Below are 72,089 nucleotides of genomic sequence, written 5' to 3' on the forward strand. Positions count from 1 at the left end.
TCTGATACCAGTTGAAAGGTGAGAAGGATCTAAGCTTGCACTCCAGAGCTATGGCAGGAGAGAAAGAGCAAGAAAGAGAGAGACAAGAAATGGGAACTCCAACAGTCACAATGTGTGACCATGCCTTCCTTTATTCAAATTGTCACTAAAAGAATAAAGAATAAAGTGATGGTGATGGGCGCCTGCCACCTACAATGTGCAGTGGTGGTGACTGTCAGTGTAGTAATACACGGGCAGCTAGGCGGAGGCGCCTTTACCCCCAACAAATTTTTCTCTTGCTAGAAATCATATTACACCTCTATCCAAAACAACCTTATAGGTAGTTTCCCTATATCTAGATATACCTTATATATAGTTTTATTTTGCTTAGAACTACCTTATAGGTGATTTTCAGTACCTTGTAAATAGTTCCAAAGTGCATTCATGTGCAATCAAATTACCTTTCAAAATAGCTAATTTTTGGCATTTCTCCAATTCTTAAAAGTGGTGAATAACCACTTTGTGGTAACCAATCACTTAATGTTGGGTAGTTCTTGACCCATTGAGTGGTGCTCTACTCTTAAATAGTGATGAGCCTCTCTAAGGTAACACACACAAAGTGGCATGTCATGTGAGAAGGGATGTTTACCACCTTTTAAGGTGGAGCACCATCCCAGTTTAAGTGGTATGTCACTAGAGTGGTTATTTAGCACTTTTGAGTATTGGAGCAAGGATAAAAAGTGGTGAGCTTCCACTCAAAAGTCCTTAACACTATTGAAAAGCTAAGGGCACTGTAACACACAACTATGTAATAGTGGTTATGCACCACTTTGGAGTGGTTCTTGACCACATTTAAGTTGTGAAGTAACCAGTTAACATTAACTAGTGTGTCACTTAAGAGGGGTTATCCACACTTTTAAGCAATGCCTCACCTTAGAGTGATTATTCACCACTTTTAATTGGTGGAGCAATGCTAAAAAGTAGTGAGATTTCACACAAAAATCCTCAACACCATTGAAAATTTGGTAGCAATATAATGCCAATACTATATTAGTGGTTTTACATCAATTTTGAGTGGTTCTTCATTATTTTAACTAGTTTACCACTACTAAAAAGTCACAAAGTTTCATGCACACATTCAAAAAATGAATTGATCACCATCCTTAAGTGATACCTCACCTTTGAATTGTCATTTACCAATTTTAAGTAGTGGAACAATACCAAAAGGTGGTGAGTTTCCATTCAAAATTCCTAAGCACCACTGAAACATTGGGACGTAACAAATCACTATGTTACAATGGTTTTACACCATGTTAGAGTGGTTATACTTTAAAGTGGTTGTTTACCACCTTTTTTAAGGGTGGAGCACCACTAAAAATTGGCACAATGCTGCATACATTCAAAAAATGAAGTGATACGTCATTTTAAAGTGATACCTCACCTCTCAGTAGTTGTTCACCACTCTTAAGTGGTGGAGTAATGCTAAAAAGTCCTTATCTCCCCTTCAAAGCTAGGAGCACCATAATACACCACCATGTGGTTCTTCACTACTTTGATGTGGTGGAGCACCATTAAAGGGAAGTATAGGGTTGCACAGGTTCAAAAAATAAAGTGATGTACCAATGTTAAGTAGTGAGTCACCTAAGAGAATTTATTCTCTACTTTTAAGTGGTGGGATAATGGTAAAAAGTCCTCAACACTACTAAAAAGTTGGGAGCAACATAACACATCACCACACAATAATGGTTGTTTACCACTTTTTAGAGTGGTTCTTCACCACTTTTATGTAGTGGAGCACCACTAAAAAGTGGTGCAAGGCTATATACATTCAAATTTGTACCACCAAACCATGCTCTCAACCCCATATCCACACCCATGAGCTCAAACTGCTTGGGCTAGGAGATTGATTGGATACATCCCCTGAGGCCTCTTTCAAAGTTTACTTTCAAAAAAAAAAAAGATAATTGAAGCCAGAATGAATGTTGACATTGAATCCTTTTTAACAATTGTTAATAAAAAAACCTCTTTTCAATGCTATGTGAGCTACTAACTTTTGTAATATTTAAATTGAATCTCATATTTTGCATTTCTACTTACCAACTTGAATTTCATATTTAAACTTTGAAATTGTTAATGATTCATTTCTTATTGTGGTTCTTGCACAAATAGAAACACATTTATTGCAAACCTACGATGGACAAGCATTGCCATTTAAGGCTTCTCCAAAATCAAAATGAACATTGTGTGCAATGAACTAAGTGTCTCATTTGGCAAGGGGATAGACTTAAATAAAATCGTAATGTTTTTGTAATGTTCCTAACAATTGAAATCAATGCTTAAACACAAAAAGCCCAAAGCAAGTATGTGAACATGTGGAAATGGGGCTTGCAATAGCCTTAGTAATTATAAAGCTAAAAACTTTAATTAACAAAAGAATCCTTAGAGTCATTTTCATTCTTTACTTCATCATTAGTGTTAACCCAATAGTAATCATCTTCATTTTTTTAACTTTGAAATGAGGGAAGAAGACATTGATGCAAACAATGAGGTGGCTATCATGTAATGTCCCAAGTAATGCATTGGCCATTCAAGACACCTATGCATGAAGGGAACTTAGAGGAAAAATGAATAAGGCTTAGAAGCCTTAGAAAAAAAGAAAGTAAACTAATAGTCGTTGCATGAAATGGTTGATGAAGTGACAACCGCCATGCCACCATCATCAATACATGTCATCTCAAACTAATTGCCACTTAACTACTCTCCTTGAAATCATCACATGGAGTGCACATAAGTTATCTATGCATTGCTTAATCAACCTGAGAGGAGGGGAAGTTTATGAAGACATACAACATGATAAGCAAGAGATTAAGGCTTTTTAAGGCCTATAAACTCCCAGCCTTAGCTTAGGCTAATGCTCTTTGTCTTCGCCCACCAATTGTTGTCACACACACACGCGCGCGCGCGAGCACGCACGCACGCACATGAACACACACCACATGCACATGCACATGCACACACACATGCCACACATGCCACACACACACGCACATGCACACGTGCACATGCGTGCTCAAAAGAGAAGAGGTGGACAAGAAGAGAAGAGAAGGAGAAGAGGAGAGGTTGAGAAGCACGTAAGAGAAGAAGGAAAAGAAGAGAAGAGGGGAAGAGGAAGAAAAAAATAAGAGGATAGGGGAGGAAAGAAAAGAAAAGAGAGAAAGAGAGTGTGAGAAGAAGAAGAGCAAGAGGAGGTCATCATCATCAACCACCATGAAAGAGAGCACCATTCTAGCTTGCGACAGACTCATCCACCCTTCGTGTTGCCTCTAGTACCTATGGAATAGGCCCCTTCTCCTCACTATGAAGTCTCTAACCATTTTGAGTGCTAATCAAGACCAAGTTCAAAGCTAGCATACACAGACTCCTTACTTGCGATATCCCCGAAGAGATGATATTCCGGAGTGGGGAGCCGGGGGGTTACAAATACACTCGCAAACATAGACAACGTGCCATAAAAAAACACAAAACTAGGTGCTTTCGTGGATTAATGATAATTTATTAATACATAAATAGAAAGATACATAAAAGAGTCTCAATATTCGATGAAGAAGTTATAGCTTAATAAAAATGGGAATTCAATAAGAAAGAAATATTAGAATAAGTAGTGCTTATTAATTTAGATTTTAAAATTTTGAAAGGAAAGATAAATTACATGACATCGCAATGCATTAAATAAATTCTCTCAAGCTATGTATATAAACAAAAATTGCATCAAGAATATTTTCTTTGGTTGTAGGAAAAAGTGAAAATTTACATCAAAATTATTTCTTTAGTATTTTCAAAATCATAGATATAGAGAATTATTTTCTTAGTACTTATAAATGATATAAAGTGAATTAAGATAATTAAATGAGGTGATTAAAATTTTTAATTAAAATTATCCTCTTTAGAGAAAATTTTACCATTATTAATCAAGTCAAATTTATTAAATTACATATATAGTTTTTCATTAGAAATTATTGAATTGAGTATGTAACTATTAGAACCTAGGATATTTGAATTAATTCACTTTGCCAACATGACAAAGTGGGAGTCCTAGGTCATGAAGTAACCAAAAGGAAAATATAATTCCCCTTTTAGAAAAATAAAAATCTAAAAATTCCTAAGAAAAATACTCACCTTGTTGACTCACATACCTTTCAAAGAAAAATTGTGATTCCAAGGTTCCAACTTAGTTTCGACAAATTAGGATAAATTTTAACCATTTTCCAACATATAGAAATCTAGAAAATAGTCAAGTTTCACAATAAGGTCAAGTGACCAACCTTAAACAATGGCTATAAGCAAGATTGCAAACAAAGACTAATGATAACTGAAATATAGAAGCCTAGAAAATAGTCAAGAATCATAATAAGGTCAAGCGACCAACCTTTAACAAGGGTTATGAGAAAGATTATGAACAAAGACTACTGATATCCAAGGAAAGATCCAATGAAGGAAGACTAATCGGACTTTAGATCTCAAAAAGGGAACTTAGAAAAGGAAAACTAGGAGAAATCCAAGAAGCTAGAAATATGATCAAGTTGGAAATAATTACTACTAAGTTGAGATCTTGCTCTGATTGCCTCCCTATTTATTTAAAGAGATTGCTTGAGGAAGAATTGCTTGTGCTTGTAAGAGTGCAACTTGATGCACTTAGGAAGTTGATTGAAGTGAATCAAAATAGCAACAAGATGAAAAGAAAGCATGCTAGACCTCCCCTAATGCTAACTACAAGTCCCTTTTCAAGGGGGATTAGTTTTGCCATCTTGGAGAGTTTTGATTGACCCTAATGTTGAGTGGTTGCCTTTGTAGGGGGATCCTTGGGGAGGAGGAGTTGAGGATGCCAAGGGGCCTTTGACTGATAAATTATTAAACTCCTAGGAAATGCCCAAACCCCTACATGACTCAGGATGGACTTCTTAAGGGGGCCCTAATACCAGTTAGGGGAGAAAACCCTGGTAAAATAAAGGCCTTCGTGCCATTCTTCCGTATGAGTAGAAGGTGAACACTTGTATAAGAATCTTTATTAAATCAAGAAGCTATTTTACAAAGGATTGTTTTCAAAGTTTATATGTTATGATTTAAATTATGTGAATGAATAGTGTGACTAAAAGGATTAACGAAGGAAGCTAATTTTCTGTGTATCACTTAAATGTGTTAGGTAAGTAGACAACTAGAACTACCCAACTAAGGGAAGCGGGAGGGCATGATTCTTGATGAATTTTCCATAAGGTAGGGTAGTCTTGGTAAGCCAAGAGCTTATTTATAAATTCAATGCATTATAGTATAGGAAATATTGACCCATAGAATCAATTAGAACCTTGACTCTGTATCGTTTTAGGGGAATAGAGTGAGACTTTGCCTTATAGATAGAGAGGTCAACATACACATACTCCCCCTCATTTCCAACTATGCTAGTGAGATTGGATAAGTGACCTTAATTTACTTATAACCTTAAATTTAGGTCAAGTGTCATATAAATAGCCAAGACCTTTCATTTTGTGAAGTGGACTCAAGAGAATCTAGGCACCAATCCTCATGTTATTAGAAATAATATTGAGAGTCATTGCCTAGAAAATTGTCTCAATGGATCACGAAATCATGCCACTAAGGTTGTCTTAGAGTGGGTACTAGACACGTGGTATCAAAGAGAAATTAAATTAATGCAATAAAAAGATTTGTTTAAGACTATGTTTTTGAAAAAACTCGATGCTAAGAACGAGTTCTCCATAACCATTATGATCAAGTGCTTTGTATTCTCCTAGCTGAGTGCATTGCCATTTTAGAGCGCTCACGTCACCACAATTATTGTATAGATGGTTTCCCAAAGCTTCCCCAAAATAACAAAGTCTTAAATAAATTTGATGATCCTTTGACCTACAAAATTATTGATGTATCTGAATTTCACAATTAGAATTATTGTAACCTAAAAATCTCCCTAACTTGATGCCGATTATCTACTTAACATAATAAGAAATCCAAGTTATCCCTATTGCGAACTCTGAATAATAAAAGCATCTTGAATTTTTTCAAGATTGTGTACTTTGTACTGCCCTTATGCTGTAAATTTAAAATTCATGGATTCTTAAAGAGAGGTGAATATTGTAAGCATTTAAGATGTGTGACTAATCTTGTAAATGTTAAAAATTCCATCCAGGGTATTATGCCTTCCATGCTTATGCTTATCTCGATAGAAGTGCAAGAGAAGAAATTCCTTTTCAAGAAAATCAAATCACCCGAGTTTGATAGAAATGAAAAGGATGTCGAGTCTAAAGTAGAAATTTGGATAGAATCTATGGAGGATTACCTTGCTACCACCAGACACTGCCCCTCCAAATCAGGCAATGGTAGATAGATTAAAGTTAATAGGCGAGGCTAGCTTTGGTGGAAGCAATGGTGCAAGGATCAAGAGCTTGTGGAAGTAACCATTACTTAGGAAAATATGAAGGAAGTTGAAGTGGGATACCTCCCACCGGTATACCACACACTGAAATGAATGAAATTTTTAGCTTGAAGCAATCCAGTTTAAGTTTGGAAGCCTACTATTCTAGATTTATGTCCCTTCTAAAGTATGGCCTGCGCCCATGGACATCATCTAACATGTGTCAAAGTTTTGTTATTTGCTAAACCCTCTTAGATACTAGTCTCAAAGCAACATGCCCATCCAATCTATAATACATGTTAATTTGAGAAAGGCCCATTATCAAAGAACATCAAACAACATCCAAGAGTGGTAGATTTTGGGGACAAAGTTCTCCATACAAAATGACCATGGGGATATGTTAAAAGGATCCAAGGATAATACCAAATCGGTCAAAGAAAAAAGGCTAAGACAAGTGTAATTGGAAACTTCGTACCTGTAATAGGTAACAAGGAGATACCAAGATGTTTCCATTGCAATGAACTTGACCAGTTCAAAAGATAATGTCGAAAGTAAGGTCAATCAATCCATCAAGGACAATTTCGTGGCAAGAATCGAGCAATTTCAACCACAGAAGGGAAAGTTTCTAGAGTAACCTTCAAAGGGAGGAACAAATGAATAGAGAAAGGTGAAGATCCCACTTTAGAAGCAGGCATGGAAAGAGCAACAGTACATGTTGCTCTCAACAAGAAGGAGCCCAATTGCCAGTTCTCAATAATCCAGACCCCTACAATCTATCAAGATAAAACCTTTAAGATTTTGATTGGTTTGGAAGCACCCACTCATTTATCTCTCCGAAGTGTGCAAAAAGGCTAGGAATAAGCATTGTACTTACATCTAAGTTGTTAGTAGAATTGGCAAATGAGAAAGAGACAATTTATGTTCAATAGACTAGAAGAGTGGAATTTAACTTAGGAGGCAATCTTTCCAACATGGGATTTAGAGTCATGGATTTAGGAGCTTAGGAGTGCTTACTAGGAATGGGTTGGTTAACCCCCAATGATACTTAGATTCATTGTGGGAAGGGTCAAATCACGTTCTTGGATCAAGAAGAAGAGTTAGTAACCATTCAAGGAAACCCTAGAATCCAACTAGCAAAAGCTTCTCGGATAAGGAAAGGACTACATATCTATCTAATCAAACTTAATAATATTGAGAAAGGAAATAAAGGTGATGAAGAGCTATCTTGGTTAAAATAATATACAAACATGTTTCCTAAAGAGCTAACAAAACTTCCTCCACCGAGAGAAGTTGATAATGCGATTAAGCTAACACCACGAAATACACCACTAGCAAAGTGACCCTATTGTATATCCATTCCAAAAGCCATTGAGTTGAAAGAACTCAAATGACTTTTGGACCAAGGATACATAAGACTAAGAAATTTTCCATGGGGAGCCTCAGTGTTATTCCAAAAGAAGAAGGATGAAACCATATGTCTCTGCATTGACTACCATGGGCTAAACCAAGTGATGATCAAGAACAAATATCCACTTCCATGGATAGATGAATAACTTAGCTGTCTTCAAGGTGCAAAGATATTCTCAAAGATTGATCTAAGATCAAGTTATTATTATCATATAAGGATCAAAGAAGAAGACATTCCAAAAACCGTATTTAACACAAGGTATGGCCATTATGAATTCATTCTGATATCTTTTGGATTAACCAATGCACTCATAACCTTTAACAAGCTGATACAAGACATCTTTTGGCCCTATGTTGATGACTTTTTTCTTGTCTTCTCCGATGACATCCTGACCTACTCAAAGATAGATGAAGATCATGAATTGCAACTCTAAGTTGTCCTTGAAACAATGAGAACGTGCATGCTTTATGGTAAGAAGAAGAAATGTGTCTTCTTTAAGATGCAAATTGAGTACCTTGGATTTATAGTCTCTGACAATGGGATTGTAGTAGACCTTGCCAAAGTTAAAGATGTACAAGAATAAGCACCCCCAATGATAGTTAAGGAAGTCCAAATTTGTTTGGGCTTGATAGGATGGCACATGATTTTTATCAAGAACTATGCCTTGATTGTCACACCCTTGACTAATTTACTTAAGAAGCAAATTGCCATTGTATTGACTCCCATTGAATAGCCTAGATTTGAGAAGCTAAAACAGAGCTTGATCACAGATCCTATTCAAAATACCCAACTTGAACCAAGAATTTGAAGTTGTCACTTATGCAAGAGCTCTTACATTAGGTTGTGTACTCATGCTGCATGAATGCCATCGGATAGCCTATTCTTCTAGGAAGCTGAAGATTCATAAGAAGAACTATGCTACCCATGATTTTGAGCTACTTGTTATAATTTATACTCTCAAATTATGGAGACACTCTTTGCTTGGCGGCAAGTTTACCTTAGTCTGACCATAAAAGTCTCAAATGGATCTTTACTCAACCAGACCTAAACATGAGGCAATGATGATGGATTAAAGTCTTCTAGGAGTATGACTTCGAGATCAAGTATAGGATAGGTAAGGAAAACACTGTTGTAGATGCCCTAAGCTGCAAAGCATTTCTCAATGCCCTTATCTCCAAAGAACTCTCCAAGACAAGATCTCTCATAGTAATGGTATCAATGCCTAGTAGTCCAATCATAGAAATGGCTAAGGGGAAAGCATGTAAGGATCTAAGGTATCAACAAATGATAAAAGAAGTCCTATCCAAGGAGATAAACCCTAATTTCAAGGTATTTGAACTTCTCTACAAAATGAGGATTCATCTACTTCAAGACGAGGTTGTGCATCCCAAGAAGCCAAGACCTCAAGAAGAAGATACTTTAGGAAGCCCATGATTCTCCTTTCTCAAGACATCCGGGCTATGCAAAGACTCTCAATACTGTATGAAGAAGCTGCAATTGGAAAAATCTCAAAGGAGATGTGCTTAAATATGTCATTGAATGCCCGAGTTGCCAACGGGTAAAGGTTGAGCATGTTAATATGCTAGGAAAGTTCCAACCACTTGATATCTCGCAATGAAGTTGAAGAAGAGTTCTTTATCCTTGGGGAAATTTAAGAAGCTAAGCCCAATATATTATGCGCCATACAAAATTCTCAAGTGTCTTAGGACTCAATGCTTACAAGTTACAACTTCCTGAACAATTGAAAGTTTACAATGTATTTCATGTTAGCCTTCTAAAAGGTTATATACCCAATCCCCATCATGTTCTTGATTATCAATAAGTTGTAGTGCTAAGCCAAGGAGTCCTTAAGCTTCAACTTGACAGCATATTTGATGTAAAGAAATGTACCCTCCAAAGTCAAACCATTAGAGAATATCTCATCCAATGGAAAGACTATCCTGAAGAGGAAGGCACCTAGATAGAGGAGGATACTCTATATAAACAACATCCCCAATTTCTTTTGTAATACAGGACTAGGACCCAATGAAAGTCTTAGAAAGATCTTCCTCAGATATAATAAACCCTACACTTGTAATAAGAACTACCTTGCCATGGCTTTTTACCTTGTCCTTATAATCTCAAATTTCAATGTTTGTGTGTTATCAAATAGCACAATGGAAGCATGATGGGCCATAATCCACAAGTCTAAAAATCCAACTTATCCCCCTAACTACGAGATGAGAACATCACAATTCCTCAAAGGAGAAAAGGATATAATGTCCCGAGTAATGCCTTAGCCATTCAATACACCTGCACATGAAGGTGCGCTTAGATGAAAAATTAGTAAGGCTTAGAAGCCTTAGAAAAAAAGAAGGTAAACTAATAGTCATTGAATGAACTGACCAACAAACCAACAACTGTCGTGTTGTTGTCATCAACGTACATAATCTCGAATTGATCGCCACTTGACTACTCCTTGAAATCATCACATTGAATGCACAACAGTTATATGTGCATTGCTTAATCAACCTCAAAGGCATCACTTTGAGAGGAGGGGGAGTTTGTGAAGACATAAGAGGGGATAAGTGAGAGATTAAGGCTTTTTTAGGCCTATAAAACCTTAGCCTTAGCTTAGACTAATACTCTTTGTCTTCACCCACCAATTTATATGATATATATAAGAAGACAAGAGAAGGAGAAGAAGAGAGGAGGAGGAGGAGGAGGAGGAGGAGGAGGAGGAGGAGGAGAGGTGAAGGAGGATGAAAAAAAGAAGAGTGAAATAGGAAGGGAAAAAAAAGGATAGGGGAGGAGAAGAGAAGAAGGAAGGAAGAGGTAGATGAAGAGGAGAGGATAATAGAGAGGAAGAGACTAAAAGAAGGAGAGAGAGAGTGAGAAGAAGAAGAGTAAGATGAGGTCATCATCAACCACTGAGAAAGAGAGCACCATTCTAGCTTGCAACAAATTCGTCCACCCTTCGTGCCTCTAGTACTCGTGGAACATGCCCCTTCTTCTCTCTATTAAGTCTCTAACTATTCGACGTTCTAATCAAGACCAAATTCAAAGCTAGCATACGCGGACTCCCTGCTCATGATGGCACCAAAGAGAAAATGTTATGGAGTGGGGAACATGAGAGTTACAAATATAGTAGCGAACGTGGACAACACACCGTTGCACACAACACAAAACTTGGATTTTTCATAGATTAATGATCATTTATTAATATATGAATAGGAGCATATATAAAAGAGTTTCAATATTTGATGAAAAAGTGATAGCTTAATAAAAATGGAAATTCAACAAGAATGAAATGCTAGAATAAGTAGGGGTTATTAATTTAGAGTTTGAAATTTTGAAAGGTAGGATAAATTACATGACATCACAATGTATTAAATAATTTCTCTCTAGCTACATATAGAAAATTTACATCAAGAATATTTTCTTTAGCTATAGAAAAAAATAAAAAATTCTATCAAGAGTATTTTTTAGTATTTTTAAATTCATAAATATAGAGAATTATTTTCTTAGTACTTATAAACCAAATAAAATTAATTAAGATGATTAAAGAAGGTGAACAAAGTTATTGATTAGAAGTATCCTCTTTTGAGAAAATTTCACTATTATTAATTAAGTCAAAATTGTTCAATTGCATGCATAGTTCATTATAAATTATTGAATTGAGTGTGTGACTATTAGAACCTAGGATATTTGAATCAATTTATTTTGCCAACATGATAAAGTGAAATACGAGTCCTAGGTCATGAAGTAACCAAAAGGATGATATAAATCTCCTTTGAGAAAATAAAAAGTCTAAAATTTCCAAGGAAAGATACTCACCTTGTTGACTCACATAGCTTCCAAGAAAAAATCATGATTTCAAGGTTCCAACTTAGTTTCCACAAGTTAGGACAAATTTTAATCATTTTCCAACATATAGAAGTCTAGAAAGTAGTCAAGACTTGTAATAAGGTCATGTCCAACCTTTAACAATGGTTACAAGCAAGATTGCAAACAAAGACTAATGATAACCAACATATAGAAGTCTAGAAAACAATCAAGAATCATAATAAGTTCAAGCGACCAACCTTTAGCAAGGGTTATGAGGAAGATTGCGAACAAAGACTAATGATAAAACCAAGGAAAAATCCAATGAAGGAAGACTAATCGGAATTTAGATCTCAAAAAGGGAACTTAGAAAAAAAAATTCGAAAGAAAACTAGGAGAATCCAAGAAGTTAGAAATAGGACCAAGTTGAAAAGAATTGCCGCTAAGTTAAGATCTTGCTCTGATTGCCTCTTTATTTATATAAAAATGTTGCCCGAGGAAGAATTGCTTATGCTTGTAGCAGTGCATACAAGTTTAACTTGATGCACTTAGGAAGTTGATTGAAGTGAATTAAAATCCTAATATACTAAGTTTACAATAGGATAAAAAGAAAGTGTGGTAGACATCGCCCAAGGTTAGCTACATATCCCTTTTCCAAGGGGGATTAGTTTTGATGACTCAGAGAGTTTAGACTAACCCCAATGCAAGAGGTCACTCCGTAGGGGAATCATGGGCAGGAGGAGTCTGGGGTGCTAAGGGGATCCTTGGATAGGAGAAGTCGAGGGTGTTAGGGGGGACTCTGGCTGGTAAACTCTTAGACTCCTAGGAATTGTCCAAACCCTTATGTGACTTACGATGAACTTCTTGAGGGCCTTGATACTATTAGGGGTAGAAGTCTTGGTAAAATAAAAACCTTCGTGTCGTTCTTCCATATGGACGGAAGGTGAACACTTGTATAAGAATCCTTATTAAATTAAAAAATTATTTTCCAAAGGATTGTTTTCATTGTTTGTATGATGTGATTTAAATTAGGTAAATGAACACTATGACTAAAAGGATTAATGAAGGAAGCTAATTTTATGTGTATGACTTAAATGTATTAGATAAGTAGTCAACTAAAACTACCCAATCGAGGGAAGCGAGAGGATGTGATTTTTAAAGAATCTGCCTTAAGGAAGGGTGGTCTTAGTAAGCCAAGAGCTTCTTTACAAATTCAATGCATTATAATATAGGAAATATTAACCCATAGAATTAACTAGAACCTTGACTTTGTATCATTTTAGAAAAATTGAGTGAAACCTTGCCTTATGGACACATGGGTCAATGTATGCATACACCCCCTCCTTTCTCACTCTCCCTAAACCAAGTGCAATACAAGTCGGCTTTAGTTCAGGGCAATCTAGCACAAGCAATTGCTTGAAGACCTATGCTAGTGAACCTGGATAGGTGACCTTAGTTTACTTAGAACTCAAAATTTAGGTCAATTCATGTGGAAACATACAAGACCTTCTGTTGCGAAGTGGGCTCGAGAGAGTCTAGGCATCAACCTCATATTATTTGAAAGAGTACTGAGGTATCACCTAGAAAATCATCTCAATGAATCACTAAATCATGTCATTGAGGTTGTCTCAAAGCAGACAGGTCACATATTAGAAATCAAGCTAATGAAGGCTATGCTACCAATCATGAGGAGGGAAGAGAGGATATACAAGTCGAGGTAGATGCCATGGAGAAGAATGTCTAAATTAAATGGCTTAAGCCTTAGAGCAAAGGCTATATAATAGCATTCAAACAAACCATTGAAGGTTGATCTATCATTCTCACACATTAACAAATCAAAGAGAGAGAGAGAGAGAGAGAGAGAGAGAGAGAGAGAGAGAGAGAGAGAGAGAGAGAGAGAGAGAGAGAGAGAGAGAGAGAGAGAGAGAGAGAGAGAGAGAGAGTGTGTGTGTGTGTGTGTGTGTGTGTGTGTGTGTGTGTGTGTGTGTGTGAGATTTAGGTAGATGAAAGGTAGTGGAGCCAAGAAGAGGTTAAAGATGAGGATTTGTTGGTATTTTTTGGATCAAAGACTACATCAACTCCTACTATACTCATTTTCATCATCTTCATCAATTTCCCTCCTTTCCACTCATCTCTACTACCTCTCCTTTCGAATCCACTATTTACCCTTCTTAATCCTTATTTGAATGATCTATCTACTCTACCTTTGTTACAATTCCATTCAAACTCTACTCTCTATTCATAACTCCCCAAAGGATATATAGAGACCTTTGTTCTAATACCTTGAAGGATTATATTACTTTCTCCCTAATCTTTCTATCGAGCTCACTCTCCAAGAACTATTTTCCCTTCAGCAGCCAAGATCTCTTCTTAGTTAGCAAAACCCTATAATTTTGCATTGTCATTTTTGCCTTGCCAAGCCTTGGTTCGAAGACATACATGTTTTATAAGACACTATGAAGACCCAAGAAGGAGAAATGCAAGGGATGCACTAGAAGAAGTTCACATACTTGTGATGACCCCCAAGCAAAGGAGCAAAGAATCTAGGCAAGAGGTCGCACGTACAAATGAGGTCCCATCGCATTGACTCAAGCCCAAGTGCTCATCTCACATTTAGGCATTACAATTTTTGTTACTAAAAGCACAAGTTGTAGGTTAAGATAATACAAGATAATTACTCGAGTTTCAAGTATCCTTATGGATACCTAGACATTTAGGTAGATGGACAATAAAGTAGCTACCTAGGAGAAAGGAGCATCCCCTCCCATGATGGGGCTAGTCCATGCGCTATATGCCATCTTAAGTTGGTTAAGTTATCCTTACTTGCAACAATAGAACAATAAATTAGTATCTTTAAAAAACCTATAATTAAAAGTTATGCTTGATGAAATGTTAGATAAAATACTTGACCTTCTTTAAGAAAGTTATGTTCAATAAAACATTAGGTTAGATACTTGGACTTCTTTAAGAAGGAAGTCAATAGATTGAGTGATAATAAGCTACTAATTTGACCATAAAAGAGAGATCTAGATTTGACAAGGTTGAGTAACTTTAATATTGCAAAGGTTGAAGTTCCAAGAAAAAGAAACACAATAAGTATTGAAGTTCCAAAAGAAAGAAACAAAGTTTAACTAGGGATGCTTAAAATACTCCAAGATTGCTTTCTCTTTCAAGGAGGTAGGCTTAGGCCTATGACAAGTTCATAACAACTTAGATAAATCAAGCAGAACCTCAAGCTAAAGGAAATGATACCTAGAATAAATTCATATGCATAAGTTGTATTTCAACAATTGCTTGGTATATTAAATAGGACTACTTGAATGACTCAGTATTCTAACTTAAGGTTATATCATTACAAGTTGAACTTTTGGAGATGCACACTAGACTTTCTCCAAGGTTAGCCATGAAACTCTTCAGTAAAGACTCTATTCGTTTGCTTAGGATACTAACACTAGCACTAGATGCGAGAGGTCTCTCCCTAAGGATTAGGAGTTAGCTAGAAGGTGCTAACAAGCTAAGGGGGAGCCATTCATATTCATTGAGCATGTTAGGACTAGTCTAATCCCCTACAAGCTCGAGATAGATTTCATAAAAGGCCCCTGGTGTCGGAACGCGTAGGGTTGAAGGTCACCACAAGGGTTTGGCAAGAAAACTAGTGTAACATTTCCACATCAAAATATTAAAGACCCTGGATCCCGCGTAAAAGCAATTCAAAGTAATCTCCCACAACAAAAAAACTTTGGGCTAAGTGCTCCATCCTCGTGCACCAACAAACACCCCCCCCTTGGCATTGTGCATATGAAACAGTGGCTCGAAACCGCAAACCACCGTAGGAACTCCCCTTCAAGGGAGAAAAGGGATAATGATTTATTTGCAATTTTTTTTTCAACTCCCTCTCCTTCACCCATTGCATGGCGGGGAGAGAGAGAGGAGTAGGTGTTATGGAGGGGCATGGGGAGGGGAAGCATGTAATTGCCACCTGTGTGGCCCCACCCCACCCCCACCTTATATATGAACCCCCCCTCCCAAGCTTCAAGGAGAGAGGGGCATCGTGTGTGTTGCCCGCCGTCGTGTTGCTGCCACTGCTAGACTGCTGCCGCCGCCTGTCTACGTCACGCCGCTTAGCTGCTGCCACCCCTATCGCCATCATCATCATCATCATCTCCATCATCATCCTCACCATTATCACTCCCATCATCTCCCCATCATGTCTCCACGCCATCTCCTTGTTTATCCAGAAGCTTGAGAAGCTTCTATTGAAGCTTCTCTAGGTCAAGTTCACCCGTGCCTCTCGGTTTTTATTAGATTGTGTCTTGCAAGGCCCGTTTCCTCTATAGGGAAGGAAATCTCGGGCAGTAGTGACTTCGAAATGCGTAAGAGACCCAAGGGAGAGTTCACTGAGTCGAAGTTCACTTCGTTAATGGTTCCTAAGCAAAAGTCGAGAGGAGCGCATGTGGGAGCTTCTACCTAAAGTACGAGAGTGGACAACGCCCCGATATTGAATGCCCAGGTTTCAAAGAATAGTCCCGCATGGAAAGGATGCATAAAGCATGTTTTAATTCACGTAGGGAAGCTTAAATGCATTGGAAAATCTATATACTTGTTTGATTTACAAAGTTCAGTTGCATGACTAGTACTTGCATTTGCTTGCACTTCCATGGTCAAGGGTAGTTGCATTTTTGAACGTGGGATGCAGAAGTTAAAAGATGAAATTGTGCTAAGGCCACGTCCTTGTCGCATCACACAAAGGATAGGGCATATAACACATAATGCGCTTATGTAATAAATTCCTGGTTGTGACTCGTGTGTAAGATAATCGTAGACCATCACTAGATGATGTCTAAATAGTTGCATTAAAAGGAAAAGATTTATGAACTTTGACAATGAAACATATTTTATGCAATTCGCATGCATTGATAGCTACATTTTTAGGTTGAGATAAGCGATAAAAGAAGGATTAAATCAATGATGTATTCATTGGCATCTGGTCATGAAAGAATGGTGCATCCATGCATAGAGTTCTTTTATCAAAGTTCGAATTTGGGAAGGGATGCATCTTCATTAAAATACTAAAGCTTGAATTTGATGCATAAAACGTAGGGTTTATAAGAATAGCTATGAATGTCAATCAATATCGCACAGGGCAAGGAAAAGAAAGATCACTATAGATCCTATAGTTGCATAAATGCAAAAGGTCTATGGTCTTGAAATTGCATATTCGCATGGAATGATACATCTCATACATCTTGCAGTTACTTACATCTTTTAGGGAAAGTACTTGCAAGTTTAGAAGGAAGTATTTGCATCTCTAAGGGAAGGATCACCTTTAATCATAAGACAATTAGATCAATTAGGTAAATCACATGTAATTGTGTAACTCACATGAGATTCATAAAGGCGTGAATAGTTAGTGTACGACGAACACCTCAATGTGCTGGGTTAGGTTAAGTTATGTTAAACTTCTACCTAGTATCACACTTAGGATGCCGATTTAATATTTTTGATCTCAAAGGTCCTACCCACATTCTTGAAATGTTATGATTATCTAATTGCTCGTGCAAGAATGATCTAGGGTTCTCACCCTAAGGATCAGTTGACCAAATGCTAGACCTCTGCAAGGAATTTAGGGACCCTAGGGCCAAAACGTTTATCGGCCTAGTAGGGTTAGGGTTTTGGATTGGGTCAATAGGACTTCCAAGCCCTATATCTTGATCAAGGAATACCGTGTGATAAGAAAAATAATTCCACAAGTTAGGTGCTGACACCTATCTCGTGCAACAAGCTATAACGTCATATGCTCTTGCATCTAAATCACAAAGTAGAACCCCTACATCTTAGACCAAGTTTGGCGAGTTCTAATTGCAAGTTAAATTTCCTAGGAATTGAGTAGTCACCCTGCTTCAACACTCTTCCTTGAAGATTGATTTGTCAAGCCAGGGTAGTAATAAATTGCCAAGAAAGCAATTGACCAACCAAGTTAGGGCGACGAGGTTGTCCAGGATTTATTGACCATAATATAAGGAAACCTAAAGTAGTGACAATTTGGGTCAACAGGGTATAAAACCTAACCCAAGGAAAAAGGGTAAACAAGCAACTTAGCTTACGAAACCCTTGGGATCTTGCCAAGTCGCGATTGATCCAGGATCGAATGCTAGAAGTATTCGGGGAGAAGGAATCACACCTTAGCAGTTGGTCGTACGAACGACCACTGGAATGCTCGTGATTGTACACTTAGGTGCATTGTTTGTACTTCTTTGCTCAAGGAACTAATTTCAGGAAAAACAACTAATGCTTCAGGTTAAAAGCCTAGAGGGAGAGGCAATATCAATTACCGCCGACTGTCTGCCTGACCCTATCCAAGGGGGTTGTTAGCCGCGTCGGGTACGTGGACCGAACCCACCGCAAGAGGTCTCTCCATGGGTGCTACTTGCAGTAGGAGGATGCTTGGGTGCCAGGGGAGGCTTTGGCCGTAAATTCCTTGCCTCCGAATCCTGCATAAGAGGCCGACGTGACTCGAGCTGGGATCTCGAGGCCCGTATACTAGTCAACGGGCGAAACTTGGAATAAGCAATCCTTGAGGATTGCTGGGATAGCCTTCGAGCATGTTATTTGATGTATTCCAAAGACTATGATAATTAAAGATCAAATGTTGAAAAAGGAACTTGCTTGGCATTGTTTTTCTATGTGAGTGCCTAAGTTACGTGAAGGAACCAGTGATTAATTAGTTAATTAAGGAAGCTGTTTGTGCTTATCAAACTAAATGTGGTAGGTATTTAGATAACCAAGCAACCCGAGGAAAGTGCGGTGGATGTGACTCTGGGTCCGTCCTATGGAAGGGTGGTCCAAAGTGGCTGGGAACTTTTCTCAAAGGATTTGACAGCGAGGTAACAATGACCTAGAATCAATAGAGCTAGAGTCCCGATTTATGTTGTTTTAGGGGAACACAATGGGACTATGCCTTACGGGCAGAGAGGTCGAGCTTTGCATCCCTCTCGTTTTCCATTCTCCTTGAACCAAGTGCAGTATAAATCTGCTTCGACCCTAATGTTCTACGCAAAGTGGTTCGTGTGGGGCTCGACGTTAGCTACCTCCTAGGAACTTGACTATTAGGAAAACCTGATTCAAGTGGTCCTAAGTCAGAATGACCAGATGCTTCCACTTCGTGGCAGACTCGGGAAGACCTTGATCGCAAACCCCGTGACATCCCTTGTGAGTGCCGGGCAGCGCTTTTTAGAATCTCTTCCCAATGGGCTGCTAAAACGTGTCCTACAAGGGACAGGGGGACACGTTACAGTTGGTATCAGAGCAAACCAACGGGATCTAATATTTACAAGGAAACTTAATGAGGAAAAGTAGAGCAATGTTTCCATTAAGAACATTTCCTTACTTACTTATGGATGTTGGGCTGCAGAGTCGCGAAGCATGGAACAAATTCTTGGTGTTCCAGGTTATGTTTATGACTGCAATGCGTGCTTTGGATTATCGACGGAGACTAGGCATGATGAATATTCTAGACTACATCTACAATCATTCACCCCTGTACGTGTGGAATGGAGATGGACGGGTGAATCAAGGATATATTACATAGCAGCCCACCAACTTGCGTACCTTCAGACCAACTTGAAGAGAATCAAGTGGATGGAGGATTTAAAGATCGTGAAGTTGTTCATCTTTGTTGAGGCTCATGCAAAAGTAACCCTGCATGTCGACGGTCGGAAGGTCAAGCAGAACAAGTATGTGTACGAGGAAGTGACTCGAATAATCCCTGCCAACAGAATCAAGGTGCTGGGACGTTATGAGAAGAACGGGTATCAAAGGAAGGGATACCCCAAGCTCCCTATGATCTATCAATTCCTGAAAATCGATAACCCCACTCCATATTATTACTCAGTCCTCGTAGCCGAATGTAACATAATCCTATTTTCCCCAAATTGATGTATCAACTTATTCTACCTTCCCAAAATAAATGTACTCAAAAGGGCTAGCCCACATGAATGAATAAGATTTTTATCATTGTCTGTCATGGCTATAAGTATTGGTAAAGGAGTTAAGTGATTAGATCGCTTGGCTAAAAGCTGAACTGGGCATATTAGTGTAATGTGAGAAACGTTTAGCAAGTTTTTAGCGTAAAGAATCTTATTGCCCAGGCGCAACCTTAAGTGCAAATTCCTAGTCCGCCGACCCCTGCACTAAGTACAGTTGTAATTCAAGAGAAGAAGTTCCTCCTCAAACAAATCAAGCCACTTGAATTTGATGGTAAGGGAAGGACTGTTCAAACTAACGCCAAGGTCTGGATCGAGTCCATGGAGGACTACTTCGAGGCAGCAGGAACTGCATCTGCTAACCAAGCGATGCTCGCCAAACTGAAGCTTACCAGCGAAGCAAGACTTTGGTGGAAACAATGGTGCAAAGACGAAGGGATCTCGGAAGGGTCAGTTACCTGGGAGAAGCTTAAAAAAGCTGTGCGAGGGAGGAATCTGCCACCTGCCTACCGCACACAGAAGATGAACGAATTCTATAAATTAAAGCAGCTTGGATTATCCTTGGATGCATATTATTCAAAGTTCGTCTCTCTCTTAAAGTACGCGCCACAAATGGATATGACACAACAGGTGTCAAAGTTTTGTGCTAGGTTAAATCCATCCATAAACACCTGCTTGGAATCAATGCGCCCAACGGACCTACAAGACGCACTCATTCGAGTTGCTCCCATAATACAGGAGGTGCAGACCAAGCCAAGGAATAACAAGACTTGGTCTTACAAGGATCAAAACAAGGGAATGTATAGGTCTCAGGCTAAGAGAGCGCACAGCCAAAATCAGGGACAAAGGAAGAAGGCTAGGGCCAACACTGTCAATAATTTTGTTCCTACACGAGGTAATGGCTGCAATCTTTGTTGCTTCCATTGCAACGAACCTAGTCACTTTAAAAGGCAGTGTCCCAAGCTTAGCAGAGGACAACGTCAAGGGCCATTCGAGGGAGCCGTCTAGGGCCAAGAAGCCACCATCATGGCCAGAGGGAGGACCTCCAGTGTTGCCAACGAGGAGCTGGGTGATGAAGAAGATCCATCCATGGAAGCTGACATTGAGAGGGTAACAGTTCATGCTGCTCTTCACAAGAAAGGCCCGAATCGCCAATTCTCGGTGATTCAAACTCCATCGGATTATCAAGGTAAAAGCTTCAAAACCTTGATTGATTGTGGCAGTACACATTCCTTCATTTCACCAGTCTGTGCAAAAAGATTTGGAATAGCCACAATAGATGCACCTACCTTACTTGTGGAATTAGCAAATGGTCGTGAGGTCTCTTGTACCAGGCAAACTGCTAAGGTGAAATTCCTATTGGGTGGAAAGTCGACTTCGGTCAGATTCAGGGTAATGAACCTATGTGTCCATGAATGTTTGCTTGGAATGGATTGGCTGATACCCAATGATGCCCACATTCACTGTGGAAAGGGTCAAGTCTCCTTTCAAAATTCTGAAGGGGAACTAGTCACAACTCAAGGAGAGGTTGGTAAGCCAAAAATTTAGCTGGCAAAAGCAACACGGATAATAAAAGGAGTTAGGAAGGGTCTACCTGTCTATTTGATTAAACTAAATAAGCTAGATCAGAATTAGGAATCTAGGGAAGAACCTTCATGGTTAAAGGAATACGCAAACGTATTTCCTAAAGAGCTGACTGAACTTCCTCCTCAAAGGGAAGTTGATCACAAAATCAAGCTGGCACAAGGAGTTACACCAGTCGCAAAGAGACCATATAGGATGTCCATCCCGGAAGCGATTGAGCTGAAGGAGCAACTCAAGCAACTGTTAGACCAAGGCTACATCCGCCCTAGCAGTTCGCCATGAGGAGCTCCAGTGCTGTTCCAGAAGAAGAAAGATGGAACGCTTCGGCTATGCATTGACTACAGAGGGTTGAATCAATCAACCATTAAAAACAAATACCCCATTCCAAGAATAGATGAACTTCTTGACCGTCTTCAAGGTGCCAAGATCTTCTCCAAGATAGATCTCAAGTCTGGATATTATCATATAAGGATCAGGGAAGAAGATATCCCAAAGACTGCATTCAGCACAAGGTATGGACACTTTGAATTCCTAGTGATGTCATTCGGGCTGACAAATGCTCCAGCTACCTTCAACAAGCTAATGCAAGATATCTTTAGGCCCAATCTTGATGACTTCGTACTCATCTTCTTTGACGATACCCTAGTCTACTCTAAGCAGGAAAAAGATCATGAACCCCAGCTTCACATTGTTCTTGAAACAATGAGAGCACACAAGCTTTATGCTAAGAAGAAGAAGTGTGCATTTTTCAAATGACACATTGAATATCTAGGATTCATTGTATCAGCGGAAGGGATTTCAGTGGATCCGAGACATTCTGGAATGGCCAAAACCAGCTTCTGTCAAAGAAATAAGTAGTTCTCTTGGATTGACAGGATGGTACAGGATCTTTATTAAAAACTATGCTTTGATTGCAGTGCCTCTGACTGATCTATTAAAGAAGCAAGTATCAATTATATGGTCACCTGCTGAACAGACCAGCTTTGACAAACTAAAGCAAAGCTTAGTATCAGCACCCATCCTGAAACTTCCTGATCTTGGTAAGAAGTTTGAAGTGATAATTGATGCTAGCGCACTTGCCTTAGGATGTATGCTCATGCACGAAGGTCATCCCATAGCATACTCTTCAAGGAAACTGAAGAGCCATGAAAGGAACTATGCTACCCACAATCTGGAGCTGTTGGCTGTCATTCATGCTCTCAAACTTTGGAGACACTACTTGCTGGGTAACAAATTTACCCTAGTGACGGACCACAAAAGTCTTAAATGGAATTTCACCCAGAATGAGCTCAATATGAGAGAACATCGATGGATTGAAGTACTGGAAGAATATGACTTTGAAATCAAATACCGGCTTGGAAAGGAGAATGTAGTTGCCGATGCACTCAGTCTCACAAGGCATTTTTGAATTCTCCAATTTTGCAAGATCCATCAACACCAAGATCTCTAGCCACAAAGGTATCCATGCCAAACAACCCAATTCTTGAGCTAGCTAGAGAAGAGGCATGCCATGACCCAACCTATCAGGAATTGCTAAGGGAGATCCCCATCAAAAATCAAGACTCGAAGCTACAAAAAAAGTATCAAGAATTGTCTATCAATAGTGGACTTGTCTACTTTAGGACAAGATTATGTATCCCGGCAAGCCAATCACCCAAGCAGAAGATACTTTGGGAAGCCCATGACTCCCCTTTCTCAGGACATCCTAGCTATGCCAAGACCCTTAATGCGGTCAGGAAGAGCTATTATTGGGATAGGCTCAAAGGTGACGTTCTCAAATATGTCATGGAATGTTTGTCTTGTCAATGCATTAAGGCCGAACATGTCAAAATGCCAGGGAAATTGCAACCACTTGACATTCCCCATATGAAATGGGAATTCATTACTATGGACTTTGTTGTTGGCCTGCCCCAAGTTCAGGGAGGATACAACTCCATTATGGTCATGGTAGATATGCTCACCAAGGTTGCACATCATATCCCCGTTAAGACAAACTATAAAGCCTCAAACATCGCAAGGTTATTCATCAAGGAAATATTCAAACTGCATGGGTTACCCAAAAGAATCATTAGTGATCGTGACTCCCTCTTCACATCACACTTCTGGAGGGCTATCTTCGAGGCCATTGGGACTCAACTCTATTTCAGTACAACTTACCATCCCCAAACTAATGGTCAAATGGAACAAGTCAACCAAGTCATTGAAGATATGCTTGGGAAACACTGCTGTTGCGAACTCAAAAAGTGGATTCAATATTTGCCACTAGTTGAGTTTGCCTACAATGCTTCTTACCAACAAAGCATTCAAATGACCCCTTTTCAAGCATTGTATGGGCACGATTGTCGTACTCCTTTAAGCTTTTCGGATCCAACGGTTGAAGCTTCAAAGCAAATGCTGGAGGATATGGATGACCAAATCAAATCAATAAGACAGGACATCCAAGCCGCTAAGGACAGGCAGAAGGTTTACGTAGACTTGAAATAGCAAGACAGATCCTTCGTTGAAGGTGATATGGTCTTCATCCGTGTACGTCCAAAGAAGAGTTCCCTATCCTTGGGTAAATGCAAAAAGCTAAGTCCAAGGTATTGTGGACCCTACAAGATTCTCAAGTGCCTAGGGCCTAATGCTTACAGACTTCAAATCCGTGAAAACCTAAAAGTTCATAATGTATTCCATATCAGCCTATTGAAAAAGTATGTGCCTAACCCTAGTCACGTGCTTGATGATCAACAAATTGTAATGCCCAGCCAAGGAGTCCTTGAGCTACGCCCTGATAGAATCTTAGACGTCAGGGAGAGGCATTTGAGGTCAAGGACCTTAAGGGAATACCTCATCCAGTGGAAAGATTATCTCGAAGAGGATGCCACCTGGATGGATGAAAGTACTCCCAACCAACAAACCCCCATATCTTCTCAAGATGAGGACATCTCGATTCCTCTAAGGGGGAGAGAATGTAATATTTCCACAGCAAAATATTAAAGACCCTAGATCCCGCGTAAAAGCGATTCAAAGTAATCTCCCACAAAAAAAAAACTTTGGGCTAAGTGCTCCATCCTCGTGCACCAACAAACACCCCCTCCCCCCCACGTTGTGCGTATGAAACAGTGGCTCCAAACCGCAAACCACCGTAGGAACTCCCCTTCAAGGGAGAAAGGGATAATGATTTATTTGTAATTTTTTTAAAAACTCCCTCTCCTTCACCCGTTGCATGGCAGGGAGAAAGAGAGAAGTAGGTGTTATGGAGGGGCATGGGGAGGGGAAGCATGCAATTGCCACCTGTGAGGCCACCCCCCCCACCTCCACCTTATATATGAACCCCCCCTCTCAAGCTTCAAGGAGAGAGGGGCATCGTGTGTGCTACCCGCCGTCGTGTTGTTGTCACCGCCAGACTACTGCGGCCGCCTGTCTACGCCATACCACTTGGCTACTACCGCCCCCACCTCCATCATCATCTCCATCGTCATCCTCACCATCATCACTCCCATCACGTCTCCATGTCATCTCCTTGTTTATCCAGAAGCTTGAGAAGCTTCTCTAGGCCAAGTTCACCCGTGCCTCCCGATTTTTATTAGGCCGTGTCTTGCAATGCCCGTTTTCTGTGCAGGGAAGGAAATCTCGGGCAGTAGTGACTTCGAAACGCGTAAGAGACCCAAGGGAGAGTTCGCCGAGTCGAAGTTCACTTCGTTAATGGCTCCTAAGCAAAAGTCGAGAGGAGCGCACGTGGGAGCTTCTACCTAAAGTACGAGAGTGGACAACGCCCCGATATTGAATGCCCAGGTTTCGAAGAATAGTCCCACATGGAAAGGATGCATAAAGCATGTTTTAATTCACGTAGGGAAGCTTAAATGCATTGGAAAATCTATATATTTGTTCGATTTACAAAGTTCAGTTGCATGACTAGTACTTGCATTTGCTTGCACTTCCATGGTCAAGGGTAGTCACATTTTTGAACGTGGGATGTAGAAGTTAAAAGATGAAATTGTGCTAAGACCGCATCCTTGTCGCATCACGCAAAGGATAGGGCATATAACACATAATGCACTTATGTAATAAATTCCTGGTTGTGACTCGTGTGTAAGATAATCATAGACCGTCACTAGATGATGTCTAAATAGTTGCATTAAAAGGAAAAGATTTATGAACTTTGACAATGAAACATATTTTATGCAATTTGCATGCATTGATAGCTACATTTTTAGGTTGAGATAAGTGATAAAAGAATGATTAAATCAATGATGTATTCATTGGCATCTGGTCATGAAAGAATGGTGCATCCATGCATAGAGTTCTTTTATCAAAGTTCAAATTTGGGAAGGGATGCATCAATCAATATCGCATAGGGCAAGGAAAAGAAAGATCACTATACATCCTATAGTTGCATAAATGCAAAAGGTCTATGGTCTTGAAATTGCATATTCGCATGGAATGATACATCTCATACATCTTGCAGTTACTTACATCTTTTAGGGAAAGTACTTGCAAGTTTAGAAGGAAGTATTTGCATCTCTAAGGGAAGGATCCCCTTTAATCGTAAGACAATTAGATCAATTAGGTAAATCGCATGTAATTGTGTATCTCACATGAGATTCATACATGCGTGAATAGTTAGTGTACGACGAACACCTCAATGTGCTGGGTTAGGTTAAGTTATGTTAAAATTCTACCTAGTATCGCACTTAGGATGCCGATTTAATATTTCCGATCTCAAAGGTCCTACCCACATTCTCGAAATGTTAGGATTATCTAATCGCCCGCGCAAGAATGATCTAGGGTTCTCACCCTAAGGATCAGTTGACCAAATGCTAGATCTCCGCAAGGAATTTAGGGACCCTAGGGCCAAAATGTTTATCGGCCTAGTAGGGTTAGGGTTTTGGATTGGGTCAATAGGACTCCCAAGCCCTATATCTTGATCAAAGGTATTCTTGATCAAGGAATACCGTGTGATAAGAAAAATAATTCCACAAGTTAGGTGCTGACACCTATCTCGTGCAACAAGCTGTAACATCATATGCTCCTGCATCTAAATCACAAAGTAGAACCCCTACACCTTAGACCAAGTTTGGTGAGTTCTAATTGCAAGTTAAATTTCCTAGGAATTGAGTATTCATCATGCTTCAACACTCTTCCTTGAAGACTGATTTGTCAAGCCAGGGCAGTAATGAATTGCCAAGAAAGCAATTGACCAACCAAGTTAGGGCGACGAGGTTATCCAGGATTTATTGACCATAATTAAAGGAAACCTAAAGTAGTGACAATTTGGGTCAATAGGGTATAAACCCTAACCCAAGGAAAAAGTGTAAACAAGCAACTCAGCTTACGAAACCCTTGGGATCTTGCCAAGTCGCGATTGATCTAGGATCAAATGCTGGAAGTATTCGGGGAAAAGGAATCACACCTTAGCAGTTGGCCGTACGAGCAACCACTGGAATGCTCGTGATCGTACACTTAGGTGCACTGTTTGTACTTCTTTGCTCAAGGAACTAATTTCAGGAAAAACAACTAATGCTTCAGGTTAAAAGCCTAGAAGGAGAGGCAATATCAGTTACCTCCGACTGCCTGCCTGACCCTATCCAAGGGGGTTGTTAGCCACGTCGTGTATGTGGATCGAACCCGTCGCGAGAGGTCTCTCCGTGGGTGCTACTTGCAGTAGGAGGATGCTTGGGTGCTAGGGGGGGCTTTGGCCATAAATTCCTTGCCTTCGTATCCTGCACAAGAGGCCGATGTGACTCGAGATGGGATCTCGAGGCCCGTATACTAGTCAACGGGTGGAACTTGGAATAAGCGATCCCTGAGGATTGCTGGGATAGCCTTCGGGCAGGTTATTTGATGTATTCCAAAGACTATGATAAATAAAGATCAAATGTTGAAAAAGGAACTTGCTTGACATTGTTTTTCTGTGTCAATGCTTAAGTTACGTGAAGGAACCAGTGATTAATTGATTAATTAAGGAAGCTATTTTTGCTTGTCAAACTAAATGTGGTAGGTAATTAGATAACCAAGCAACTCGAGGAAAGTGCGGTGGATGTGACTCTAGGTCCGTCCTACGGAAGGGTGGTCCCGATTAGCTGGGAACTTTTCTCAAAGGATTTGACAGCGAGGTAACAATGACCTAGAATCAATAGAGCTAGAGTCCCAATTTATGTTGTTTTAGGGGAACGGAATGGGACTATGCCTTAGGGGCAGAGAGTTTGAGCTTCACATCCCTCTTGTTTCCCATTCTCCTTGAACCAAGTGCTGTATAAATCCGCTTCGACCCTGATGTTCTACGCAAAGTGGTTTGTCTGGGGCTTGACGCTAGCTACCTCCTTGGAACTTGACTATTAGGAAAACCTGATTCAGGTTGGTCCTAAGTGGGAACAACCAGATGCTTTGGCTTCGTGGCAGACTCGGGAAGACCTTGATCGCAAACCCCGTGACATTCCTTGTGAGTGCCGGGTGGTGCTTTCTAGACTCTCTTCTCGATGGGCTGCTAAGACGCGTCCTACAAGGGACAGGGGAACACGTTACAACTAGACAAGATAGATGGAGATGTGTCTTCAAGAGATAAGAAGTTTCCTGTAAATGTTTAAAGTCTCAAGAGTAACTTCACGGTCAACCACAGGGGTTTGAGAAAGAAGAATGTATGTGGGTTCAAGAGCTTAGACTCCGGAGAAGGTAGATATAAGAGAAGGGTTGAAGGTTTCAACCAAGTTCTCAAATATGTTAATAGAGTTGCCAACTGCATGTTCTTAGCAAAGAACACAAGAGTATTACATCATAATATTTAACTCAAATCAAGCTTGTCTTATTGATTGTAAAAGCAACCACAAGAAATGTATTCAAGTACAATATGTTGTCATGTATCATAAACAACTCTGCATCCCTTCAATCATACATGATGCCAAAGCATGAATCAACTTTGCAGGATAACATGTAATGTAGACTGATAGGGACAAAATATTATGAGTCAGCAATCAAGATGCTCTGTTAATACCCCTTCCACAATGCTCATGCAATGTCAACTTGCATCAAGCATATCAATGTCAAGTAAGACCAATGATTGATCATGAATCTTCAAGAGGAGAAGGATATGTGCTATTGTCCACAATACTTTGTTTGGGCTGCCCATTTCAGCCCACTTTCATCACATAATCAAGTCAAGAAGGCTTCTTGATACTCCTCTTTTCAAGCTTCTACAATGGTAGCTTGTAGTTAACTTCCAAGAGCAAGAACAAGCCCCCATCCACAATGGGATGCTACCCTCCTCTATATACATTTTTACCCTGTTTCACACAGCCAAGAGTGGCCTTCCATTTTCGTCAATGCATGGGAAAGAGGTACTTACATGTCAAGTAGAGTCCTCTTCAGTTGCTTGTGGTTGCATGGCTTGAGCTCCTTTGTGTGGTAGTAGCTTCTCAATAGTTGCTTGAACATCTTCAGGCCTTTTTTCTAACTGCCATATGCGCAAAGTTAGCAACTCTTCTCTACTGATGCCTTCCTCCCAAGGTAGAAGACTCCATGTGAGAATAGATTCTTCAATTGGCATAATTGGTTGCTGCCCATACATAAGTTCAACTGGCATATAGCTAGTTACGGTATTGTGAGTGGTCCGGTCAGCCCATAATGCGAAAGGCAACATTTTAGGCCATTCTTTGATCTTTCCTCTAAGACTTTGCTAGAGCTTTGAGAATAGGCTGATGCCCTCTCTCACTTTTTCCATTGCCTTCAAGATTGTAGGTTGATGTCAAAGCCAACTTAATACCCAATTGAGCAAAGAAGTTGCGTGCCTCATCAGCATCCAACTCTCCTCTATCTGTGGTTACTTTGCCGACACAACCATATCTGCAAAATACTTCTTCAAGCAAAAAGAGACAAATAGCTTGAGTGGTCTTGGTTGTTAAATCTTTACCTTCAACAAGATTGGTCAGATCCTCTCTTGCAAGCACTAAATACCGCATATTCCATATCCCTGTAGGCATGGTTACAAGATCTATAACCCATCTATAATGTATAGACAAGGGATAAGTCGGTTGTAACCCATCTCGATGCTTAACCATAGAGTACATTTGACACACATGACAAGTTTCAACAAAATGCTCTATGTCTCTATACATGTTCTGCCCACTAGTATTTTTCTTTGACTTTAATAAAGGTTCCCCATTTGCCTCTATAGTCAGCCCACAAACTTTCATAAAATTCCTTCATTACATGTTGCTGCAATCTTTTGTTACCTAAAACTCAAACAAGTGCTCCTTTCTTCTTCTTTGTGTGCTTCCATAGATGCCCATCTTTAAGAAAAAAGCCATAAGCTTTCCTCTTAATATGCTTGAACTCCTTATCAGTCCAAGTCTCCTTCTTCTTCATTGTACTCAAATACTTGCCAATCTTCTTCAAGGAAATGAGCTAGAACTTGAGTAATGCAATGAGCATGCTGGCTTCTAGTTGACCACCCTTCTTCCATAGGCAAAACCTTTAATCTCTGTTCCTGTTTTCTGATTTACAGTAGTACATTTTTATGTTCTTGATGTATTTAATGTTGTACCATTAAGAAGATCAACTACACTTGCTATTTTCAACTTTGGTTCTGTATATGCAGCAGCTGAAACGGTATTATCAGCAGTCATGGAATGAAATTCAGCAAGTATAGACTCTTCAATTTCATCTTCTTCCATCAGCTCCTCTTCATTATCATATCTTGCGCGTGACAACATGTCAGCAACTGGATTCTCCTTTCCTGCAATATGCTTTAATTAGGGGTTGGGAGATTTAATATATGTAGTCCATCTTAGCATAGCAATGTTAGGTGTAGAGCACTTTTGGCAATCATGCCCAAGAGTGGAAGGCAATCAATTTCTACCACTACAGGAGGACCTATAAAGTATTCATGATCACACTTTAATGCTGTTACAACTCCCCACAATTCCCTTTTTACTTATGCATACCTTCTTTAACATTTATTGAGAACCTTTGCTCCAAAAATAATTACATACATGTTACCTTCAAGATCTTCTTAGCCAACAACCCATCCTATCCCAATGGGACTTGTATCCACAGTAAGGATGATGGGTTGTCCATTTGAATAATCGGCCCTTTTGAGAGTGGGGGCTGAAATTAACAACTTCTTTAATTTGCGTATAGTGAGAGTATGCTCTTTATCCCAAAAGAATCTTTGGCATTTTCTTAATAATTGAGAAATATTTTCGACTACATGAGAAAAATGTGGTATCCATATGAGATAGAATACACATGCGCCAAGAAATCATCTCACCTCTCTAAAATATTTGTGCATTTTTATTGCATTATCCTTATGGAATCTATTTTGATTGGTGAAGGTTTACATCTGTAGGAACTACATAGATGTCCAATCACAAGGACTTCTTCAACTCCAAAAATCGATTTAGCTCCAGAAAGGGTAAGATGAACCTCTTCTAACATTGTTAAAATCCTTTCACAATCAAGAATATGGTTAACTACAAATGTCCCATAGCCATGTTCATTAAGCTCCTCGTTCCTTTCATAGACTTCACATCCCTTGATATGTACATCATCAAGAAAAGGAAGAGTAAGTTGTGGAATAAAGTCCCTTAAGACTTTGTGCATGGCGTTCATCATATGTGCCACGGAATTTGTTGCACCTTGTGGTTTCAACAAACTTGTCAACAATTGGACCCGAACCAACATTTCGGATTGTGACTCGATTAACATGCTGTAGATCTTGAATGAATCGTAAAGATCCATTTTTCTTGGGCACAATAAACCATCAATTTGAGTAAGGTACTGAAGAAGGTTCTAAAATCTTCATTCAAATCTTTTCATTCAGAAGTTCCAGTAATTTGGACAAATGCGCCCTTGGAACATGAATAGGCTTGAGGTTCCAAGGCACATGTGAAATCGTAAAAATGACCATAGGAGCCACAATATTTGGATCCACACAGTCTATTTCACTTGGTTGAAATGCAAAAGCTTTACCATGTTTCATTAGCATTTGCATAAAAGAGTGTTTTTCAGCTGATAAAAGGAAAGAATTATCACCTATTTTGAGCTCTTTTATACTTTCCAATGTAAACTTGTGACCAATGTTGGTAGGGTCATGAAGACTTGGCTGATTTCCTGCCCTATCAGCTAGCCCTTCACTTTCAAGAGGCAGTGGGATTGCCACAAGCTTGACTTTCTTATCCACCGTCTTGTACTTCGTTTCCACTTGCGCTTCAGTCTTATTGAGAAAACTAATAGCTGTTCAACAAAGTCTTGAATTGCCTAATAACAATCAATGTACATACTTCTATGGACTGATTTTCAGCTTGATTTTCTGCATGAACAACTGCATATATTTTAGCCAATGTGTCAGTACTAATTAGCCCAAAAAAAATGCCTGAAATATCTTCATTTTCAGCCATCATGTCATAAGTTTTCAGCTCTCCTTTTACATGACATAAATATTTTCTTTCAGCTTTAGCCATAGCGAGAAGAGACTTATAATAGCTCATACTGTTGGCTATACATACATGTAGATTTGCTCGAGACACAGCTTTTGTAGCATGAGGAGGCACATTCTTTTTACATGAAGCACTGCCATAGCCTCCTTTTATAGCAGTGCAGCCTGAAAACCCTTGAATTCTCAAGCATTAGAAGGCACATGATAATCTTACAATTGATCTCTGTTTCAATGATGGTTAACACACACAATAAGAAATTGGATAGCTCGTGCATTATCCTTGCTTCGGATTCGAGCATAGGAAGAACCATCATCAAGAGCTTTTGTTTCCAAGTGGGATTCAAAAATGTAAGGTTGCCCAAGAATGATAGGGTAACTACAAGAGTTTTGAATAAAGAAGTGAAATTTATCTTTTATGTCTCCAATAGTTACCTGCACATTAGGACATGCAGCATATAACTCTCCAGAAGAATTGTTTGTGGCTCTCATTCACCAGCCTGGATCAACATCTATGTGCCATCCGCTACTTTCATAGAGACTCCTAGCCATGACGTTTATCTCAGAACCATGGTCTAAGATATTCAACTTCTCTTCATCCTGCACAAATACTCGAAGAGCTTGCAAAAAAGCATGCATTGTTTCTTTAACATCATCACCAACATATTGTTTCTTTTTCTATTGATTACGTTAATAATTACATAATGAAATTCATGTTTGGCAATTCCAAGAATTTCACCTAAGGTAAACTTAATTTTACTTCCCAGAATTCGTTCTTCTAGGACTCGTTTGAGATCGGTAGCAGTTTCTATGTTAGAGTGCAATTTGTAGCCTGGCTGCTTGCCTTTCTTCTTTCCTTCGGCCTTCTTAGATTGTGGTGCATCTTCCATCTCTTGATCTGGGGTTGTATTTTCAGCAGGCTTTGGTTGTTCAGCTGTTCTTCTAGTTACCCATTTCGAAGGGCCAGAAGGAGAAGGGACAGGTTTATCTTCTCTTATTCTCTTTTCTTCAACCAAGACTTCTTTATGATTGACTTCAACCAAATGTACAAAGGTGGAGAAAGAATCTACCGGTTCTTCCCAACCAGTTATTCCTCGAATGCATTGACTAACGTTAGTCAAATCATCTTTGGCTGCTTTGCCATATTCCATTTTATGTAATGCATGCTTCCATACTTTAGATTGCACATCAGCTTTACATGCTTTCAAATTGAATTTAGTCGGCTCAATTTGTAGCCCATAGATAGCTGCATCAATTACTGCGTAGGCATTCTTTATAGCTAAATCTTCTAGTCTTTTCTTCGTTCCACCATTGCAAAAATTTGACTCCAGTGGAAGACCAGTTTCTACTATATGAGTTTTTTTGTCTTTCCAAAAGATGAGCTTCTGTGCTTTAGCCTCACAGAAGGCAGTACATTCCCTCTTGTCAAGTTGTTGGCTGTTACATCAAATATAGTGCCTCTTATAGCATTCTCTCATGGGTCTTTGAGTTGATGATCGTCCTTGCTCTTCGACTTTGACATCCAGCTTCTCTACTTTGGAACTAATTTCCGTAAGATTCAAATGAAGATCTCACATGCTTTTAATGAGTTCATCCATGACATCATTTTTAGAAGAAAAAAAGAAGAAAGAATTGATCGATTAGTCAAAGAGATAGGGGTTTTTGGAGATGGAATAGGCTCCATCCATGGAGTTGTTGAAGTTGAAGTAGAGCCCAATCTTAGTCGCATCGGCTTTCTTCGAGCAATCATGTTAACTGCATCAGTAACATCTGTCCATGTAGTTTTGACTCCTGTTTCGGAGATTGCATCCTCTAGGCGATCAGCAAGCTTCTCTTGCAGGATGGGATCTGCAGCCTTAAGGAATAATTCAATCTTCTGACCTTCCATACTTTGTTGATCTTCAACATCAAGTTGTCCAAATTTACTTTCAAACTCATGGTATAGAGTTGTTGCAGCTAAACCTTTGTTGGGATTCTCAACCCAATCGGTGAAACTTTTCTTCGTCATAAGGCCAGAGTCTTCTAAGAAGAATTCTTCGTGTAGGGATTTTTTTAATACAGCCCAATCTACATCTTACTGAAAAAGACCATGGATTCTCTCTTGAAGATCGTGCTTGACTAGTCTAGCAAAATAACGACTCCATGCATGTTGCGATACACCAAATAAGAGCATTTTCTCAACATACAAGCGGATGAAAACATAGACATTTTGACCATTAAATTTTTTTAATTCTCGCCCAACTTCTTCTAGGGCTTTGATAGCTGTGGAATCAATCCTCTCTTCGTCCTGCCTTTGTTGTTGTTGTTGTAACATTTGAATTTGTTGTTGCTGAGTCTGCTACATTATACACACCAACTGTCGTAGAATATCTCGTGAAGAATCCTCGATCTTGGAGTTTTCTTATGACCGACCTTCATGTTTGGTTCACCAATGTCGGAGCGCGTAGGGTTGAAGGTCACCACATGGGTTTGGCAAGAAAACTAGACAAGATAGATGGAGATGTGTCTTTAAGAGATAAGTAGATTCCAATGAATGTTTAAAGGTTCAAGAGGAACTTCACGGTCAACCACAGGGGTTTGACAGAGAAGAATGTATGCGAACTCAAGAGCTTAGACTCCGGAGAAGATAGAGATAAGAGAAGGGTTGAAGGTTTCAAGGCAAGTTCTCAAAGATGTTAATAGAGTTGCCAACTGCATATTCTTAGCAAAGAACACAAGAGTATTACCTCATAAGATCTAACTCAAATTAAGCTTGTTTTATTGACTGTAAAAGCAATCACAAGATACGTATTCAACTACAATATGATGTAGCCTGTCATATATCATAAACAACTCTGCATCCCTTCAATCATACATGATGTCAAAGCATGAATAAACTTTGCATGATAACATTTAATGTATATTGATAGGGACAAAAGATTATGAGTCAAATTCAAGCTTGTAGAGCAAAAGAGACTTACTTCAAGAAAGCTTCAAATAGAGTTCCTGATAAGGATAGGTTACTATAGCCAATAAATAAAGAGAAAAAAACTCATCTTAATCCAATTCAAAGCATCTATCAATGATCTACAAATGTTGCCCTGCCATAGGGACACTTAAGACTTGCATATTTTGTTAAGACGTCTTTTGTAGAGTAAGAAATAAATCAAAAGAGCACTATTGTAGCTAATTCTCTGATTATGGCTAAAGATATCAGCCCCAAATTAGCCCAAATATCTTCAGGAATTCACCTCTGATGATAGCATAAGCTTCTCTAAACATGGAGTGTATAGATTAGTCAAATACAAGTGTCTATCACACCGTATGAAGCAATAGAGAAGAAAAATGACCTGTTGTCCGCAAAAATCACTGTGTGGGCTGCCTATTTCAGCCCATATACATGGCTTCAACCTTCCAAGAAGATTCTTTGATTAAGTACAAAAACAACCCCTATATTCAAGAGCATGTAACAAGCAATAGGTAGCTTGCAATAAGTATGTAGAAGTAGGAGAGAAGAAGGAAATCCTGCTGCTTTTGTCTGCCGTGTTATTATTTACCTATTTCAACCCCAAGCGTGTACATGAAGCAATCAAGATGCTCTTTTGATACCCCTTCCACAATACTCATGCAATGTCAACTTGCATCAATCATATCAATGTCAAGTAAGACCAATGATTGATCATGAATCTTCAAGAGGAGAAGGATATGTGATGCTGTCAATGGGCCACTGCTCTCCTCTATATACATTTTTACCCTGTTTCACATAGCCAAGAGTGGCCTTCCATTTTCGTAAATGCATGGGAAAAGAGGTACTTACATGTCAAGTAGAGTCCTCTTCAATTGCTTGTGGTTGCATGGCTTGAGCTCCTTTGTGTGGTAGTGTATGAGCTTCATTCTCCCCCATCCAAGATGTGCCCTATTCTCAACCTCTGAAGAAGCCCGAGAAATGCGGCTTTGATCACATTGTCCTCTTGTTTTTTACTTGAGTATTTCATAGGTATCACTAGTTACACAAGTAAGATGCAAGACATTTACAATGTCCTATGCTCAAAGACATGGTAAACTTCATGAACTTTAGTGGTCTTTCTTTATAATGAACTTGTGAGTCATGTTTTTGGAGTAACTACATCACTGACACGTGTAGTCAAGGCCTCAACCAAGCCATATGATTATCCATGATCACATATAATATGACATATGTAGCATGACTTACAGAACTTCACTTTCTCAAGTAGTGAATGCACTCTTAGAGAGGAAAGGTTTCAAACTAGAAGTCATCACATATTGCCAATTAACCAAGTTGAATATTTCTTCTAAAACAATGAATGATTTATAAAGCATACATCATGTCCCATGGAGCAGACTTAGGTGACTTAGTCTTGTGGAAGCATAAAAGACACCTTGTAACTTGTCCTTACCAAGAGCTAGCAAGACCATCATATAGACAACCAAACTGTAATTTTCACATCATGAGCCTAAAATTCCATGGCACTGGGCTAGTTGAGGGTGGATTGTGGTTTAGCTTTTAGACAAAGTTATATATATATACTAGAATTGATGTAATAAAACAATGATTGTACAACTTTTGTATTAAAGGTTTCGTTTTTAAAAAGGATTTTTAAAAAAATGTATTTGTGTTCATACTAATGATTATGTGAACAGACCTTGTCTTAACATATTAATTTTAGAAATTGCTTGTGTATGTTAAACTAATGTGGTAGGTAATTAGAAAACTAACCAAACCCGTCTTAAATGGAAAGTGGGAGGATGAGTCCCAAACTCGGGTAAGTTACTCATGAACATATGTGTGAATCACGTGGATTCAAAATAAGATATTTTTAAAATACTATTTTTATACATTTTTTACATATACAAAAGAGTGTAATACAAAGGGGTTATTTACAGATTGAATAAAAAAGGGTTATGTTTTATTCAGGTAAAGTTTACAAATAAGAATGTTTATAAATAGGCCTTGAATGCACGTGATGTAGAGGATATATATATAGTAACTTCCCTGACGTCCCAAATGGATTTGTCATGCAGTAGGGTGATCTCAATTAGGCAAGAGGATTCCCATGGAAGCATCAACTAGGATCTTGTGGAAATAACTTAACATTGACTCTCTTATAATGTCATCTAAATCTTGACTTAGTGTTATTTTAAAGAATTGAAGTGAGACTTTATCAATAGGTGGAGGGGGTCACCACATCTACCTCCCCTTGTTGAACCAAGCATAACATGGATCCGCTTTGATTCAAGTTGTGTTACATAAGTAGCTACCCATAACCAAAACTAGAAACTTTGTTAGAAAACCTTAAAGTTAGTTAAGAGCCCTTTTGTAGATCAATCCTCGTGGGATTGAGGTAAAGCTTCCCTTGGGAGAGTAGACTCGAATGATTCTAGGCCACAAAGTTTGGATATTCTGCAGAAGTTATGAATAAATTCACCTAGGTATATCCCTTGATGGACTACCAAATTGGGCTATAAAGGATTTGTTAGATAGTCACACAAAATGAAGTGTTTAACAATGAGGAACTTGAGTTACATCTATATTATAAGGTGGCAAAGATTGAATTTGATGTCAATTCAACTTCAAAAATCCTATCCTTATGATGCTTAAGATACCTTGTTAATATTGCCACACTGTTCATTTTCTCTCACCTTTCATGCCTTCCACTTCTTAACCTGTAGAGGCAAGTCCTTGTAAACTTTCACTTAGATTCATTATTTGAGGTCTAAAGGAGGCTAAGGTGTCACGAAATTTACCCAAGGACCCTTACTAAGGGCATGATCACTTAAGATTCATTATTTGAGGTCTAAAGAGAGGCTAAGGTGTCATGAAATTTACCCAAGGACCCTTACTAAGGGCATGATGGTAAGTGTTTGCCAAAGACTTGCCATGTGGTTATAGTATAGTACAACAACAAGGGCATCACATTCAATGCTCATCCTGGTAATATAACAACAAAAATTGGTGTACTCTGAGGCAGTGGGCGAAGTACAGCTATTTGATGAGAAATTACATTGGGCAAGCTATTGCAGGTCAAATGCTTCCTCCTCATGAAGCTCATCTATGGGGATCTATCTCATTCATAGGTTCTTCTTAAAGCTCTTCCATAATTTGCAATCATCCACACAGGAAGCTCCACTGCACAGCTTTGGGGATGGAGGTTTCCAGTAGAAGCCATATGAAATTCTCGTGCAGGTACTGGCAGGATGACGTATAGACGCAGCAGGTATTGGCCGAATCATTTGTAGAGCTTCAGTAGATTGACAAGTATCGTGTACACTGTACGACAACCGTGACATTGACGCAGCTACTGACAGAATTCCTGCAAGAGCTTCAACAGATTGATCACAGGGCTCCTGCCTCACGACATTGATGCAGCCACTGATAGAAATCCTGTAAGAACTTCAACAGATTGATCGCAGCACTCCTGCTGCATCACCAGAGGAAATTGATGTCCTTTGGGAATGAGCAGACCACATGGTGATGATGAGGGAGATCAATGGGGGACTTGGTTTGTGTCATGTGTGGATTTTCCTCTGACAAGCCACATCCGCAGCTAACCTACGAAATCGTGCAGTGGATATCGCTTGTGATTATGAAATTGAGCAAGGGATTCTAAGCTTTCAGCATTTGTATAGCCACCTACAATCTGATGAGAAGGAACTGGCAGTGCACCATAGCTCAGGCTATGACTAGGTTGTTGAGCTTGCAGATACTGTTGCGGCCGGGGATGTGGAGCTTCTATGTTATCACAATGCTGAAGGCCCAGAGTCAAAGAAACTGGAATGGCATTCATAGCAGCAGTGCCATACCTCATCAGTCCTGTCTGGTAAGAATCAAATCCTCTCTCCATTTCTCTCATCATCATTAAGCTATGCCTGTTGTCCTGCTCCAGGCTGCTTCTGTTCCCTTCATGTTTTTTATCATCATGCATTGCAGAAAACATTGCTGTCTCTGCAAGAACACCTAGACGAGAGGATTCAACTGAGCTCCGGGCCTTCTTCAGATCAGGATATAGATGTGTATCAACAGTTGTTGTCACCTCTGACACTGAATGCGTGCCATCAAAATGCAACTCCTGTTGTTGTTGAAGCACAATCTGCTTCTCAGCTTCTGTATTGCCACGTGCTTCAATCCATTCAATGGAGTCTTTCTGTGGGTTTACTTCTTCATCTCCAGAATAAGAATTCTGATTGGCTGACAATTCGGCCTCCTTTGTCTCTTCTTGGTACATTTCTTCCACCATTGGTTTCCATAGTCTTACACGTGCATTGATAAACCAATTGGAAACCTGAGCATACCAGTGACTCTCTCAGTAACTAAATGCTTTTACTTTTCAACCCTGTCATCCAGTTATCATGTCTAGGAGCTTCAGTGCATCTTGCAGGTAGCAGAAGAACTTACCTGATTACGAGTTAGACCAGTCTGTTTCGCCAGTATTAGCTTGTCTGCATCCTTGGGGTACCTGCATGTAACATCCAACATGGAAATTTCACAAACTATTACTCAACATTCACATGTCTGCTGCTTCAACAGCTACAAATAATAAAAAACCATACAAGACACGAGAGGCCACATTACATTGATGCACTGGTTATGCACTGCAACAGAATCAAATAAGAGTGTAATCATCACAAGAAACTCAGAACATATCATCCTGTTCATTTTTGGAGTTCTCAGGATGAACATAGACAGCACAACCATCACAGAGAGAGAAGAAAGAATGAAGTAGACACCAAGGACAATTGTGGACTTACGGATGAAGAAAATGCTCAAACAACCATGCCCTTAGAATAGAGACTGAACGTTCAGGAAGGCCCCTCTGCGGTCGCCAAGTGTGCTGTTGCATCATCTGCAACTGGTGCAGGGCACGCTGCTGCCGCAGTTGCTGGTCGACAAGGCGCAATTTCATGGCTCCAGAGCCGGGAGATGCAGGGGTTTCCTCTCCTAGCCTTCTTTGGGCCACTCGAAACTGACTGACAATTGCATCTCTCAAGCACCGGAAATGCCTAGAGATGGTCTGCAGAGCCAAGGCAGTGTATGATTGGGCTGCATCAATGCCTGCTTCGGATTCAAAAGCTCGCACAACTGTTTGCATTTGACTGTAATAAAGTCTGTATCTCTTATCCACCTGAGGCAGGTTGACATATATGATTAGGAGTGCATCTAAATTGAATGGACTTGTTTAATTTGGTGTGCTTTATAGTGTTGTTCATGTTAGAGCCGTTTTGCCTAAATTTCACATGTGAACTTGACTTAGCCCTCATTGTAACACTTCAACCAGTCACTTTAAGGTTACCTCATTAAGCATAGCCATCAGCTTTACTTGCTTGAGTTGAAATTCCTGCCTCTCCTCTGGCGTGAGCTCAGGAGCAGTTGAAGTCTGTGGTTCAGAGCTAGGTGCAATCCCAGAAGTCAAAGGAGGGTGTGGCATTGCATTGGCTGCAGGGAAGTTCACATCTGTTCTAGTGAAATCTTTTGCAGTGGATGCATTCACAGCTGATGTTCGAGGGGTCTGGGACTGTGGCTTAGACTTATTTACTGAACCACTTTTAACCGCTCCTTTAATGCTTACAACTTCATCAAGCAGCTGCCGTGCTGCCTTTAGGTATTTGGAACTACTGAGAAAGCCTCCAGGCCGGAGTATGGACATGACATTTGGCTCCACCTGTGCATGTCTGTCACCCATATACAAAGTAGACCTTGTCCCTGGAAATCCAGAGTCATTCAAGTTACCTCCACTGGATTCTTCACGTTGCATGTTATAGTATTGCATTTGACCAGGCCGCTGTGGCGAAAGGGACAGGGATAGACCTCTTGTTTGTCCTCTTGTGGCTTGAGGAACATCCATGTTTAAGCCACGTGCAGATGCATTCTGAAAGAATAACAACTGCTCGTTATGAGGTGACTCGTGTTTCATGGTAAAGTGTGTGAATTCAGGTTTTGACAGCTGCTGACCCAAGTCGATTGATGACAGCCTAGCAGCAACAGTGACATGTGGTTCTTCATTTGATGGTAGAAATGAAAGCTCATTTACTGCTGCCCAGTTGTATGGGCTGTTGCCCATTTGGTTTGTCAAACGGCCAGGCGGATATTGTTGCCCTGTATTTGGGTTGTATAAGGCTGCAATGGGCTGATGTTCCAGGGAGCCTTGCGCAAGTGCATGAGCTGATTGATATCCATAATAATAATCATACCCTGCTTGACTATTGGTAGACTTGCCCTGTGGAGTATATGCGGATGGGTGAGCAAACATCAAGCTACTAGCATTTCCAGAATCGGCGTATGCACTGTAACCAGCATTAGCTAAATGAGGCGGTTGTGCCGTATCTGAACGCACATTTGACCCAGGCAAGTACCCAGCCATGTGACCTGAAGCTTAACTGCAATGTTTCCTTCTCCCTGTCCAATTCAGTGTTGAGGCATCATAGCTGCTGCAAGTTATTACCTTGAGTCTCTTGTGTTGCAAATGGTTTAAACCATCAGCCCATGTCAGGTTACCATGACCACATGCACCCCCTGCATGTGTGATTACAATGTATTACTAGCTCTGCAATGGAGCACCAAGAAAGAAAATATTAATCACCATCTCTGTAGTACAGAAGCTTAACCAAACTCCAGCCACTGCACCCAATGAATTTGAACTGCAAACATGTCCAAGGATTTTTAACTTGAAAAAAAAGGAACTGCTGAGTCAGTTGGCATTTCTGCCCATATTGAATGCAACACTCTGGGGTGCCTATCCTTACATCAGAAAAGCCTTGATTGAAATTGTAATTGCAGTGCAGAACGAGCCTTCTGTTCAAAGATCACATGCGACGCACCCACCCCTGTCTATCCATGTCAGACAAAAGCCATGGATGACTCAACCTTGAACCCACCGTGCCTTGTTTAAGACATTATGTCACCTCAGCAAATATTAGCCAGCCGTGAGTGTGAACAGTAAGCTAAGCAAAGGAACATAAATCTATTTCATCAGAAGGCCTTATTCAATGTTCTGCTGAGCAAAGTCAGCATTCCTGGGGATTGATACAACATATTCGAGACTCTCTAGGGACAACCCTAAGGACTTCCAGGCTTTGCGGCAGTGAGGGCCATAAGCATTCTGATTATCATTGAATTTACAAGACCGAGTTCCAGATGGTCCTGAATTTTCGAAAGTATCAGAAGTTCAGGGCACCATCGATTCTCAGGTGTTTGGGTGAGGCAAAGTTAATGTCTTCTTCTAAAAGCTATGTTTCGTTTCGGTCCTCTGATTTGACATTCAGAGCTTCGAGGGTTTATCAGACTTATAATGATTAGAACTCTGACAGATACAATGACACACACACGTTGTTTTATGGTAGGGGCCACTGTTGTATTTCTTCAAGTGAAATTAGGAGTCCCTCAGTGAGAGGGCGACTCTCACTAAGCAGAATGTCTCTCTCTCTCTCTCTCTCTCTCTCTCTCTCGTTGTGAACCACTGTTCACTAGCTCATGTACACACACGCACACGCACACACTCACGCACAGACACATACAGACATTGATCCTGCAAGGGAGCAGGGGAACTTCTATATGGCATTTATTCAACTGTCTATTTCGCATAAGGGAGTCCTAAGAATCAGACAGTGGTTCAAGAGATTGCTTGACAGCGGAAGAGAAAAATGAATACCTCATGAATGATTGCAGAAGCAAACCTCCCGAAAGCTTGAAGCATTGGGAAAGGTTTAAGTATAAGGGTATTGAATGCAACAGGCTATTCCTTTTGTGTGTGTGTGTGACTCTGAGAGAAAGAGAGAGAGAGAGAGAGATGCAACTTAGAACAAAAGTGAGAGAAGAAGAGCCCAATAGAAAATTGAGTTCAATTGAGTGACTAATAATGAGAAAGCTCTTGCCTGACCAAGCGAGGCACTGGTCTGCAGCACCCTTTTTATTCATGATAAAGAGAGGAGATGAAGTGACCCTTCCGTAGCAAAGAAAAGAGAGAGAGAGAGACTCTCGGAGGAGTTCCAAACCTTGGACAATACTGACTCTTAGTCGAAAAGAAAAGAAGAAAAACAGACGAATACAAAGAGAACTGTAGAAAAAGAAAGCAGGAGGGAGAAGTTGTTTCTGGGTTGCAGAGAGACATGGGAGGAGGCATTGGGAGCTTCAGGGTTCAGGCAATGAGCGTGTATTGTGGAATGTGAGACAGTGTGTTTGAGAGAGAGTGACCGAGTGAGAGACGCATGTGGTTTGACGATTGTTAGGAGAGCTGATTATGTGAATTGGAATTGGGTCGAGCCTACCAAGCAAGAGAGAAGAGAGAGAAGAGGTGGAAAACTGAAATTATGTACCGGGGGGGGGGGGGGGGGGGGCGGGTGGGGGCGCGTCACGAGTGGATGAAATCCTCAGCCAAGGTGAAATGGATAACACCGCGAAACTTTATGGAGCTTCTTCCCACGCCTGCAAGTACAAACAAATGGGCACAAAGTGCTCTTTGCTAAGGGGGTAGGGAAAGTTTCAAGTACCACAACTTTGTTAAGGCGGTTGGGAAAGTTTCAAGTACCACAACGTTGTAGGGTGATCCTCGCCTCATCACCACTCTCACATACACTTTTGTCCCCCCCCCCCCCCCCCCCCCAAGTGATGCAATCAGTGGCTGAAAATTGCACATACATCTCAAGTCATCGCGTAACCCATGTAAAAGCAATGACCCACAATGCACGACGACCCCCCAACCCCCTATACTAGTCCTCATTCACGATTCAAACTCACATCCTCCTTGTTGGCACGCGAATTGACTATCCACTAAGCTACTGTTTCTTATGGAAATTGATAGCCCCTTTCAAACCCAAAAAGCGACTTGAACCTTTTCAAGCTCGTGCATCATCACATCACAGTGCCACACCGTGCAAGGGTTACTGCTCTTTTACACAAGGTACCACTTTAAATGTGGGGAGCACATATGTCGCTTCAAAATGCATGTGCGCTTCTCATGCATTGATCCCATCATTCAAGGGGACTGATCTTCATGTGAGATTAACCCTTCTAAGCTTGTAACATGAAGCCTCACGGTCGATAATTGCTTTCTTATAATGTGTTTTTAATGCCTTTTGGCAAATTTTGCTAGTAGGTAAACCCCCACCTTTCATCTTAAGTTGGAACACCGTAGAGCCGCCCAATCAAGGGTTTTGAACCTTTGGACTCCCGTAACTCACACACACACACCCAATGAGTTAGGTTGCTACGCTTTGATAACTAATTATCACTTTTACAAGATGGGCTTGTTAATTCATGCCACTAGGGTATTATCATTGTGAAATATAGTTTATCTTCAAACCACTCAATTGACCAGATTTGAATCCATGAACTCATTGCGTATTGTGGGGAGACCTTTAATTTCAGCCCCATCGAACTTATCGAAGGATGAGGAGCCTAATAAGAAGACATGCCCACATGAGGACACGAATTTAGGTAGCCTAGAATTGTTGTTTCAAGGCTACTCTTACAGCTAAGTTTAGAAATACACTTCTATTAGCTATAGCCCATAGTTTGTAGACGCTAATTGATTGTGCCAACAAGGTTGCACCCAAGGCTTGAACACACTCACCTATTGAACTCAAACCACTTAAGCTACAACCCCATAAGCTATAGCCCAAGAGTAATATGAGAAAATCTTATTCTTTCGTTTGAAGGCCAATGTCTAATTTGTCCCTATGTGGAATACATATAGAGCTAATTTGGATGCTAGTTGATTGTGCCACCAAGGTTGCAAACAAAGGTTTGAATGCACACACTGAATAAACTCAATAGACGCTCAAAACACTTGGGCTATAATGCCATAGTTTTTGAAAGAGTGACATAAGGAGATTTTCTTCCTTCTTTTAAAGGTCAATATCTATTTCTTACGCATGGGAAAGGGTAAATACCCTTTAGAAGGGTGTTGAAACCTTTGAATTTAATTCCCCCCCCCCCCCCCCCCCCCAAATCCCAAGTGATAGTGCCTTCTAAACTCCTCAGAAGGGGAAAGTCTCTGATTTGATGATAGATGGTGAGAGAAACTTTGTTGCTTCTTTTTCATGTTCTCAAAACTTGCCTAAAGTAGTTCTACTTCCTAAGCCCTTTTCCTTCCAATTACATGCATCTTAAAACTCTCTATTGTGTGGTGGAATTTGTTGTACCTTACAAGATTTTTGTTGAATACCTTAATGAATCGGCCACTTAGTAATGTTGTTATTTTTGTGGTTTTTTAGCTTTTTCATGTAAAACTAGGGGCACCCAAAGATCAAATCAATCTTTTGGGCCTCTAAAATCAAAACGGTTGCCCTTTAAAGAATGGCAAACAAAGGTTCATGATTGACTACTACTTTTCTAGAGGAATTGTTTGGGTCTCTATAGAATCCATGTAAATGTGCATTAAATGTTGTGATAAGTCACCTCTCATCAACAAAAGAAAACATACCTATCCATGTGAGATGGTTCCACAAGATTATGATGCAAATAATAAAGCTTTCAAAGTAGGGATTCATATCTACTAAAACATTAGATTATTCTAATCATAGTTTGTGGTTTGTTGGAGCTTTTATAACATAAGCATCACAACCAAGCAAGCCATTTTAAAGAAGATTTGATTGTAATCTTAAATTGGAGCTTGGAATGTGACAACATTATCATTATACATAGAAACATACATGCATACACATGTATGTATGTATGTATATATATGCATGCATGTATGCACATTTATGTGTGTGTTTCTCTCAAGAGCACATGCATGTGCACATAGAGATTCTTAAAGTTAAGGATTCGATTTTGCAAGCACATTGAATGCTATGTATGTGACTTTTCAATTGATCAGAATTATATTGACAAATATAGCATTAATTACTCCTCTTTATTGATTAATAGAATCATTTAAGTGACTTAATAAAAGACAAAAAGTGAAAAATAAATCATATTATCTATCTCAATGCCTAATAAGCCATTGTCATGTCACCAAATTCTTACTTTCACAAAAGGTTGCCTAGATACTGGGGAGCAAGTCAAGAGCGTCAAAGTACTTTTTGACAAATGTAAGACTTGAGACATGTGGTCGTTTTGTTCACATGTATGGTATGTTGTTTCAACTTTATACAATGAGCTATCTTATTTTAATATGGTCTAGCACTATAGCAATGTGGGATAAAGTATGAGTAAAGTTGTAGAGCATGGAGCAATGAAGAAAGTGCTTCATGATTTGACATGGTTGTACCAAGCTACTAACCATAGAAAAAGCACTACCATTAGATTAACCCACAGTGTGATCAACATGTTAGATGCTAGGTAGAGTTGAGAAACATGCACTGCATACACGAATTCACTTACCAAAGTGTGCATCTCTATTATTTCAACAGATTGCAAAAACTACATTTAGCACAATCATTTGAGTTTTGATCGGGCAAATCTAAAATTTGATGTAGATAGATTGTAGAAAGAAGATGCAAACAACTAACATATGATTGCATCCAAAATTTCATGTGATCTTCTTTGTTGTCAAAGTGTGAAAATTTCCCTATCTACATCTTTTGAAGTACTTCAAATTTGGTTATATGATTTATGAGAGTGATAATAACATGTTCTAACTCCCAACATTTCCCTTGACAAACGAAACTTCTACAATCTAGTGGTCACTTCTTAAACACATTGTGATTATCTCAACTTGAGATTTTAATGAGTATCTAATCTATCGTTTAATTGATTATGAACCTTAGAATGTATCTTGGACTTTTCTCTTTAGTCACATGACAAGCCAATAAAGGCAAATGTATCTTCATTTCGAACAAAGGTTTTGTTAAATATACAATGCAATATAATCACTAGGAAACATAATGATAGCAATACGATTGGCATGCCTCGAACTTGTTTGAGGTACTCATGAAGGTTGCATCTTTGAATGTGATGAAATATTTTAGGGCCTTGTCCCTTTGTTAGGTGTTCTCGACATAAGGAAATGGAAATCAAGTGTGATCAAACAGGATAAAGTTATGAAGTGATCACAATTCTAAATTGATTTGGGACCACATAGTGGGTTTGGTGGAAGCTTTACCGATCCTTAAAAAGATGGAATGTTGTTTTGGTGGCCTTGAAAGCATAATTCTAACACCTCTATAAGCAAGTAATGAATCTTGAATCATGTAAAGAAAGTGAGAGAGGCTTTTTTTTGGGAAAAGGGAACTTTGGAAAGGGGATGATCATGATTATGTTGATGACGATCAAAAAGAAAGAAGCTTATTCTCCACTTTTCACAACCTATTTATTAAGAACATAGACTAGTGTGAATAAAGTGATAAGTAAGAGGCTTAGATGATATATTTGGCTTTCAAATGATTTGGTTACCATATGAGCATGAAAAAAGAATGATATGACAGGATTGCATGGAACTTTGGAATGAGGTTCAAAGGTGTGAAATTGATGGTTGTAGGTGGGGCTAACAAGTAATGTTACAATTTTCCCAGTTCCCAAGCTCCATCCATTTACAAACTTTGTTGTAATCCCCCGACCTTGAAGCCTTCTTTCACAAGGTTTGCATTTAAACCAAACCTTTTTTTAACGATTGTGGAAATAAAGGGATGCATTAAGTAAAAATATTGCAATCTAGTTGAGTAGAGATCTAATGCAATAACAGCTCTTCAGCTTAAGTTTAACTAGTTTGGCACTTAGCAACCGTATTAATTTGATTAATTGATCTAGCTATAGTTGGAGAAGAAACTGTAAAGGCTACTTGACTTTCAAGATCGCAATTTGTGTGGATTATAATCCCCTAGCCTTTAGAGCTATCCTTTGTTATTAAGTAAATCCCATGTGCTATACTATGGCACCACATAGTGCCATAACATGGATGCATGCATATGTGTGTGTGTGTGTGCATGCATGCCCGCGCACGTGCATGTGTGAGTGTGCATGCGGCATTTAGTAAAATAGCTACATAGGACCTTAAACTATTGTGTGAGTTATATTTTCTTTGTTCATGTACATATATCCATGTTATGTGAAAATCCTAAGGACTTGCACTAGGCTATGCATAAAGTTACGCAGAAAATTGCAGAAAGCAATCCATCTCAACACATTTTCAAACATAATGAAACTTCTCTACACATATGTATTACTTAATTTTGCCCACAAAAATGCAAGTGTGGCTTCTTATCTAACCAACAACTTCAACCAACTAATGGACATGGTAAAAGTGGTCTTGCAGTTAAGATGGCAAACTTTTGGTGCACAAAAATAGCCTATCTAAAAGATATTATTAATTTCTTATAGCATTTCCTAATCCTTTTTGTAAACTGGCTTATTGGCTCTATTATCTTTGACCTTATTGTTTCTTATGTTTGTAGTTTGCCATCTCTTTGGAAATGCTAGTATCTAATTCCATTTTACCTATTGATTGAACTTCAAGACATCCAATTTAAATGATGAGATAGGAGTTCCTATAGACATATTTGCACATGGAAAGATTCAATTTGTTTGTTATAGGAAGTGATTATTTGTGACGAGACTTGATACCATGGGACCTTTTATAATCGAGGGATAGCTTGATGCTTTAGTTGTGCTCCCCTTAAAACACCTACATTCAAACTCTAATTCTCAAGTTCCTTGCACATGCTATTTAAGCATGTGTGAAAAATTACATTATTTTATAACTAATATTGATCCTCGAGTAGTTTTTGTTGCTTGTTAGCCTATTTATTGTCTGATATTGGGGTTAAAGGTGAAAAAATGTGGCATTTACACTTTGGAATCTCATTAAACATAATGAAACATTTGAATAAAAGTAGGGATGGATGATCCACGTGCACCATGCTTGGAGGAGGAGAGTGTACCTAATAGACAATTTAATGTTTCTCTCTTCCAATTTTGGTTGTGCAAGGTGATCTGGCCACTCTCATGCTTATGAAATATTGTTTACTTTAATATTGGGTGACCATGTTTGGTGAACTACAAAAGTGAAACACAATTGCAATATCACTTGTAGGTAATGTAATGGTTGCTCTTAAGAAGGTAGTCAAAGGTCTTTGTCTGAAACACACATGTGAACACCCTTTGTATATATTGTGGCTACGAGTGAGGTTTCAATTATGGTTTACCTTGGTATTGAATGGGTGACCATTTTTGGTGAACTACAAAATTGAAACACTATTGCAATATCACTTCTTGTAGGCAGTGTAATGCTTATAAGAAGGTAGTCCATGTTCTATTTTCTAAAAAGCACATGTGAACACCCTTGTACATATTTTAGCTATGAGCGAGGTGTTACAAAATGGGATACCTTTATAAATATCTCTATCAAACAAGATCGAGAAATTTTCATATATCAAGTTTCTATTGCAATATTCAAAAGAACATGCACACATTATGTGTATAACATTACGCCAAATTGTTTTGGACCCTAAGCTTAATTTTTGGATTCTAAAAGGGTTGCGACCTTATAATTTATGATAAGAACAACCATCAAAATCAAACCCAAACAGTATAGGCTTTTGCTTTTCAAAACTCTTATAGCCTCTAGCTATTACGAAGGAAGATGATAGGAACTTAGCTTTGGGAGAAGGGCCATTTGTGTATTTAATTATTGGATATTGCAATATGGAGGTAGCATACACAATCCATATAATGATGGCGATATCTACTAGGAAAAACACATTGATCCTTGGATGCCTAATACTTCTTCCCTTTTATATATGTTTTGATGGATGCATGGTTTTTGCATCTATGTTGGTTAAGCATCAAACTAGTTTTGTGCAAGGTTGATTTTTTAATTTTAGCACATAAATTGTTCAGCTAACAAATTCATGCTAGATGACTAGGTCTTCCAAGAGTGATATTAGAGCTGGTTGATGGTTAGTAGACTGCTATAAGTCCCCACATAATTGGTGACTATGAGGTAAAAGAAGGTGTCTAATAGGTTGCCACCACACTAAAGGAGGAACTCAAATCAATTGCACATGAACCACCTCTTTTTCAGCCCAAATGCACCTTGATCCATGGTATTTGAAAAGGGGTGTCAACCGGACCTCCACAACAAGGATTTTCCTCTAAGAAGAAGTTTATTTTATTGCACAATGAGCAAGGAATCAAAGCCTTATATAAAGGCTTTTAACAAGGTAGCCTTAAAACATTCTTGTGAAATTGATCTACCTATTTGCTAAATACACAATCATTTCTTCATGAAATGCCTTTAGGAAAGCTACTTTAATGTATCCTTGTGTAGAAATTAAGGCTTATCATTATTGTTATAGTATAATCCCAACGAATGTTGTCAAATGCTCTAGCCACATCAACTTCCAATATCAAGTCAACTCAACAAATAAAATTGATAACTTTATGCTCATTTTATGCAAGTATATGCATCACAAATATTTCAAATAATGTGAATGCCAAGTGTAAACTTATAACTTGTAGGATGTAAGCCTCTATGAAATGTTGTTTTAATTTTTGGATGATAGCTTTTGTGATCAAGTTACAAAATATGACATAATGGATCTTTGAAAGGGTCTAATAGGTCTATTGTTTTTTGACACTAGGGGTACCAAACCCTCCAATCAAGATACAACATAACTCCTTCCAATCAAGTTTGATTTATCAGCAATAACAAAGGCTAATGACGTTTGAAACTTTATTTACATTGGCTCTAGTGCTTGATCAATCAAATCATGCTAGTTCTAACAATAGACACTCTAGTTATTCATCATGTGGATTGATGATTCCTTTGACTAAAGAAAAAAATATCTCATAACAAAGGCTAATGACGTTTGAAACTTTATTTACATTGGCTCTAGTGCTTGATCAATCAAATCATGCTAGTTCTAACAATAGACACTCTAGTTATTCATCATGTGGATTGATGATTCCTTTGACTAAAGAAAAAAATATCTCAAGCCAATCTTTTTGTGGGTGTGGGTGTGGGTGGTGCAAGCTGATTGAAAGCATTGAAAACAACATCACACAAACAAGTCCACATGTACATTCTCCATCTAGCTTCTTTACCCATAAGCTACATTATGTCTATCTAGTGAAGTGCAAGCTCTTGAAATACAAAGGAAAATTTATCCAAAAAGGAAATGTTGCATTGCTCCATGGTCTCATTTTCCATTTTTGTAACTTGGAAATGTCATCGCTCCACTACACAAGAGTAATGCCTTTTCTAAGTCAAGGCACAACAATAGAAATCTCCTTGAGCTATTCGAATTATCACATACAACACTACATTTTCCATCTTTAGTCACCTAGACACCACTTGCCATTGTCCATTACAACTCCTTGGATAGGGATATCATTTGAAAATATAAGTTTAGATGCATTATGCATCGTTCCTTGCATTGACCAAAGGCAATGTGAGCTATTTGGATAGACCAAAATCATAGGATATCTGGCACATCAAACATTGACAACAAGCACTCTATCAACTTTGCACAAATATTGTATATTGTATTAGATTGATCAACCTTATCTATCATTCTTTTATCACTCTTTATGTGAGGGTCCTTCATACTAAAGGAATTCCTTCATATACCACACAATAACATATATACAATGGTTTGAAAAAAGAAACAATAATGTAGAATCATTCAACTTGAATGATTAAGAGTGTTAGGTGTTAGATTTTTCTTACTATATTTAAAATAGTACAACTTAGCTTGGTATTTATGGTATAAGATAATATGTCCTTCTCCTTCCTTCATTTATTTCCACCCTAAAATGTTCAATTTATTAGAGATAAAATCTACAATGACGTGATGACACAAAACAAACAAATGAGTTCACAAATATATGAAAATGATATAAAAGTCCTATTTGGATATAATAAAGAGAGATATAAGGTTTATGATGATGGCAAGGAGTAGTGTCATTGCTATGTCTTAGCTTAGAGACAACTATCAAAATTACATAAGATATCACATTTTAATAATTTAAATTTTATCACATGAATACACATGGTTATATTGAATTTTAATAGTTACATATTGTCCTAGCAAACTTTATTATCCATCTATTAGAATTTTCCCTCGTGTGAAATGCAAGGGAGTCTCAACTTACAAATTCTTAAGAGCTATTGGAGTGTAAAACATAAAAAGAAAAGGGTGAAAATGCATTTTATCATTTTCGTAGATTTTAAGTGCGATTCGGGCTCACTGTCATGGGAATTGTAAACAATTTTGAAGGGTACATTAGAAGACTTCCACCTAAAAAAGGTAACCCCATGACCAAAACAAGCAATCCATGATTGAAAAGCAAGCAATGCTTATGATTTTTAGCTTGATTAAGGTAATCACTGATTAGAAAAGCAACTTGCAATGATGATTGAAGGTGTTGTGATGAGCGATTAGCTTACCTTGCTAGCCATGATCTTGAATAGCATACCCACAATTCAATACAAGTGTAACCACAACTTTATATGCTGCCCATGACTAATTTAGGACCTACCCACAATTGCAATAATACCCTAAGATTATTGCAAGAACTACCTACAATTCCCAAGAGGCTACCCATGATTACTTCAAGTGCCCATGACCCATATCAATTAGCACACAACCAATTCTAGTTGCCCACAATTTCTAAAGGAGGCCACAACTGCCGAAGTTTCATTATATGATAACCACATCACCACCAAAATCTAGTAGCCCATGATTGCTTCAAAGTAGGCCATGACTAGTTATTTGCATCCCATGACTGTAATTAACTTGCCTCATGACCTACTATAGGCAACCCTATTGCTCATTAACAACATAAAAAGTAGCACACACACACACGATTCCTCAAGGTTAGAAATAGCAAGAACAAAGCTCATCATCAACACACATCAAGTAGCATATACATAAAGCTAGAATCCCATACTACAACAAAGGTAGAGATAGTCTCATCATCCTTCCAAGCATTAAAGTCTACCTAGTTGCCCATGATTGGAGGTATCATCAATTGCTTGTTACAAGAGAAGAGCACAAGAGTGCCACCTACATCTATGAAGGCTTGTTGATGGTTAGGGTAAGAAAGGAAGAGAGAAGAGAGAGGAGTTGAGAGAGACTAGGTGATTTCTTATAGCTTGAAAGCCGCAAAAGGAGAAGAGAGAAGGGAAGTCAAATTAGGATTGAAATTAGCATTGGTATTGGCTTTTGCCTTGAACCCATCTCACTAAGAAAGAGGCATGCTCCATAGCCTTCCATATTTTTGAATTTCTATGGCAAAGCCTCTTCTCTTTGCATTGCCATCTCATACCCATCCTCTTCTCCTTCTATCAAGAAGCTATTATTGAGCCATCCACTCTCAAATCCAAGCCTTGCTATTTGATAGCCTCAAGGGGAAAGAGAAGTGGGAGAGGTAGCCACACATAGAGCTAGAGAGGGTGAAGAGTTTGGATCAAAAAAAGGCAACCACAATAGAGAGATAAGGCTAACAAGATAGGGTTGATTCGACTCTCAACCCTAGGCAACAACCCATGATTACAACTAAGGAAAGTCAATCCATGATCCTTGTTGCCATGCTTATTTGTATTCTTAGACTTCCACCTTATCTTGAGCCTACCCTCTATCTTAGACTACTTGCCACTTCATTCATAACCTTCTGACCTACTTGAATGTTGGATTAACTTGAGTTAGTATAGTTTAGTGCTTGCCTACTTTTCCACAAGGCTACTTGCTTATCCACATACTTAGATTGTCATATCATCAGTCTACTCAATTAGTCAAAAAAAGCATGTAGTCTACCTAGTTCACTTACCCATTCCCATTAAAATATTTGTATGCATGCCCATATGTGTGGTGCCTTCCTTGTATGCATGTAATATGAGCTAGACTCTGAAAGGCGGAGAAAAAGTGGAAGCACGAGCATAAGCAAGAGCTATGGAGGCTCAAGCAAAGAAGAGAGAGACTGATGTGTAGGAACTCCAATAGTCATAGTGTGTGACTTGCCTTCCCTTATTTTATTTTCATAACAAGAATAAATAATAAAAGTGACAGTGAGATAGTTGCTCACCACCTAGCAATGTATAGATGTATAGGTAGTATAAGTAAATATAGGTGGCTGTTAACCCCCAACAACCTCCTACTTAAAGCTTAATGTGCCCAAGTGTGGAGAAAACAAGAAAAAAGTAGTGAAGTACAAAGTGTACATATGAGTACAATAGGATGAGGAACATATGTGATCTCATGCTACACCCATCATCTTCTTGAGGAAGGCATAATGCTCCATTGGGAGACTTTTAGTGAGCAAATTTATAGGATTCTCATTAATTGAGATCTTGATAAGCTCTATGTGCTTGTCTTCAATCACCTCTTTGATGAAGTGATAACCCTTAATGTGTTGCTTGGTGTTCGCATGAAAGTTTGGATTTTGTGCCAAACTAAATGGCACTCATAGAGTCCAAATGCAACGTAGGAATCATAGTCTTACCAAGGTCTACCACTAGATGAACTAGCCATAGGGCCTCCTTGCAAGCCTTAATGTGACTGCAACATACTCAGCCTTGGTAGTGGACAAAGCCATGCATTTTTGTACCTAGGACATCCAAGAAATATCACTCTAGCAAAGTGAAGACATAGATAGAGGTGGTGGACTTCCTACTATCTCCATGTCCTATATAATCAGAGTCCATGTAGCCCATGACTCTAGTATCCTAGTCACCATAACAAATTCACATATCTATAGTGCCCTTAAGGTATCTCATGATACCCTTCATTGTGTCCCAATGTCATTGGCTAGGTGTTGCCATATACTGAGCCACATCTCACATTGCAAATGCTATGTGATGTCTAGTGGTTATCATGGCATACATCAAGTTTCCCACTACAAATGTATCTGGGATCTTGGCCATCTCGGCCTTCTCATCATTTGACTAGGGACAATCTACTTGACTAACCTTCACATAAGAAGGTAATGGGCAGCCAATAGGCTTACACCTTGCATATGGAACCACTCAATGAATTTATGAATATAATCCTTCTGTGACAAGTAGAGGAGTCCCTTAGAGTGATTACATGTCTTAGGTTGTTGCGTATAAGTATCCTCGTGCAAGTCCCTATGTAAAAAAGCTATTTTAGCATCCATCTAATAAAGATACAAATCCAACTGAGCAACAAAGGCCAATACCCTATGGTCAAGATGAACATCTCATCAAAGTCAACCCTCTTTTCCTACTTGAAACCCTTAGCAACCAATTTGACCTTATATGCTGGCTTAGGGTAAGTAGTGACACTCTTCAACTTGTACACCCAGTTACATAGCAATGCACACGTTCCATCATGCAAGAAAACTAAGTCCCATGTATGATTTTGTTATAACAGATCAAACTCGAACTATATGGCTGTCTCCCAAGAATGAAAATCACCTTTATGCATAGCCTCCTCATAGGTAAGTAGCTCAATAAAGTCAGTCGCCATGACATAATCCATAAAGGATTCATATTGATTAGGAGGACATGAAGCTCTAGTGGAGCATCTCAAAATTGGCTATGGGGCTTGTATGGCCTATTTTCTCTGTCCAACATTATGATCTTGCACAACATACGGATCTTTGGCCATACATCATTAACAACTATAACAGGTTGTCTAATAGGGGTTGGTTATATTGTAATAGGAAGTTCCCTTTGAAAGATCATCCTACGTGCCTCAATCACCTTCTTTGATCTCATAAGCATATTTTCCTCATGGAAGAACATCATGGTGGCTACGAATATCTTTCTGAGCTTATGAATCCCAAAGGTGATAGTCCATCTTACCTGCATCACCATATCCAAGAAAGATACATTTGACGGGGACTTTGGATCCAACTTATTGCACTTGTCTTTAAGAATTGGCAAAAAGCCTCACATCCAAAGACTACAAATGTGCATATGAGGAAAGTTTACCAAACCATGTCTCCTTTGCAACTCTACCACCAAGAGTAGTGATGGGGATTTATTAATGAGATGAACAACAATAGTAACTGCCTTAGCCCAAAAGTATTGTGGTAAGCTTGTTTGATGACTAAGCATACTATGGATTGTTTTTTGAATAGTCCTATTCATGTGCTTTACAATACCATTCTAGGGTGGGTCATATGGGGTGGTCAAGTGACACTTAGTATTCCTCTCATCATAAAGTTTCTCAAATGCCTTGGAGACATATTCACCCTCATTGCCATATCATACGTATTTCAGCCTATGCCTAGAGTGATTCTCAACTATGGAAAGAAAGTGCTAAAACATAGGCAAAACATCCAATTTTTTATTAATAGGATAGGCCTAAACCTTATGTGAATAATCATCTATGAATACAACAGAGTGTTGCATACCATCCAATGATTGATGGGGCATGGGACCATAAAAATATAAATGGACAAGAGCCAAAGGCTCACCTATGCGCATAAAGCTAAACTTTTTATGAGAGTTATATTTCTATCTACCATAAAGACAATGATCACATGACTCAGAATAGGAGTAATCAAGACGTGGAAGATACTACAAACAAGTAAGTGCTTTCATTCCTTTCAAAGACATATACTCAAGACAGTGATGCAAAGAGATACATGTGGAAGATCGATCAACCAAAAAATGGTCAATAAACCCAGAGACAAGCAAAGGGTAGAGACTACCAACCTTGGCACCTCTAGCAAAAACAAGACTATTACAAGTGATCTTCCATGAAGAATCACTAAAAGATACATGGTACCTATCATCATCCAATTGTCTAGTATAAATAAGGATTTTAGTCAAAGCTAAGACATGATACATATCATGAAGCACAAAGCCAATACTAGTACTAGACTACACTCTAATATCACCTATGCTAATGATTTAGTGTCATCCCAAACTAACAAAACCCATAATAGTACAATAGCTATGAAGCAAATGACAATGCAAGGTAACATGGAATGAGTCCCTTGAATCAAGCAACCAACACTGAGAGTAAAAAGAGAAGCATCAATCAACTGAGCAACATCAAGTGATGAAGCAGCAAGTATATAATCATTGGAACTATACTCCAAGGCATTTATCTTCTCTATCTTCACATTGGACTTAGGCACAATGTTGTGATTATTAGAAGATTTAGCATTATCATATTATTTTTATTTTCCTTTCTCATTGCACCTATCACTGTATATTTTAATGGTACCATGGCCTAATGTGACCTTACTATCCATAATAGTGACATGTCAAAGAGGACTTACGGGGCTGTAGGACTTACTATGTGAATGCCCATGGGCTTTGCCTCTAATCGTTAAGTGCATGAGAAATACAAGCTATATCAATATTTTTCTTATGCATTGTAAGTGCATGAGAAGTGCGGGCTGCATCAATATCCTTCTGATTCACTTCTTCTATAAAGAGGCACTCTCTACATCACCACATTTAAAGCCATCTTTAGGAGGATTAGCACTCATAGCAATACAAGATGTATCCCATGACTTTGGTAGTGTGAAAAGCAAGAACAAAGACTTTATGTTATCCTCAAACTAAATGCCCTCTAAGATAAGATAGCTAAAAATAGAATGAGGCTCATTCAAATGAATAAATATAAGGCTATTCTTTTTCATGCAAAGATCGACAAGCTTCTTCAACCAATACAACTAAGATTCAAGACTCAATTTGTTATAAAGTTTACATATCTTTTGCCATAAATCATAAGCACCACCATAAATCAAAATAACATTGAAGTACACGTGCTTAGACAAAGGTAGTATGATAATGGACTTGCATAACTCATCAAGCTCTTCCCAATCATCTTTATCCCAAATTTTTGGCTTTATTGTTGGGACTAAAGGTACCTATGCCTACGCTGCCATGTATTTACTATACATAACATTACCACACACATGTACACTGCATATGGCGAGCACCCATCATTGTCACTTTATTCTCTATTCTTTCATTGACTATTGAATAAGGGAAGGCTAGTTATACAGTGTGACGGTTGGAGTTCCCACATCTTGTGTCTCTCTCTCTTGCTCTCTTACTATATTATCCATCACTTGCATCTCTCTTGCTTCCACTCACTCATGCTTCCACTTGGGATTCTTCCTTCAATTGATGTTAGAGGTAATCATTCGAGAAGCTTCTTCTTCATTTTGATATAACTTGAATTCAAAGCTTGGTCTCAAAGTTTCATGGTAGCCATGGCTTCTTCACCTTGAGGTATGCATTGATCATTTCTCTTCTCTCAGCTTGCTCTCACTATCAAGGTTTGCTCTAGGGGCTCAAGGGACTTTATTAATCATTGCTTGAGGCTTTGAAGCGAGTAGTAGGACTAGTAGAGTGGCTAGCAATATTAGTGTTATTTGTGCCAGTTTTTTTCAGCTCCCTGTCCCTAACATTCTCTAGCACCTATAGCTCATGCTTTGGTCCTCCAATACTTAACATACACTTTGGCAACTTCTTGACATTGATACTTACTCTTGAGTATCATTTTAGAGGTCTCAAACCTCTATCATTGCTATAACAAACATCAAACTTGTTGTATATAGGCCTAGGACAATTTTACTTCAAGATTTGGAGCTCATTTATGCTTTTACTGATGCTAGTATACGCATGTATTGATGTTGTATCATTTGTGGATGTTTTGAAGTGCCTTTGGGATGCATTTGAGCTCTTATTAGCTAGTTTCAATAGGATATTCACTGCTATAACAATGTGGATAGCAAGATTTTATTGAGAAGGTTCTATACCTATTGAGGTTTGATGCCATTTGGGTGTACAACTTGGATGTATTGATATTTATATTAATGCTTGGACCCAAATATGATTATGGAATGCTTTGGCACTTGAATTTGAGCTGTATTTGATGTGTTGGGGCTTTGTCTCTATGCATCAATTGCTTTAGTGATGAGTGTCACTTATAGGTTTGAAGACTCACTAGGTTTTATGTTCTGAAATTTATTGGTTGATGTTTATGGGCACCCGGATGTTATGTACTTGATGTATTGAGCATTTCCTGGCCCTTTCACACTTTGGATACACTTCAGTGGATATGCTATTTACTTGGATATTTTGCATTAATGCTTTGGATTTTCTACCCAGTTGAGCTTGGTTTATTGAGATAGTGGAACTCTTGCCTTATGTACCTACCCTCTTGGATATTCTTGGATGCAGTTACACCTACTAGTGGGCTGATTTGATTTACATGCTTTGAACAATAGCACTTACATCTCTCAGCAAGGTTCAGTGATACATATATGCTTCTTGGTTATGTATTGAGCTTCATTATGCTCTACTTAGTTAGTTGTGTATTTGATGGATCTCTGTACTTGATATTGAGATCTCTAGAATTCATGATGTGTATACAAATGGGATATATTTGTTACAGACTCCCTTGAGTTAATGATAGATTTTAGTATCGGTTGTATGCCTATTCTCTACTAGTTGCTTTTATATATCTCAATTGTTATCAGGATATTATTGGTAGTTAAACCTTGTTACTTTATGATTATTTTCCCACAATGGTCTTGGTCATATTGCTACATTTATTACCGCATTTCTGCAATTATATTTTTCACTATTATTTTGGAGAGTAGACATTGTACTTTGGCAATCTATTGCTTAAACTTAGTGGAAAACTCTCTACTTTGGTATTCCCTCCTATTTTGTTCTTGGTTTGGTGAGTTTAAGGGCTGATTTGTAGTCATTTATAGCGACCCATTCTCTTGGATTTTGCATTGGTATGCTATCATTATGGCTAGTTCTTTGAATGATAGTACTATTTTTAATATTGAAAATATTAACAGTGTAAATTTCACCTATTAAAAGGCACATGTATGGTAGATAATATTCTAAAAGAAGCAAGTTAGGACATTGAAAACCAAGAGTGTAAAGCCTCAAGGCATGGATTACAATGCTTGCGATGAGTTGGATGAGCTATGTAAATCCACTCTTATACTATCTTTTTCTAAACATGTTTATTTTAATGTTGTGGCACTTGAGAATAATTCTTGATAATTATGGGAAGAGATATAATCTCTTCATGACAAGCAAAGTCTTGCATCACACATGTGTTAGTTGAAATAGTTTATGGACCTTTGTATCAAGGAAGGGACTAGTGTGTTTGCACATTTGAATGAATTTCATTCAATTTTCAACTAGTTGACTTTGTAGGGCATTGAGTTCAAGGATAATCTAGCTCCCTAGTTCTTCCTTACAACACTTCTCGAGTCATGGGACACTTTCCATACTACCATGTGCGCTAATATGCCTAAGGATTGCTTGAAACTCCAAGATATTGAGGGTGCTTTACTCACAGAGGAGATCAACAGAAAGAATGTAGGTGCAGCATGTACTTCTCATGCATTGACTGTTAAGGACAGACATGATGGTAAGAGCACTAATGACCACTATGGTAGAGATACATAGAGGTCTCAATCTCATGCGGATAGTCTTGCAGTAAGTCATGTGGTCTTAGGGCCTCTTTGACATGTCATTGGTATGGGAAGCAGGGTCATATTCGGCCGCAATGCCATAAGATACACGATAATTAGTATAAAGAGAAAGGAAATGGCAAAGTGCAAGAAAAGTTTGATGATCGTAGCATTGTCCTTAATAAGTCCAGTTTAAATATTGAAGAGATAAATGTAGTGCAACTTGAGGTAGATGATGAGTACATCTTGATAACTTCCTCTCTTGATGCTTCTCATTGACAAATGCTTTTTCTATATATTCTCACCATTGGTTGCTTAATTCAAGGGATTTTTTTCATGTTACCCCACATAAGGATTTATTTCAATCCTATCGTAACATGATAGGTTCTATAAGACTAGGAAATGACTTGGAATTGGAAAGTATTGGCATTAGGGATGTATGGCTACAATTTTTTTTGGGCAACTCTTTTACTCCACATAATATATGTCATGTACTAGCTTTGATCAAAGGATAGTTGGATGGTACCAACTACTGTGCATCTTTTGGTGATTTTGTATGGAAGATTACTCACAGGAATCTTATTTTTGCTCGAGGTGCCAAGGTTGGTAGCCTCTATCCTTTATTTATATTTGGATCCCTTAACCATGTTTTGGTTATGAGTGATATACCACATGTATCTTTATGTCATCATTGCCTTAGGCACATGTCCTTAAAGGGAATGAAAATGCTTATTCGTTTGCAGTATTTTTCACCTCTTGATTACAAATGGTTTGATTCTTGTGACCATTGTCTTTATGGCAAGAAAACACATAGTTCTCATAAGAAGCCTAGAATTACATGCATGGGTGAGCCTTTGACTCTTGTGCATTATTATGTATGTGGTCCCATGCCATGTCAATCATTGGGTGGTGTGAAATACTTTGTTACATTCATTGTGATGATTATTCACATAAGGTTTGGGCATATCCTATTGTGTTAGTTAATTTTTATAGATGTTAAAAGCTTCAAGTTATAATGGCACAAGTGGTTTTGTTCTCTCCCCCATCTCCTCAACTGTTTAATAAGACCTCAACTATAGGGTTTTTACCTACCCTAATATCACAATTGCATGGATCTTCTATCCATGAATCATTTTGAATTCTTATACCTTGACTTTGGCCTTCACCATGATTGCTACTACCTCAATTATCATCCCTTAATATCACAAGTGATATGATCATCACCATGATTTTTGTGACTCAAGTTGCCACCTTAGCTATCCTCTTGAGTGCTCACTACCACTTTTTCTTACACCACAGCTATGATTATCATGACCCACAATTGAAAGGTAGCTCTTCACCTCGACTACAAGTGGATCATTGCCATGATTAGTCACCCTAATACTATGACTAAGAGGTAGCTCATCACCTCAAGTATGCACCTCAATTACCACAATTGCTAGGCTAACTGAAACCCTTTGCTATCTTGAGTGCATCAACTTGAGTCACAAGGATTGCATCACCTCAATGGATGATAGCTCGTTGAGTCTACTACCTTTATTGTGTCTAGTCACGAAACCTCAACTAGGTACACTACCATGCCATTAATCGTTATTATGACTATTAGGGTGCATCATCTTGAATGCAAGCACTTGATCTCATGATTGGCTTGAGTTTTGTCTAGATCAACTCAAGCACATTCTCCATGACTAATTAGAGTGCTTAAACATAACACCTTACTAAGTTCTTGGATGCATCATCTTCAAGCCTAACATCTAGATTGAAACAATGCTCAACACATCACCTCAATTGAGTGCATTATATAAGTGTTTCACCTTTACCAAGTGCCTTACCATGGAAAAATTTGGAAACTTGAAGTACATCATCTTGAATCTAGGGCGGCCTAATAACATCACCATAACTACATCTAACCTTGAGTAGCAAAACCAAATTTGCGCATTATCTTGACTAAGAGATTTACACTTGGCTTGTGCTTATCTCAATTGTCAAGGGTGATACCTTGCTTGATCATACACAAAAATTTAGCTTCAACTCCTCTTGCAGTCTTGATTACATCCTTCCACATCTCCATAGTAGGGATATCCTATGTGCATCTTAATAACACCTTGATTAAGTTAGCATATTACCTTGAGGGACCGAAGTTGTCTCATGACATAGAGTAACAAGAATCATCTTGTCCACCATAGCATTAAAGCCACCAAAAAAACCTCCAAGACCCTATAGGATGGGCCTCATTTCCCCCCTTATTCTTAGTGCAATCCCTTTCTCAATGCCTTGATGCCTCCAACCCTTTCATGAAGCCTCCAACTATCCATTATAACACCCATAATCCTAGAGCTTGAAGGCTTTAATACCCTAGCAGAACTTGTCAACACTATGAATCTTAAATCCTTCAGCACTAATCTCTAACTACTTGCCTCACAACACCCAAATCCTCAATACTTTGAGTGCAATATCTATGTAAGAATCTAGGTCGAGATTGCAGTTGACTATCAATACCTTTGTTGTGCCCTTTTATAATATCTTGAGAGGTAGAGAGTCCACCCTAGTGCTTCAAGTGCCTTTAAGATCTTTCCACTTTTTAAAGGTTTGTAAGATTCATCCTTGGATTTATTTAACTCAAGCTTTGAGACCTTGGGTTCAATTTGCATAACTTAAGCATCTGCATTGGGCTAGATTGACATCTCAAGTACTTCCCCAATATTCCTTGCATAAATAGAGGTTGGAAATTTTGCTAGTTTTACCTTAGCTTACTACTAGAATTAGATGAAGAAAGCTCATGCCATTACCTTATAGACACTAGTAATGAGTCCCATTGATAGATATAAGACTTCAAACTAAGTAGCATTAAGAGCTCAAATGGCTATGGAAGCTAACCTAATGACCCCTTGATCTTGCTAAGGATACCAAAGGATAAAAGCCATGTTGACTAGACTCGATCTAAACCTTTAGGGAATACATTCCAAGATTTTTGGCTATTCTAATAAATGGGGAATTGGTATTCCATCCACTTAGACACCTTTAGTCAGAGTCTCGACCCTACAATTAGTGCACAATGGATCAAACTTGACCAAAGAACCCTTAGCTCAAAAATAGAAGAAGTCTTGATCGATGTTGAATACAAAGGATATTCTTGACCTTTTAAGAGGACTGTCAAGTATACACTTTGGACCTTGAAGATTCTTAATAGAAATAGAGACCCAACCAACAATTTTGACCATGTTGAGGGCTGAAGTGACTTGTTTTTTGGGATGATTTTTGTTATTTTTATGAGTTGAATGGTTGATTTTGAGGGTTTATTGATTGATTTTTATTTATTTGAAAGTATTTTGGAACGTTTTGGGATGGGTTGAGAAGCTCGTGATGGTTTTTGGTTGATATATGATGTTCAATAGGTTTTGTAATGAGTCTGTTTAGTTCTGATAAGGTTTGTTTTGCCTTTGTTTTAATTCCATTTTTTTATATTTGTGAGGTTGGGATTGTGAATAAGTCTTTTGAGGAATTATTGAGAGTGTATTGGATGGTTTAAAAATGGTTTTGGTTTGAGTTGTATGGTTTTTATGGTTGATTTTGAGGGTTTATTGATTGATTTTTATTTATTTGAAAGTATTTTGGTACGTTTTGGGATGGGTTGAGAAGCTCATGATGGTTTTTGGTTTATATATGATGTTCAATAGGTTTTATAATGAGTCTGTTTAGTTCTGATAAGGTTTGTTTTGCCTTTGTTTTAATTCCATGTTTTTATATTTGTGAGGTTGGGATTGTGAATAAGTCTTTTGAGGAATTATTGAGAGTGTATTGGATGGTTTAAAATGGTTTTGGTTTGAGTTGTATGGTTTTTATGCCTTTTGTTGACCTTTTGTAGTGTTATGTAAATCTTCTATATTTGTTTTGTGAGCCTCTGTTTGCTTTTGTATCTGTTCTAATGGATGGATGTTTAGCTTGGAGAATGTTTTGCAATCTTAGAAGAGGAAGAATACAAGCTCAAAGTAGCTTGAAGAATCACAAGAAGTAGCTGAAGAATACTTGAAGTGAAGATGACAATGATAGCGACAGTAGTGAGCTCTCAAGGGACATTGTAGTGGATTTAGTGACTCTTCATATCAGACATACCTCTTGAGAGGGGTACCCATGACCAAGAGAGGATCATTGAGGATTATTAATTTTCGTTCCAATATTCTATTGAGAGAGAGCATATGTGTGTGAGAGAGAGTATGAGAGCTATCCAATTTTCTATGAGAAACATTGTATGTACATGAGAGAAAGATTGCGAAGACTACGAAGATGATAAAAGATGCATGTTATGTGATGAATTCCATTCAAAATTGATATTTATTTTGTTTCATTATGGTTCTTGATGGTTTCTATGAATAATATGTTGAAGATTTGTTGTGATAAATCCGTGGGAGAATTACTATGTGATGTTGCATGAAGATTTGTGAAGATTGGTGTTGTTTTTCTTCTTGTGGTTGATTAAAATATGAAAAACATGCTAGTGGGTGTGACAATGTAGATTTTCTTGTAGTAGTTTCCATGTTTTTCTTGGTGTTCCTCTTGGGGCTCCATGTTTTTGATACGCAACCCAAAAAAATGCCATCAACAAGCACCAACATAGGCTGAAAAGGGAAGAAGTGGCATCGTTGAAGAGGAATAAAAGCAATGGAAGATTGTAGAATTCTTGCTATTGTTGAAGAATTGGATATCTTAATTGCTAAAGCCACTTTCTACAAGAAGTGCATTCCTCAATGGAAAAAACATATCACCATCCTTATGCAGACTCTATGTGATAGACTGATCCCACTATCTTCTGAAGCTATAGAAAGTTATCTCATTATAGCCAATTGTTTTCCACAAAACTAAAGAGAGAAGAAGAAACAGAGAATGACTATCCATGGTAGATTTGGCCTTCATTAAATAATTTTTAGACATCATCAAAGTGGAAGATTGTGAAGAATCCTTAGGAGCTGTGGTCCATTGAAGCTCACAAGAATAAGGAGAAGAGTTGGAATTTGCTCATGAATACTCAACAACAAGATATTGGGATGCTTGGTGCACTAATAACCTTCTGTTTGTCCAATTGGCTACCCACTAGAAGCTAGTAAATAGAGTGTTCTTCACAACCTATGCTATTGAGACCCTCTGGAGTTGGTATTATAAAGACAATAGCACTATGGTGATCCTCAAAAGAATGAGTTTTAACACCTTCAGATTTGAATAACTTTCCCTTTGCAGTGGAATGAAAGCTAAATCCACAAATGTTGAAAGGAAGGAAGTATAAGAAATGTTGGCAAGAGAGTCCTCCAGACTGAAGCCCCTTTGATGTTGTTCTATTGAGTACAAAGATAAACTAGGTGGAGCTAACTCCCTAGTGATGAATGGCATGATCAAGAGGCAAGTAGTAGAAAGAATCCAGAGGTATGTGAGAAGAGAAGGAAAATATCAAAGCCAAGAACAAGCTAGCAGCATAAGCCTCCTTTGATGCCCTTGCGGTACTCTTTATAGAAGTCCCAATAGCAAATCAGGGACCCCTTCCTAGCAAGATCCATCCTAGAAACATTAATGTGATAGGCCAACAAATGTAGTCCCATTTCCGATTAGGGAGAGTACAATGAAGACCCCAATCTTCATGTAGTTGAGTTCATGATAGCATGTGTAGCCAATAATGCCAGAATCCCCGAGCATTGATTGGTGATATTTCCCATCACTTTCAAAGGCATGACACTTTGGTAATATGAGAGACAAGAAGCATTAACTTTTGGCACATGGGACGACTTGAAGGTGGCCTTCCTCACTAAATTTGGGCGTGAAGGTCTTGATGAGGGGACATGAGAGGAGTTCATGAATATAAGTGAGTCCTTTGGTGAATGGGTGGAATCATATGTCTCTAGAATGAAATCCATATTGAAGAGATCAACTATCACTTGGATTAAGGCATCTAGAAGGGAGTTTTTCTTAGAGGCCTACAACCAAAAGTTTATAAGTTTATGGAGTTGACAAGACTAATTAACTTGTAAGTTAAAATGGAAGGTGAGAGACTATATTGCGAAGCTAAAGCAAAGCCATCAATGACCTCAGGAAGAGGAGTCTTACCTCCTCCCATGCCAGGAATGGTATGCCCACCAAATGTAGTCCCAAGGACTATTCCCTATCCCTACCCTCAAATGCGAACAATGCCGCAATATAGTGCACCAAATCCACAGTGGCCACAAATAGTAGTACCTCAAATGATGGTTCAACCACAATGAACAATGGCCTCAAAAAGTTCTCCCAATGGCAACTCAATAACAATAGTGAAACCTTATCAACTGGAACCAATAACCATCAGCCTCAATAGGAGCTCTGAGTTAGAATTAGAACAGAGGACCCTCTTATTGGTTCATACTCACTATCCAACACAATATGAAGATGATAGAGAGGTCTTGTACTAGAGCTACAAAGATCATTAGATGAATGATCCATAGCTAAAGATGGGATTAGAAGATTGGATTGAAAAACTATGCCAATTAGAAATAAGAAGGAAAATGAAGAAGAAACTAGTAAGGATATGAAAGAAAGAAGACAGTTAGAATGGAGGCAAGTAATCAAACATTGAACAAAATTCAAATTGAATATGAAGTATAATTTCTACAGGTTGGGTTTCTTGAGCATGTGGGCCCTATGAAACTGATAGGGTGTTTTTGTATTCACCATGTGGTGATCACCATGAGTGGAAACTAGGTCTTTGATCTAGGTGGTAGGAAGGTTATGAGCATGAGATTTTGGGTGATGCAGATGATGGTGTTTGATCCTCATGGCTACTACTCTTGCATATTTAGGGGATGTGCAAGTTCAGAGGTGGTGGGTGTCATGAATACTTTTGTATATTATGGAAACTCTCCAGCCATGGCACATTTTGAGCTATTACAAGTTCATGGACAAAGAGGCAAGGTTATTAAGTTAGTGACCCCATTCTGAGAACAAAGTACGCAAGTGAGTTTTTCCATACTTCGCAGAGTGTTAGGGAGCATTAGATTGGGGATCCCAATGTCCCGAACCACCACAATCCACAACTTGTGCCCGGCTGTGCAAGCCCAAAATCATAAGACCCATAACTCATAATTCACAAATCCAAAAACAGTCATAACCATAAAACATTTTTAACACAGTTGTCAATGTATGCAATGCATAGAATCTATCCCTTTCATCAATTTTCATGTTCTTTTCTAAAAATCATTTGATAATACTAACATGATTTTACAAATTTAAGTAAGTTCTAACTAATTGTGATCCTTTTCTTATGTACTAACTTGATTATCTCTATTTAGCCATTCATCGTGATTAGGGGTTATAACTGTAACCTCGATTTGTTGTGGAATAACCAATCCTTCAGGTTGAATGGATCCGGGGTTAACTTTTGCTTGTGCTTCAGCAATAGCAGTGACTACTTTCTCACGTTGGGGAGCTCTGTGAACATGACTTCGCTCCACATCTCGATGTCTCTTGGGAGCCATGGAAGAAGCTGATGGATTTGAGCAACGCTTCCATGTAGGTGTGGAGGGAGAGAGAGAGACTTGGCTACTTGCAACAATAGAGCTTCGTCGTGTCAACTGCAGAGAGACTTCTACACAGGTCATTGCGTGTGTGTGTATTCGTGTGTGTGTCTGACGAGATGCTCTGCCCCTAGTAATCTGGGGGAAGGGGGGGATAAAAAGAGGACACTTGCTTTCTAGCATTGTTGATGATGTTCTTAACCCTCAGACGAAGTAATGCTAACCCTCAGATGAACAAGGTGGAAAATCTAGAAAATCTAAAGTAGAAGACAAGGCCAAGGCAAAGTGAAATGGAAGACGAAGGCGCGCTAAGAAAAATATGGAAACACAAGAAGTGCTAAAAAGTCCTAAATCAAGGAGAAAGGTGCACAAGGAAAAGTGTAAGTCAATACTTGTGTAAAAGAGTGTAAGACGCACCATGATTTATTTTAAGAGCACTGTGAAAATTGTAAAAGTAGATGGGCGGTAGGAAGGAAGCTAGGAAGATAGGAGTACAATGGGAAAAAGGGCCTAAGCCACGGCTGGCCATATAAAAAAGGGGATAAGGGGATGATTACCCAAAGGAATTTGGAAATTGCATATAAAGTTGAAAAGTGAATGAGAAGCTCATTCTTGTGTGTGGCCAAAAGTAGCTCTCCTCTTCTTCTTCTTGCTTGCTTGAGCTTGTGCTTGAGAGAGGGAGTGTGAGAGTGTGAGGGAGTGAGTGTGTGAGGGTGAGGGACCATGGTGGAGAAGTTCTCCATCTTCTTCTGTCTTCTTCTCTTCTCTTCTCTTCTCTTGCTAGTGGCAATGAAGCTTGGAGTGTGGAGAGATCGGGCATGGAGGTAAGCTCACTACACCCATAGATATGGATGGTGCGTCGGCTATGTGAGAGGTAGCCATTAGTTCTCGACTTGAAACGCTTGAAACAATAAGCGGTCCATGGGCTATGTGTTGCCGGGACCAACAGATTCAAGCCTTGATCACTTGCATGCTTTGCATCGAGCATTGAAGTAGGGTTTTCCCCGAATCGGTGCTTGAGGTAGATAGTGTGGCCAGGAGGTTGGCAATGTCTATATACCATGGGGTCACTATTTCAACCAAAAACAAGGAAGCATCAGAGAGGTCCAGATCATGGTGCTCCTCTTCTTCAGTCTGAGGGATCCATATAGATGATTAGCCAAAACATGGGAGTGACCAAACTTAGTAACCACTTCAAAATCAAACTCTTGGAATAGAAGTTGGAATAGAAGTAGCCATCTCATCACTCTGCCTTTAACACCAACCTTGTTCATAAGGAAAGACGGTGCCTCATGATCCATGTAAAAGTTGAAGTGTGTCGATAACAGGTAGTGTCAAAACTTCTCCAAGGCAAATACCATTTCCAGGCACTCTAACTCCGTTACTATGTAGTTCCTTTCCCAATCAATGTAAAAGTTGAAGTGCATTGATAGCAGGTAGTGTCAAAACTTCTCCAAGCAAATACCATTGCCAGGCACTCTAACTCCATTACTGTGTAGTTCCTTTCCCAATCAATAACCTGACGTCTTGCATAATAGATAGGCTCATCTAGCTTTAAGAAGCCTTTTCGACATAAGATTGCACCTAACCCTTAACAAATGCATTAGTGTGCACATGAAACTCCTTCATCTAATCAAGAGGTTATAGGATGGGTGCTTCAATCAGACACGGCTTCAGAGTATTGAAAGCTTCTTCACAATCAGTAGTCCTTTGCATCTTTCCTTATGAGCTTATGTAAGGGATTCACCTTTGTTGCAAAGTGTATGATAAGCCACATGTAATAGCCCATATGACCGAGGAATCCCTTCAACTATTTGAGGTTGGTTGGCATGGTTAAAGCTGCAATCTTCTCAATCATGGCAAAGTCTGTTGCTATTCTTTATGCAAAGACAATGTGGCCCAAAAGAACTCCTAAAGCGACTCCGAAGATGCATTTGTCGAGGTTGAGGAGATCCCATACTCCGACATTGATCAAATCACTACAAGTGTCCCCAATGCTCATGGATTAGGCTATAAACAGAGAAATCATCCAAGTATACCTCAATGAAATCATACATGTAATTTTGGAATGCGACTATCATCACTCTTCAAAAGGTAGCAGGGGTATTACAGAGCCCAAATGGCATCATTTTGTAAGTATAGGTTTTCCATTCTACTGTTAAGGTTGTTTTAGATTGATCTTCTTCTACTATATATGGACTTGGTTTTACCCAGTGAATCCATCCAATAGGGAATAGAGCTCATGTTCTGCCATTGTGTCTAACAGTTGATCCTTGAAAGGAATAGGAAAATGATCGTTCTTTGCCTTGGAATTCAACTTACAAAAGTTCACACATATTTGCATCTTTCCATTCTTCTTGGGTACTACCATGATGGTCGAAACCGATACCTATTGGCCACTAGATAGATAAACTCAGCTTCAAGGAGCTTCAACAATTCAGCTTTCGCCAGACTTAGTAATTTGGATTCGTGCACCTCTATCTTTGCCTCATTGGTTTATACGACTACGTAAACATAGTTTAAGTTCTCCTTTAATAAGTCATGTAGGACCAACATCTTCTCTTTTTTGAAAGACTGGTGCCCACCTTCAGGTGATGTTTGGTGCCATATGTCTCCACAAAAGTTACTTGCTTTTCACCTTCCACTTCGTGGACAAAGGTCCCCTGGATTGCTTCTGGGCATAGATCTGGACTCCTTCAAGGGAGTGGCCTCCTTGTCTGATGCTCGACTAGAAGCAACTTTTTCTTTCTGTGGGGACTTGACTGGCTCTTTGGGATGCTTAAATGATATCATGGCTATTTCAGATTTAGTTCATTATCTCTTGACTTGAGCACTCATCTTCAAAGGATGTCTCCAAGAACGTCACATAATAGGAACCATCTGATACATCATCATCATCCTTTCTTGAGAAGGATAAACCAGGGCAACAAGAGCTACTGCTAAAGGAGGGCTTATTTTTTCTAATCCATTTCTTATAGAGATTTACATATGATGAAATTCATTTACTAGTCCAAATGGTACTAGAGTATTCTGTCCCACGGCATGGGATCTTCGACTTCAAAAGCTTTTGGGAGTTCCTCTTCGTTAGTATCCCCTTCATGCTGGATAGATTCCTCCATGTTTCTTTTGTTACCTGTACCTTGACTTAGTGGCCACGGGCTTTTGCAGGTTAACGGGCTTTTGATCAAGTCATACTCTTTGATCAAGTCATACTCTTTAATAGGGTCCACGGGCTTTTGCAGGGCTAGGAAATAGGGCAATACCCACTTTCATCTTTTCTCTTTCTTCTAGTAGTGGCAGCACATGAATATCTTCTATCACTAGGGGTACTTCTACATCCTCTATCTCTTAGACCTCTTGTCCTGCTTCCTAATTGTTTCTGTATCCTTCTGCAGCACTAGAATGCTCTATTATGCACTGTTCTGTTTCTCTTTTAGAAGATTGACTTTCACTATTTTGACTAAGGAAACATTCTCTTTTGGAACTGTGGGTTCTCTCTTCCTGGCATGCATTATTGCGGCAACTTCCAATTATACCAAGTCAGAGGCACATTCTTGGGTCTTAGGTTGATTACCAGTAGTGTTGGCTTTCATAAGAGCTGGACTAGGATAGTCTTTTGTAGTGTGGCCTTCCCCTTTGCATTGACTATATAAGGGCTTGCAATCCATAGAACTTCTAGGGTTTTGACAATTTGGTGAGATATGTCTCTTTTCTTCACATCTACAACACTCCACTTTTGATTTTTGGCCATTGCCAAATTGTCTTCCTTTGCAACTTTGAGAGTGAAACCTCTTGGATTGAAATTAGGACCAAACTCTCTAGGCTTTGGTCTAATATCTTGGGTTTTCATCTTGGATTCTAACAAATTGAATATTGCTTCTTCATCTTTCTTCCTTCGTTTATGTATCTCCTTCAAAGAGTAGATATCCTCTATATGGTTCTTCCTTAAAAAGTACAAATAAAAGACTCCAGGGATAGTTGATTTTCGAGCACATTCAATGGCTAAATGTCCCTCTAATGGCACTTTTCGTACCATATATTTGATCGCATCACATCTCTTCCACCTCCTACAATATTGGATATACTAGCAATATTCACCTTCAGTATCTATAGCTGTTTTGTGATCACATCCATCAACTCTTTCTCGATGCTTGCAACTGAATTAGATAAATAGTCCTTCAAAATTTCTCCTCCTAAAGTACTCATAGTAGGGTTTTCGAAAGTCTATGTAATCATTGCATAGTCTAGGTCGATGGAGCAAGCTGCTGCTAACTTGCACGAACACAATGCAGAGACACAAATACTAAGTTTGACAGTGCGCTCAATGCCCAAATCCTTGCATGCCAATGCTTTTTGGAAAGGCACGGAAATGCATGCTGTCTTACCAGTCTTAGCTCTCGGAGATGCCACAAGAAAGGGAATTGTAGACATGGGGGCAAGAGTTAGTATACTCAACCATGCAATACTCCAAGCTTGGGTTTCCAAGCTCTCCTTAACCTTTCAAATGCAAAATAAGGTCTTCCTTGCCACTCCTGGCCTCTTTTTGCCTTGCCCAAGTTTGGACTCACCTTAGTCTTGCTCCTCTTAACCCATGATTTCATTTTTTTGCCTTTCTTTTCCATGTTTTAGTTTGTTATACATCAGCAGAAACCCTACTGTGTGCTC

The 72,089-nt window shown here is 38.9% G+C and overlaps 1 protein-coding gene across 3 annotated transcripts; it reads right to left on the bottom strand.

Moving 5' to 3' along the window:
• Positions 1-37,172: 37,172 nt before the first annotated feature.
• On the bottom strand, positions 37,173-42,826 carry LOC148022596 (BEL1-like homeodomain protein 1). 3 transcript variants are annotated; one of them, XM_087695554.1, is made up of 5 exons: positions 42,233-42,826; positions 39,878-41,097; positions 39,336-39,709; positions 38,983-39,043; positions 37,173-38,869 (listed from the first exon to the last, which is right to left on the bottom strand). In XM_087695554.1, the coding sequence occupies exons 2-5, from the start codon at positions 40,943-40,945 to the stop codon at positions 38,135-38,137; spliced, it is 2,238 nt and encodes a 745-aa protein (XP_087551680.1). In that variant the 5' UTR covers positions 40,946-41,097; positions 42,233-42,826; the 3' UTR covers positions 37,173-38,134. The 3 variants fall into 3 exon arrangements, with proteins under 3 accessions (XP_087551680.1, XP_087551678.1, XP_087551679.1); XM_087695552.1 differs by having other exon boundaries at positions 39,878-41,128; XM_087695553.1 differs by lacking the exon at positions 42,233-42,826 and having other exon boundaries at positions 39,878-42,226.
• Between the last annotated feature and the right edge of the window lie 29,263 nt (positions 42,827-72,089).

Source organism: Lygodium microphyllum, chromosome 16, assembly GCF_053477565.2.
Source record: "Lygodium microphyllum isolate KBCC chromosome 16, Lygodium_microphyllum_v1.1.10, whole genome shotgun sequence".
NCBI classification, from domain to species: Eukaryota; Viridiplantae; Streptophyta; class Polypodiopsida; order Schizaeales; family Lygodiaceae; genus Lygodium; species Lygodium microphyllum.

Excerpts from the sequence above, each read along its gene's own strand:
- LOC148022596 (XM_087695554.1), bottom strand. The coding sequence starts at position 40,945 with ATGGCTGGGTACTTGCCTGGGTCAAATGTGCGTTCAGATACGGCACAA. Across the intron at positions 39,710-39,877 it reads TGATGGCTATGCTTAATGAG|GTGGATAAGAGATACAGACT; the intron begins GTAACCTTAAAG and ends AACCTGCCTCAG. Across the intron at positions 38,870-38,982 it reads CTGGTCTAACTCGTAATCAG|GTTTCCAATTGGTTTATCAA; the intron begins GTAAGTTCTTCT and ends TGGTATGCTCAG.